This window comes from Acinonyx jubatus, chromosome D3 (assembly GCF_027475565.1).
Source record: "Acinonyx jubatus isolate Ajub_Pintada_27869175 chromosome D3, VMU_Ajub_asm_v1.0, whole genome shotgun sequence".
Classification (NCBI taxonomy): domain Eukaryota; kingdom Metazoa; phylum Chordata; class Mammalia; order Carnivora; family Felidae; genus Acinonyx; species Acinonyx jubatus.
This window is the reverse complement of record NC_069392.1, coordinates 22,165,509-22,216,294: the sequence shown is the minus strand read 5'-3', so window position 1 is coordinate 22,216,294 and position 50,786 is coordinate 22,165,509. Positions and strand designations below refer to the sequence as shown.

General features: G+C 48.2%; 1 long non-coding RNA gene across 2 annotated transcripts; it reads right to left on the bottom strand.

Moving 5' to 3' along the window:
* Positions 1–1,562: 1,562 nt before the first annotated feature.
* On the bottom strand, positions 1,563–27,963 carry LOC128312420 (uncharacterized). Of its 2 annotated transcripts, none has more exons than XR_008291738.1 (3): positions 27,806–27,963; positions 10,436–10,597; positions 1,563–1,774 (listed from the first exon to the last, which is right to left on the bottom strand). It is a non-coding gene; the product is annotated as an uncharacterized LOC128312420 (long non-coding RNA). The 2 variants fall into 2 exon arrangements; XR_008291739.1 differs by having other exon boundaries at positions 10,436–10,594.
* Positions 27,964–50,786: the final 22,823 nt, after the last annotated feature.

The following is a 50,786-nucleotide window of genomic DNA, read 5'->3' as shown; positions in this document are numbered from 1 at the left end:
CACTGGGCCAGGCACTCTACTTAAGCACCTACATGTGCCCATCCATTTAATCCTCCCCAAATCAAATGTGGTAGGTGCTGCTGTTATCTCCATTTCAGAGGAGATATCTAAGATACAGAGAAGTTAAACCACTTGCCCCAGGTTGCACAGCTAGCAGAAGCAGTATTTTGAACCCAAAGTCATCTTGCTTCCAGAGACCATATGTGAAAATAATCAAGAAAATACTCAAAGTCCAACAGAAGGACTTCATTACTATTTAACAAGATCAAAGGAGGGGAAAAAAAATCCTTAGTAGGTTAATATAAAATGGATTTGTCAGGGCACCTGGGTGGCTCAGCCCATTAAGTGTCAGACTTCAGCTCAGGTCATGATCTTGGGGTTCGTGAGTTGGAATCTCGCATCAGGCTCTGTGCTGACACCTCAGAGCCTACAGCCTGCTTCAGTTTCTGTGTCTCCCTCTCTCTCTGCTCCTCCCCTGCTTGCATTCTCCCTCTCTCAAAAATAAGTTATTATTATTATGTATAATTAATAAACATTAAAAAATAATAACATAAAAAATAATAAAATAAAACGGATTTGTCTAGCAGCCTTCAAGTATGCTTTAAATACCTAGTAGCCTTTCTTGATAGGCATAGTCTGTCAGTGAGCAGTTTCATTCCCTGCCTTCAGCCATGCTGCTTTCTTCTAAGAAATTATAACCTTTAGAACTACCTCTTTATGTTAAAGAACTGGTGTGGTCAGGGCATTACTGAGAATGACAACTATCTCTGCCTATCTGTGGGTCTCAGAATATGCATGTCATTCTGAAACCACAAGGAATTGTGGTGAAGTCCCCTGGCCACATCTCTCAACAAAGATTTATCTGTTTCACTGTTGCCTCCAAAGAGCTTTTCTTCTGGACTAAGATGTTAATTCCTAGTGATGTCTACTAATGGGCCTTCCCTAAGGAGGAGCCTATTAAAGGAATTAATTATACTGCAGGTTCAGAAACTTGCCAGCATAATGAAATGGCTCCCCAGCTGTAATAGTGTGAGAAAGAAGCCACTCAACTAAATTGTAATGCAGACAGGTTCCTATAAAGTGAGAGGCAAGTTTGCTAAGATAACTATAGACCCTAGGAGAAACAGGATAGTGGAAATCTTAATAATGAAGCCAATTTCCACTCACTGATTGGGTTTTATTAAATATAGATCATATTTTTCCAAACATTTCCAAATGTTTATTACCACTTCGATCTCTTATTTGAGACCTATGTTTGCCACTTATTAACATTGCCAGTTAACCTTACAATGCAACGTTAATGTGTTTATTTTAATAAGAAAATACTTATCAGGGTGCTGGTTGGCTCAATTAGTTGAGCGTTGGACTTTGGCTCAGGGCATGATCTCACGGTTCATGAGTTCGAGCCCCCGTTGGGCTCTGTGCTGACAGGTCAGAGTCTGGAGCCTGCTTTGGATTCTGTGTCTTCCCCTCTTTCTCTGCCCCTCCCCCACTTGCTTTCTGTGTCTCTCTCTCAAAAATAAATATAAATAATAATAATAATAAGAAGAAGAAAATAATTATCTCCAGTCAACACAGAATAAAAGAGAATGGGCTTAGGATGCAGTCAGTGTGATTTGAATCTGAGAGAAGGTGGTAGAATTATCTTTTCTGGAAGTCTAGATTGGTTTCAGTGCAGTATGCCTAAAGTTTGGGGAGTAGCTCAGATGACTTTCTGGTCTTTTATTCCTCTGTATGGTCCATCTTGCACTGTCCAAATCTCCAGAAATAACAACTGCAGAAGAAAAAGATAGTGGCAGATTAATCATAGTGCTAGGAATTGTGCTTGTTACTGGTAAACCACCAATTCATTGGTTTCTAGGTTGATTGGGGTGGGGGTGGTGGTGCAGGGTAGGATAATGTGGGGAATTTACTAGAGATTTGTTAGTCAAATTCTGAATTTTAGTCTTTATCTTGGTTCTCCCTTTATTTCTGGACAAGAAATTTATCTTCCCATTTCTTCTGTTTCATTAGCTGCAAAACATGGATGGTGACCCACCTAGGGTTTTTAACAACCATGAGGCAGAAGCAGTGGGTGGGGACAGTCTACTCTAAATCTGGTGTGGTGCCTGGAATCCCTCTGCTTGGACTCTGGGTTAGTTGGGAGGAGGGATGAAGAGCTCCCTTGGAGGGCAAGCCCGTTCATCAATAGTTCTAGACAGAGCCTAAATCCCAGGAGCCAAGGGAGACCAGAACAGTTCTCTGGCCCCTCCTCCCGACATGGAGATTATTGTGGAGCAAAAGCGAGATTCATCTGAACCTAGCCTATGGTTAACTGAAACATGGGCTTTTGTCAGAATGAACTCAGCTTAAGGATGGGGCAAGTTTTTTTTGTTTTTAATTAATGAAACTCATTTATGATTACAGAATGCATAGAACAGCCGTTTGCATGCTATGAACTCTTTAAGAAGGTATGGTGATGACACACTGTATAAACTAACTTTGAAAAGTTAGAGGTTGCAAGATGATAAGACACCTTTCACTACCTTGCTATTGCTTGGGTTTTAAGTGTTTCTTAGAATGGACAAGCTACATAAAATCTAACCTAGTTCTAGCTAAAGGGCTAACAGTTCTGATGGAAACTGTTAAACCAATTCTGTAACCAAAATGATAAACAGCTTAAAACTGCCAGGTATCAGTATTATTGTAATATTCCCTTTATCAAAAACCTATAACTGAAATTTATAGGTAAGAATTTACAGTAAGCAGCAGATACTTGGAAACTTGTCAGTTAAGGTTTCCCATTATAGAAGAACTTCTGCTGTAAGCCTTTTTAACCCTCCAAAGTCAGAAAATTAAAAAAAAAAAACTTTCACAATTAGTTTCTAAGGAAATTATATAAATGTCATGATACTAAGAGAAAAGCTTTAGATTGTCATTTCCAATAGGACATAGCCTCCTAAAGAAAAAAAAAACACCTTTTTTTCTGGTGTTGGGAGGGAAATATATAAATAACAGTCAAAATCTATATTCTTGATATGTTTCTAAAGAAAATAGTTAACTAAATTACTCTAAAGTGACTTCATTTCCCGCTACTCCCCAACCTCCTCAAAATTGAGAATACAACAAATATTTGCATAGGTTTATTATTCACATTTAATCATGAATAATTCACTTTGTACAGACAGCTGGGTAAACAAGAGATTTGGAGTTTCCTTTTTCTAGACTGTTTTTCCCTTGGCTGAAAGGAAACAGCATCAGTGTGGTTTTATAGGATTTTCAGTACCATCTTGTCCTCCTGCCCCAGGCAGGAGGCACCGTCCGTTTTGTGCTTCTTTCTTTCCAGTTTCTTTCTTTCTGTCTGTTCCTGGGTTACACCTCACCAACACATGTTTTTTTTATCACAAAACAAAAATGAGCTCTATCATTCAGTTCTTTGGTCTGTAAGACATGTATAAGTTTATGGATTTGCTTTTGTGTAGATACTCTCCTGTTGCTGGGAAAAGATCCTTCTGAACTCATTCTGCCTCATCATTATACCCTTCATCTTCTATCAGTCATTAACAATTTCACAACTATTTGACTATCTACCACAAAGCCGGTTCTCATTTCCCTCTGCTCCTCCCAGGCCTACGTGAGGAAGTGAGGCACGTATCACTGAACCAGGTTTACCCAGGGCATTTCAACCTGGGCAAGGGGGCAGAATTTACCAAAGGTCAAGGATCCTTCCGGTTCTGTGAATGTCATGAATCAAATTGTGATAGTATAGCTTGTGGTTTAGGAGAGAATTAGGCTTGCCGTAATTCAGCTATGACCAAATGAGGGAGTGGGGGATGGTTATAGTATACCCCTGGGAAATCCCTGCTCTTTGTCATGACCTGGCAAATAACTTTAAGGATTTGAGCTACCCATCAAATGTCATGCATCCACGCTAACTATATTCGGTGAGGACAAACAGAAGCATAGGGATATAAGTGTCCTCAATTCAGCAACACTTACAAGATATGAACCCCATAGAAATATGGCCAATGACATTCCAGAGAAAATGAACCATGATTGGACTAAATTAAAAAGTCCTTTCTTCTTCATTTAGCAAATACTTGGCTAGTGCTTACTATGTGCGAGACATCTTCTAAGAACTTTCTACATATTAACTCTTTAATTCTCATAACAGCCCTATGTGAGGAATATGAGGCACAGAGAAATTAAGTCATTTGCTTAATGTCACTGAAAGAAGTGGGAGAACCAGAATTTGAACCATGCAGTCTGGCTCCAAAGGCTGTGCTTTTAATAAAACACCATGCTTTACTATGAGTATAATACCTGCTTATGGTAGAAAGTTTGAAAAATAAGAAAAGTATGAAGAAGAAGAGAAAATTACCTCATAGTCCCACCACTCATTATAGCATAATTGTGTATTTCCTGTGTGTGTGTGTGTGTGTGTGTGTGTGTGTGTGTACAGAAGCATTTAATTTAGTGGTATCTCTTTCTTTCTCTCTCTTTTCAGTTAGCTATACCTTGTGAACATTCTCCCACAGAAAGATATTAATTTGATTGAACATTCAGATAATTTTCATAGTCTGCTTTGTAAATACTGGCTCAGCCAAGTCTGGAAGCATTTACCATGATTGGTGGGGTGGGGGCTACTGATTTAGTAGATGTCTTATTTCTCCAGGGTCCAAGAGCTTCCCTGAAGATGGACTCAGCGTGATTTCTTTTAAGAGACTTGAAAAAAGTACTGTAGCCTAGAAACATAGCGTGACTTTTCCCATCAAAACATTTATGTTGTCTCTACTTTGCATTGTTCAGTTTTCTTAGGGGCGGGGCAGGGGGTGGTGAGTCTTGGTGCAAAGAAAAATGTAGGCTAGTCAACAGGAAACCTGAAGTCCTTGATACGGCACAGTGGCCTCTAATCATACCCTGGCATGGCTGCTTTCTCTTTCTTTGATAGGTGTTCCAGTAATAATAATAATAATAATAATAATAGTAATAGTAAATGTTCAAAAAAACCCATTTACCTGGTAAACAAAACTGTTATTATATGCCAAGACGTTAAAGGGCAGGCTCTGAAGCCAAGACCGTAGTGGTCGTTGTCATGACCAGCGACAGCTTTCGGCCAGGTCACATGCCATCCTGTTAATAGCCAGAGAGGTAACCAGCATGAATATGTGCGACCTAACCTCAAAACCTCTCAGGAACACAGAGAAATTGGCTAGAAAAGACTGTTTCTCTTTTTCCCTCCTTAATTGAATTTCTAGTTCTAATTAAAGAGGCAGCAGCAGAAAAACGTATTCAAAAGGGAAAGTCAAAGAATGACTCCCATCTCTGAAGAAAACCAGTCATGGCATTAGAAACACAGTCACATCAATCCTCACTCTTCCCTTGAGCTGTGTCACCCATTTACAGGGGAGGAAGGGGAGAGGGGGACCAGGGACCAACCTTTACAATGAGGTTGAAGTTCCGTCTCTGGGAATTACTTTTGTATGTGCATAAATTTCCACAATAAGTACCTTCTGGAGTTTGCATGCAGCTGAGTTGCTCTGTCAAGCTTCCTGTCCAATGTTCTAACTTGAGTTGTGCTACCAGAAAATCAGGTGTATCTCAACTGCTAAGTCAAACTTGGCTTTTTTGGAAACCAGAACTCACTAGCTTGAGCCCCTAAATCCACCTCACCACCTTTTTTCCCTTTAGATTACCTTTTACTCACAGTCACTGGTCCTATGTCCCCTGGGAGCTATTGCAGGTAGGAGCTGTTTGAAATTTAAGATGCAATACCCGGCAGACAAATGGATAAAATGATTTTTTTCTTTGACCTAAAACTAAGGTCAAATCTGTATTCTCTTCCTTTAAGCTCTTGCGAGTGTTTTGAAAACTAGTTCTACTCCTTTCTGTCAGAGTCTTCTAGTCCTGGGAAGGCATCGGGTCAAGTAGCCAATCAGCTCTTCCAACCAACAGCCTGTCACTGCTTCTCTCAGATTCACAGAGACTTCTTCGAAGGAGGGGTTGAAGATGTGGGGGAAAATGGGTGGGGAGGGCTACACTATAATAACTATGACTCAGGACAATATAGAAGTCACCTTTACATAGGATTTACAAAGCGCTTCTAATGTATATCATTTCACAGAAGTTTTACAGTTGTGTCGTGGGGGTGGGTTGGACCATTCAGCTCAGCTCAGAGAAGTTGTGTTGACTGCCCCAGATCACACAGTTAAGAACCTGAGTCTGAGTGCTGTGATGTGTGCACTGTGACCTTGCTCTCACCTTTAGTGTCCCTGGTCCACACCTTGTCTGGCTTTCCTGTAACACCATAGGCCACATTCAAAGGCTATCTCTCCAAGGCGTACCAACCTGTTAAATAGCATTGGGTTTTGGTGTCCCTCTACCCCTGTCTGAAGGCTCCTCTCCTGAAACCCCCATTGCCTGCTGTCCCCATACGTCACATTCTCCCAGGACTTCCCAAGGCAACACCACACCCAGGCCTTTTCTCCTGGATAACCACTCATGCCTTGAACCTAGACCTCTTCTTCCACAATTAGGCTCACTTACTCTGTGTCTTATCTCTCTGAGTCCTGTGAGGAGAGCAGTTTGTGCTGAGATGCTAAAAGCTGGCACTGGCCTTCTCAAAAAATTAAAAATAGAACTACCCTACGACCCAGCAATTGCACTACTAGACATTTATCCAAGGGATACAGGTATGCTGTTTCGAAGGGGCACGTGCACCCCAATGTTTATTGCAGCTCTATTGGCAATAGCCAAAGTGTGGAAAGAGCCCAAATGTCCATCAATGGATGAATGGATAAAGAAGATGTGGTATATATATACAATGGAGTATTACTTGGCAATAAAAAGGAATGAAATCTTGCCATTTGCAACTATATGGATGGAACTAGAGGGTATTATGCTAAGCGAAATTAGTCACAGAAAAACAAATGTCATATGACTTCACTCATATGAGGACCTTAAGATATAAAACAGATGAACATAAGGGAAGGGAAGCAAAAAGAATGTAAAAACAGGGAGGGGGACAAAACATAAGAGACTCTTAAATACGGAGAACAAACAGAGGGTTACTGGAGGGGTTGTCGGGGGGATGGGCTAAATGGGTAAGGGGCTTAAGGAATCATTGTTGCACTATATGCTAACTAACTTGGATGTAAATTTAAAAAATAAATTAAATTAAAAATAAACAAGTAATAAATAAAAGCTGGAACTAGCCTAATATTCTATTACCCCACATCCCTCAGGACCATTTGATGGCTCTGTGAGCTTGGGCAAGTGTGTGAGTTGAGCTTTACATGTACAATGGAGACAATAATTTGTTACAAGTGAGGAACAAGTGAAATCATCTGGGTGTTATATACATCAACTGAATAAACCCATCTTTCTCTCCTAAAGCGGATTTCAGGACACCTTCCCCTCTCGCCTTGGGTTCCTGTAGCGGCCTTACTTTCCTCCAGACCTGGTCCCTGCCAAACATACATTCGCCACCCTGGCGGAAGGTATCTTTTCCAGAGTACAAGTATGACCAGAATTATCCCCTGCCTAAACCCTCCGGCAGCTCTGCAGGGCCTCAGAGTCAAGTCCAGACTCCCTGGGGTGGTCTTCAAGCCCTGCATGCTCTGGCCCTGCTCCCCTCACCAGTGCTCAGTGCTCACCTCTTGAACTCAGCGCCAGGTATATATCACGCCCTCCTCTACCTCTAGGCCACTGAGCAGGCTGTTCTCTCTTCTCCAACTCTCTGTCTCTCCCCTTTCTAATTTCTATTCATCCTCTTCATTCTTTAGCTTAAGTATCATTTCCTCCAAGAAGTCTTCCTGAGTTGGGTCAGATGTGGCCCTCTCCCATCCTTCCTCCCTCCTAGCACCTAGAACACACCTTAACTCCCTGGCTTGCCCATAAGCTCCTTCAGGGCCTGAACTACACAGGTTCCCAGACCCACTCCTGACTCAGGGCAGGCAAGAAGGCAGTGAATGAATGAATATTCCTGGCACATTTCCTGAAACACATAAAGCTCAATTATTTTTTTTCAGGCATTTGACTCTTACTTGAAAATATTTGCATTTCAAAATCCCCACCCTCTTTGCATTTGAAAATTCCTCCTGCTTTCAGTGTCTTGCTCCAAAGAAAAGAATAACTTTGGGATATTAAGTCTTACCAACAAATATAGTATTTTTAATCCAAAGGGGAAAAGGGAGACTCAGATAACAATAATACCATGAGATAAATTAGAATTTATACTTCTATGGCATATTCATATGATTATCTCAATTGATTCTTATAATTCTCCTATTCATTGTATTGGACTCCTGTTTTACAGGGCATATTAATGACATAGAATTGCAAGTGGCAGAAACCATCCTGTGTTAACTTAAGCAAAGAAAAAAAAAAGCAGAAGGGAACTTATAAGTGAGCAGGGGTGTCTCATGGAACCCAAGGCACAGAGTCAGTCATTATAAAGCCTTCAGGGTTTTTGTTTCTGCTTCTTTCTACACATGCAACTCATTCTTCTCTCTCTTCATAATGCCTTTTTGGTACCCAGTCCATTGGCCGAGATGGCTGCCCATGACTCCAAGGTCACCAGTCACAGGCCCAGCCACATGAGGGGGCTGACAGACTGTCCTTGAACCCAGGCTCAGGCCCCCAGGGGAGATACTCTGATGGTCCAGCTGAGTCAGGTCAATGACTGCAGTGAAAGAGCAGGGTGACAGTTGCACTGCACAGGTGCCCATTCTCCTGACCCTGTGGCAATGGTGGGAGGGTCTGGGAAGGGAGGGAAGTTTCCAGAGAAAGGGGTCCCCTCCAAGGATGTTAAGGGACTTGGCTGAGAGCAAAGGAGGCCCAGGTGAAGCCAAGATGAGAGTAGGAGTCAGACACTGATCTTGCCCAAAAGTCTCCAATCATGTTTTACAATTAAGAACTAGAAATATTGAGATTAGGTACAGTTATGACATATGGACCAAAATATGCATTCTACAGTGCCCATGTACTACAAAAATGGCCTGCTGGCAGCTTGGCAGGAAGAACATGCAGATCTATATAGGAACCTTTTGCCAGAGCTTAAAATTAAATTAAAACAACCTTATGTTAAATCCCAAACAAGAGAATCCCAAACCAATTAAGTTTGTAAAACAATCATGTATAAAACTCAATGATAATTTCAAAAATAAATGTAGTGATTTTGAGATTCACTGAATTTCAGTAGAAATGGTTTTTAATATAGAGTCTGTTGGTTTTACATTTGCTTTTACAAATTCGGTAGACTCTAGGAGCACTTGAGTGGCTCAGTGGATTAAGCTTGGTTTTGGCTCAGGTTGTGATCTCATGGTTCGTGAGTTGGAGCCCCTGCATTGGGCTCTGCACTGACAGTGCAGAATCTGCTTGGGATTCTGTCTCTCCCTCTTTCTGCTCCTCTCTCTCTCTCTCTCTCTCTCAAAACAAATAAGTAAACTTAAAAAAAATTTTTTAAGAGTTCTGTAGATTCTTAGAGGCAAAAGAGGTAAAGCAAGTAGGAACGGGGACCCAGGTCCTGCCTCTGAAGATCTCCTTCACTCTGGGCCTCACACCCATCTACCTGAGTGTCCCTGTAGTCCCTCTACAGAACCCTGGCATTCTTCTGAGCAAGGGCACAGCCTGGTTTGAAAAATCTCTGATCTAGCCTAGATGAGAGAATGAGACCCAGAGCAGTGGTTCTCAAACTTGAATATATGAAAACACCCAGGAGCTTTTTAGAGATGCATATTCCTAGGCTCCACTCTCAGAGGCAGAGTCAAGGACTCTACAACCCTCCCAGGTGGCCCAGCCAATTCTTATGCAGGGGGTCCTCTGCATGGCGGGAGCCATCTGTCCTAAGTCACTAGTGAGAGAGCTGAATCCAAGACCCAGGCTTCCTGATGTCCAGTTCAACGCTTTTCCTACCAGATTTCACTGACTGCAACTGTTTCTAACTGTTAAAATACAAACTTCACTACTTTAAAAAATCTAAATCAAATCAATGACGAATGGAGAAACAAAATGTGGTGTGTACACACAATGGAATATTATTCAACCTTAAAAAGGAAGAAAATTCTGACACCTGCTACAATATGGATAAACTCAGAGGACACGATGCTCAGTGAAATAAGCCAGTCACAAAAGGACAAATAGTGTATGTCCACTTGCATAAGGTACTTGCAGTAGCCAAATCATAGAGGCAGACAGCAGACTGGGGGCTACCAGGAGTTGAGGGAACCGGGAATGAAGAGTTGTTGTTTAATGGATACAAAGTTTTAGTTCAGGAAGATGAGAAAGTTCTGGAGGATGGTAGTCACGGTTGCACAACAACGCCAATGTACTTATTGCCACAGAACTGCACACTTAAAAATAGTTACAATAGTAAACTTTATGTTATGTGTATTTTACCACAATAAAAAAAACCACAATCAAATTTTTGTCTGCACTTCAAGGAGACTTCATTTACCATTTTGTAGATGGGAAGATACATTTAGAAATCAGCTGGCTTCTAGGGACGCCTGAGTGGTTCAGTCAGTTAAGCATCTGACTCTTGATCTCACCTCAGGTCTTGAGCTCAGGGTTGTGAGTTCAAGCCTTGTGTTGGGCTCCATGCTGGGTGTGAAGCCTGCTGAAAGAAAAAAAGAAAGAAAGAAAGAAAGAAAGAAAGAAAGAAAGAAAGAAAGAAAGAAAAACAAAGAAGAAAGAGAAATCAGCTGGCTTCTGGATGTGGGTTCTAGACACTAAACTTACTCAACTGCTCTAACTGCGTGGCTTTATGCCTCACCCCCCACCTCCAGAATGGTTCTCTCTCGTGGTCACTCCCATGGTGCTGCCTTTTTAGCGCCTGCATCAGTGCCAGTTCACGGCTCAGCCTAATACCTGCTAAGAGAGTAACAGAGGCAACATGCTCTAGTAAGGCCTGAGGCACTCACCCTGGAGGGAAAGAAGAGCAGAAAGAAATGAGAAAAGGAAAAGTGAAGCTGGAAAGAAACTCTGGAAATGGTGAACATGGACCTAAGAACACATGGAGTAAGAGCTGGGAAACTATTAAGATGGGAAACTTTAATATGCCCCCCACTTTGTTTTTAAAGTTTATTTACCTATTTTGAGGCAAGGGGCACAGAGAGAAGGAGAGAGAGAATCCCAAGCAGGCTCCTTGCCATCAGTGCAGAACCTGATGTGTGGCTTGATCTCACAAACCGTGAGATCATGACCTGAGCTGAGATCAAGAGTCGGATGCTTAACTGACTGAGATGTTTGTGGCCCCTTTTCAAGAACAGCTGTAGCATTGGAATTTCCTAGAAAAATGGATAGACACATTTGAAAACAGTGAAGCACTGCATGGAAGTAACTGGAAACCAGGCTTCCTCCTGATCTCTGAGATGTCCCATCACTGAACAGTTATAAGAAAGAGAAAGCAAAGACAAGCTGAGAAGCCACATGTTGTAAGTTCTTGGTCATAACACAAATTCCATTCTTAGTTGATAAAAGGGGCATGAATTGCCACGAGCAAGAAAGGGGAGTGAAGAGAGAGCAAAAAAGAAATAAGAGAGAGGTCAGTGCTAGCTTTCTGAGACTGACATTGTGATGAGTTTTCTTTCCCTGCTCAGCAAAGTTTATCTGGTAGTCGTAAGTTCATGGCGTTGGGCAATTGTCCAAACATTTGGGGAAGTTACTCATGAAGAAGAAGCCAACTCCAGACAGCTCGTTGGGAAATATGGAGAGTCAGTGCCTGGGTGGTTTTCATAGTAATCCAGGATTTATTAAAGCTCAGAAAGCAAGCAGCAGAGAGGATTTTTATAATGAGCCAGAGTCATCATTTCGATAGAAAGGAAAGTTTTTCTCTGGTCTGAAGGAGGTGGCAGGCCCCAGGAGGCTAAGAGGAGGGGGTCTTGTTTTGTAAGTGCTGTGACAGATCCTGGGGACTCCAGCAGTGGTAGAATGGTTTCCTTCTGAAACCCCTCCCCTCCAGGGTACAAAGTTTTCTATTGCAATTGGGAGAAATTAGACTCCATGATCTAATAGAGCTAAGTTTTTCCTCTCAAATATGGTATGGTGTGACATCAGCATCTCTGCCAGATTCTGTTGCTACCCAGGGGAAGTGAAACGCAGGTGGACCGCGTTTGTAACATTGATTTAGTCTTCCAAAGTTATATGAAAATGAAGTAATTTTAAATTGACCAAGGTAGTTAAAGAAGCCCTGCTTGCAATCTTTTGTAAATCTAGATATGCTTCTGCAAAGAAGGTAAACAATTTTCAAAATATTTTGCTTGTAGCTCTGAATTTTGATTTGTCTCCTTTGCTGCTAGAACATTCAGAATGTTGTAAATGTTGCAGTTCAGATGAATCATCTGTCGCTATCCATCTTGATTTCCCAGAATGTTTTATCAAACAGATTGGTTCTCTGAGTGTGAAAAATCTAATAATGCTATGGGGCACCTGGGTGGCTCAGTCAGTTAAGCATCATACTCTTGATTCTGGCTCAGGTCATGATCCCATGGTCGTGGGATTGAGCCCCACATCGGGCTCTGCCCTGACAGGTTGGGATTCTCTCTCTCTCCCTCTCTCTGCCCCTCCCCCACTCAAGCTCTCTCACTCAAAATAAATAAAGTTTTTAAAAAAGAAAAATCTAATAATTCTACAGCTTCCTTGGAACTTTATAATACTTTACCAAATTTTTCTTAAAAAAAAAAAAAAACTTAAAAAACACATTCCGAACACACAGGAAGACCACACCATCTGGCCCTTGAACACAGCTTAGGTTGACTTTTTAATGAAGAGCTAGTTCCTAGGTGTAACTAGATGGTGATTATCAGTGCTCAGTTCAATCTACATACCTTGTTTGGAGAGGGTTCCATGCAAGGCACAGGCTGGAGAAGAGGGACAAACACCACAGGGACTCAGGGCACTGCAGGCCTGCAGTGAGGTGAGGGACAGCTTCATAGAGGGGGTGACTTTCAAGCTAGATCTTGAGGGGAGAGGTTAGGATACTCAGAGTCAGGAAGAACATTTCCTACCAGGAGGAACAAAGGAGAAACTGCTCAGAGGCGTGAGGATGGAGAAGTGTTTGAGGACAGAGGATGCACCAATGTGGTACGGCTTCCAGAAAGGAGAGGAGGGTAGATCCTGGAAAAGTTTCAGAAGAAATTATGAAATAAAGGTTTGTAAACATTTATGAGAGAACAATAATTGTTAGGAGTCACTAAGCACGGATTCATTAAGAACTAGTCATTTCCTGTTTTTTATAAGGTTACTAGACTGGTAAACTGGAGGATATTGTCAAGGGGATTCTTGTGATTGTCTGGAAGTTTCTATGGTCCTGTTCAGGAGTGGAATGGAAGGCCCCGAGTTCTACCATGCATCTCACTTCAGTGGGGCATCTGACCTCGCCAGGTGCAGTGAGATTCTTGTTAAGAGTGTGGTTTGTATGACTAAACATTCATCCCCAAAGAGGCCTGAGGATGGACTGATGACAGGACGGAGGGCGGGCTCCAGTACTGACTGGGGCTCCACATGAGGCCCCTTTCTTTTTTCTGTCTTCATCCCTGTTTGCCAGTGACATAAAGAAACATACAGGATGCATCTATTGGAATTTCAGATAATATAAAATTGGAAGGGAAAAATAAATGTATCTATGGGTGTATTGGAAAAGATCTCTTGGGGCTAGAATAGTGAACCCAAACAAGCAGCTAAAATACAATAGATATAAATGTAAAAGACTGTAAGTAAGATCAAAAAATCAACTACTCCAGAAGCACATGGAGAAATGTCTCAGTAACAGTTGCTGTCAAAAAAGACATTTTAGTTTACCATAATATGACCTAACAGAGTGATGCGTTTGGCAAAAGAGACTATTTAGTAAACATACGGTGTCTATATATTCTTTAATTCAACAAATCCTTATTTAGCCCCCCAATATGTGTCAGGCACTGGGTTGGGCAGCAAAAACACTGGAGAAAAGACAGGCAGAGTGCCTGCCCTCAGGCAGCCTGTAGTTTCCTAGGGGAAGGACACAAAGACACAAGAAATCACTACAACTTGTGACAGAGGCCTGGAGAGACACAAATGAAGGTCAGAAAGAGGGTGAGAATGAGGGACCCATTTTTCTTGGGGTGGCCATGGCAGGCCTCTTTGAAGAAGTGGCAGTCAAGCTGAGGCTAGGTGCAGGGAAGGAGAGGCAGAGAGGCAGAACACGCCAGAGTGCATGGGCTTTGAGTGCAGAAGGAGCTTGATGTGTTCCGTGAACTGAAAGACCAATGAGGCTTGTCCATATTTGAGGTCACCAACATCCATTGTCCCATTCTTCCATGGTGAGGGGGTGCTGACACTGGGCAGTCCTGTTGTACTACATTTCCCAGCATGTGGCCATGGGATTGCGTCGTCGTCGTTAGTGGAATGGTAACAAACGGTCTGTGTTGGAAGCTGGCCCCCATAAGAGGTATATACACCACCCCTCACCCCACCATGCTCTTTTTGTTTCTTGCTGCCTGCATCCAGGACATGGCAGCAACCTAGCTTGGACAGGAACGCCCCATGGAATAGCAGACAGAGCTCCAGCTGGAAAGGGGTCTGGGTTCCTCAGTGCCTGCAGAGAGCAGAGCACTTGCTAACCTGGATCTTTCACCTTGAGAGATATCTTTAAGCCACTGAATAGTACCACATCTCTTACTTAAACTAACTGTTACAGAAACAAAGGAGTACTAGCTCCACCAACCCATCCACATTTAGACACTGCATTTAGTTCAAAGGGTCACTTTTTAAAAAAGAGACGTTGACTGTTGGAAGCATATCCAGGGAAAAGTAAGAACCATGACATTTAGGAATCAGAAAACCAAGTCAATAAAAATCTGCTGAAGATGCCGTAGTTGTTTAGTCTGGAAAAGGGATTTCTCGGGGTGACATGATTGATGGCCATCTTCAAATACCAAGGAAGAAGAATGAGGCTGAATTGGGGTGGCTTCTGTGGGACCTACAGGCACTTGGGTTTTATGATGAGGCAGATTCTAACTCAATACAAGCGAGAAGCTTCTAATGATGAGGGATTATTAGAAAATTCCAGATTAAGGGGCACCTGGGTGGCTCAGCTGGTCAAGTGTCTGACTTCGGTTCAGGTCATGATCTCATAGTGAGTTCGAGCCCCACATCAGGCTCTATGCGGATAGTTGAGAGCATGGAGCCTGCTTCAAATTCTGCATCTCCCTCTCTTTCTGTTCCTCCCCTGCTCACACTCTGTTTCTCTCTGTCCCTCTCAAAAACAAATAAACATTAAAAAAATTAAAAAAAAAAAAAACAAAGAAAATTCCGGGTTGCTTTGAGTATCAACAGCTTCTCCCCCAACTGTGTCCAAGCAGAGCCTGGCTGGCTACTTGTGAGGAGACATTTACAGAGGCATTTGTGGCATCACTGTGGAGATTCTAACTAATTCTAAGATTTGGGGTAAGGAAGGTGGTAAATAATGCAGGTTGAAGACAGGTCATAATGGGATTGAATGTCAGTTTGGATTGAACGCCGGAGGCAAGGGGACTCTTGGAGGTTTCTGAGTACAGTAACGATAGTAACGATACGATAAAAGCAAGGAACATTGCTTTGGCCAACATCAGGGGAGAAATCCTGATTTTCACAGCCTGTGCTGGTGCTTGCCTTGCCTGAACCATGAGCGATTTAAGGAAAGCCAAGAGTAAAGAATATTGATTTTCATTACTTTATTCTTGAGATAATCCAAAAAATATTTTGGGGCTAGCATTTTTTTTTTTTTAACTTATCTTCCAAGATGAGTGATCTCTTTAGTCCAAGGAACTCAAAGTACTTTTCACCCTAGTCTCATTCAGTCTTGTCACATATCTGAACTACTATGTCAGGGGCAAGAATGTCAAACCTCCTCTCTCAGATAAGGAGAAGGCCTCACAAAGAAGGGCAGTGAGTTGTTCAAGGTCAAGGCAGTGAGTGAGTCAGGGGCAGGGCGGGCTTTTTGACTGAAGTCTGCCACACTGCCTGGAGCCCGGGCAAAGGGTGCCTCAACTAGGAATGTCTTCCACCTACCAGAAAAACCAGCTTGAACCAACAGTCTCTCCAGAGTGGGAAATTAGTTGAGATGTTTCAGTGTCAACCAGTTTTGCTTTGCAGGACAGATGAGGAAAGTGAGGCTCAGCAAGGCCACGCAGGCCAAGGCCTAGCTATGACTTGAACGCAGTTCTTGGGTTCCTGGCACTAGATCTTACCAGCCCACCTACCCGGACAATGGTAGGCTCAGGAACACCCCATACTCCAGTTACCTGGAATCAACAGGGCCATCAGCATTAGCTCCACTGTCTGGAAATATAAAGGCTCATATTGGCTTTGGCCACCAAAGAGAGGAAACATTCTGCAATCCTTGAAAACTCGCAGCTGAGGGGGGTGTGGGGAGAATTGTTTGAGCCTTGTAACTACAAAGTCAAAAGGGAAAACATGTGTTTCACATTTGTCTTGGGATGGGAAAGAAAAACTTTTTCTTTCACTTAATCTCGGTTTAAACAAACAGAGAGACAGCCCTTTTTGTAAACTCACCGAACGTCAAATATCGTTCCCTTCGCATGGCATCGGTTTACTAAGCCACTACAGAGCCACTTTCCTCACGTAATCCCCTCGATTAGAAGGCACTTCAGTTTGAAGAGGGGCAACCAAAATAATACACATTGCCTCTGATGAATTGGACGAGAGTCAGCCAATGGAGTCAGGTTTCCAAATCTATAACCTCTTGGTTTCAGCCAGAGACCCGAGGCAATACGGCTTTAGTCATGACTCAGGATTTTGGGAGTGAAGGCAAGCACGTCAAGTGATGTAAGAAAATTCCCCCACTCCCCCATCCCACTGGCTTCCTCCCCTCCCCACCCCCACCCCCCAGGGAATTCAGCCAGAGCGCACTGTGGGGGAGGGGTTGCAGAGTCACCGGGTGCTGAGTTGCCCGGCACACCTCCCATCACGGAGGCAGTGGCCAGCGTCAGCGCCTGACAAAGGAAGTACTCAGTTACAATTACTTTCCTGTTGGCCTGCAAGCTCCGATAATTGCTTTGCAATGTGTGTGTGTGTGAGAACCTCATAAAGTAAACCAAGAAACAGAAGGCCAGGTCTGGGCTAAAGGGAAGTGTCAAGTGGGGGAGGCTCGTGATGCAAGCCTACCTTTGAAGTCACTTTGTTTGTGAAAAGTCTGCTGGGCTCTCTCTTAAGGAAACTCCACTGGAATGAGGTTTCTGTGCATGTGGGGTTTAAGGCTATTGTTTTTGGCTACGGTTTTCACCTCAAGCCCTAGCTAGGACATGTATAAATCCCATAACAACAGCCTGACATGAAATTGCTCACCCTCTCACAGCATCAGGGGACTTTTACTCAGGCGGATTTTGAATGCTTCATTGTTCAATAGGACAGGAAGTTTACTCTCAATGTAAATGAGGAATCTTTTTTTTTTTCCCTCCTTACCTCCTTGGAAGATTTTCACTGAGACCTGCCTTGTCATCCCCAGTCCAGCTTCTTCCATGTCAGCAGCTGCAGCCTGGCCATGCTGTCCGGGTTCCTTTTCAGAGTCAGGGTTTTCTTAGGACTAGATTTTTAGGCTTTTCCCTGGAAGTGACACTGGGTGGTGGTCTAAGGGAGACCTAGGGACAGGGAAGAGTTGTGTCTTCTGAAAGGGTTGGGTTTCTTTTTTCAGTTTCTTCAACTCTGACCTTGACCTAGGTTTGTTTCTTACACACACACAGAGCCCCGCTGCCAAACTTTATGATGATCTTTTTCTTAGGATACATCACATGGTGGGCCTGTATCACATCAGTTCACATTTGGAACATTGGGCTAGGACTCTAATGTCAGAATGTGTCCAACTAACTGGCATCAGCAAGTAGGTGCTTAATTCAGAACCATGACCCTAACTTCCATTGGAGCAAATCCCTGAGAACGATAGAAAACTTCTAGAAAAAGCATTGCAGGTTCTGCCATCTCATGACACACTCTGTAGACAAACTCTTAAAAAGGCACAAGAAAACTCTTCTTAACCTTTTGCTGATGCCCACCCCGCCCCCTCCAGGAGACTGGCCAAGAGAGACCGTCAAAAAAAGAAGGGGTTCATAGACACAACTACTTTTAATCAGAGGAAACCACATAAGGATCATGAAGAGGTAAATGACAGGGACACTGACCTTATAGGATGAGTAAGCCCTAGTCTGCTTTGTTCTCTTATCTCCGGAATCTTTTTTTTTTTTCCTATATATCTGAAAAAAATCAGTAATAAGCTTTTAAAAAGAAAAAGAAAAAAGTCAAGCACCGTGCATAAGCCCTAGAGATCATTCTGAAGTCAAAATATCATTGCAACTGTCTTCCGCTCATGGCTTCATCATCAACACCGCCAGTGACATGATAATCCTAAACAGCATACATGCTAAAGACTTTTTTGTTGTTTAAAATTGTAGTATTGACCAGGGCTTTTATGTGTGTGTATGTGTCTGTGTGTGTGTGTGTGTGCATGTGTGTGTGTACGTGTGCGTTTTCATTTGTACCAGGTCAAGTACAATTAAGCAAGAAACAGCAACCTCATTCCTGGCCGAGGCTCTGTTCTGAGACCTGCTTTCATATGACAAACACCTGCAGAGATCTGTCTACAACACAGGGAAGCCTGAGTGTCTCCCCCAGAGGTTCTGAATTAATGGAGCTGCTCTGGGGTCTGGACACATTCCTACATTCATTACAGTGCACATCCAAGGTCACCATGCACTAAACTAGTCCAGCCCTTAATAAAGTCTCCCTCCCCTGGTCCACAAGGCCCACAGTCACCAGCCCCTGGGACAACATCTCTCTTCTCTGGCATTTGTCTCCTCTCTCTGTTTTTAACCCTGGCTTCACCCTAGGTTTCAGCATTTGGGATCTGGCCTCCTCTGTGACCATCACTGTGGCAAAACAGTTCTCCCCAAAATGCCCTCAAGTATAACTCAACATTCTAAGTTACTCCTTCACACTCAGTAAAAATGACTGCATTTATGGAGATCCCGGGTGTCTCAGTTGGTTAAGCTTTTGACTCTTGGTTTTGGCTCAGGTCAGGATCTCACAGTTTGTGGGTTCAAGTCGCACGTTGGACTCTGCGTGGCAGCGTGGATCCTGCTTGGGATTCTCTGTCTCCTTCGCTCTGTCTCCCCTGCTCAAGCTCTCTCTCTCTCTCTCAAAATAAATAAATAAACATTTTCCAAAAAAAAAAAAATGACTGTATTTGTAACACATCCAGTCATCCTTACATAATGAGGTGAGGAGCACCAAGCTGTAGTTTAGTGACACCTGATGGCAAGGGCCCAGGGCAAATCCATCCCATGCAAGGCACCAATAACGACAAGTCGTAAACTTTCAGGGCTCGGGGCCCATACCAGAGCTTGGCACCTCATGGATGCTCAGCAAACTTCTGATAAAACTGAATGTGTCAAGTCTGTCAATACAGGGTGCTTCCCCAACCTAATCTGGTTCTTGAAATTCAAATGATTAGATTGAGAAAAGATGTCTGGTGATTACAAAACTCCCTCTCAAGAACTCAGTAGTGGCAGAATTAGCCAAGGACACGCAGCAGCTCTCAGCAGATGGCACACACACCTTACCCTGCCTGCTCCCGCTCACAGCTCTAGACTTGGAACAGCGTTTCATGCCATCGCAGAAACAGGACTCAGGAGTTTCCTTTCCACCAAGAAAGCAACTGAGTTGTTGGGGTTATAAACCACTCCTCTGGGATGACGCTCCACGTTGGAGATTGTCGATGGTAGACATGGGAATGTTCTTCAATCTGCATAAACACTCAAGTGCCTCAAATCCTCCAACGTGGCCATTTTGTCTTCTTTGGCCCTGTCTTGCCCATCACACCCTACTCTGAACCCATTTCTGGAAGGGGGTGCTAGACATTGAGGCAGCACCTCATCTACGTGGTGCTGAGTCACACTCATATTTTAGTTAATAATATGTTCAAGGTCTGCTAGGACAGGCCTCTCCCAACTCCACCTCACCCTTCTTTTCCAGAATTGTCTTTGCCATTTTCTCTCATTCATTAAATGTGGATTTATTTATTAAAAAAATCAATGAATCCTTTGAGGTTTTGATTGGAATTGCAATGAATCAGCAAATTCATTTGAGGCTAAAGAATTGTTCTAAATTGAATTTCCCCATTTAGCAACACCTATTTTATTCACATCTCTTTTAAAATTTCCCAGTACAGGGGCACCTGCATGGCTCAGTAGGTTAAGCATCTGACTTAGGCTCAGGCCATGATCTCATGGTTCATGGGTTTGAGCCCCACATCAGGCTCTGTGCTGACAGCTCAGAGCCTGAAGCCTGTTTTGGATTCTGTGTCTCCCTCTTTCTCTGCACCACCGCCCCCCCCCCCACACCGCACCCCTGCCACTCACACTCTGTCTCTTTCTCAGAAATAAAGGTTAAAAAATTTGTAAAAAATAAAATAAAATTTCCCAGTACAATTGTGTAGTGTTCTTTATCAGGATCCCATGCGGGTTTATCAAGAAGTGGTTTATGGCTTCAGGTAATACTATGACTAGGGTTCTCGGTAGCTTACTGGCATATAAGAATGCCTTGACTGTGGAGTGTTTATCTTGTGCCCAGTCATTTTTCTAAATATTTTTCTTATTAATTCCAGTAGTTCTTATCCGGTCCCTTAAATTTGTTAAGGGTGCAACCACAGGGTTACAAAGAATGATGTGTGTGGTATTTTTTTTTTAAGTTTATTTATTTTTGAGAGTGAGAGAGACAGAGAGCAAGCAGGGGAGGGGCAGAGAGAGAGGGAGATACAGAATCCCAAGCAGGCTCCAGGCTCTGAGCTGTCAGCACAGAGCGTGATGTGGGGCTTAAACGCACGAACCATGAGTTCATGACCTGAGCTGAAGTTGGACGCCCACCTGACCGAGCCACCCAGGTGCCCCTGAGGTTTTGTACTGATACATGAGTCAGGGGGGTAGTAGTCTAGTGTATTAGTGTCCTGGGCTGCTGTAACAAATGGGATGGCTTCAAACAACAGAAACGTCTCACAGTTCTGATAGCCAGAAGGCTGAAATCAAGGTGTCAGTAGGGTGGGCTTCTCCTGGAGGTTCTGAGGGGGAATCTGTTCCAGGCCTCTCTCTTAGCTTTCCCTACTTGTCAGAGATCCCTGGAGATTCTTGTATCACTCCCTCTCTACTTCTATTTTCACATGGCCTGCTTCCTCATGAGTGTGTCTGTATATGTCCAAATGACTTACTTTGTAAGGATATCAGCCAATGGACTTAGGACCTGCTCTAATCCAATATGGCCTCATCTTAACAAATAGCAAAGACACTATTTCCAAATATTCATGGGTCCTAGGGATTAGGACTTCAACATATGTTTTTGTGGGGGACACTATCCTGCAGCATCCAGTGTGCTTGTCTCTGACCAGTTTGCTTCTAGAGCTTTGGGGCCAGTTCATGAACCATGTTTCAAGATGTCCACTGAAATATTGCTCATGTCTGTGTGAGGAATGGTCATGGTAACTATAGTCAGCTTGGATCTAGGAGGCCCTGAGACGAGCATAGTTTCTGCCTTCACTTAGCTACAGGGCTTTCGTGGTACCCATAATCTGTGTTGTTCCGGGGGGTGACATTCTGAAGGAAGCAAATTCTGGCTCAATATAATTTGACTCAGAGATCCAAGGGATCTTTGGATTAAGGCCATCTGCCAAGGGGCATCTCTCTGCAGCAGTTACAAGTTACATCATCCTTCACCCATCTGACAAATACGTACGGAGGCCTACTAGGCCTGGTACTTTGCGCCAGGCAGCAGGCCCTGGGTCAGGTGCTGGGGCAGTGACAGGTTCCAGAGACACACAGGTGTTGCCCTCAGGAGGCTCACAGTCTAGTGGCCCCAGAAGAGCCCAAGCAGCCTGGGTGTGCATAGTGCTCAAGATGTTAGGAATGAGATTCTCTTTGGAGAGAGTATGGCCAGATGACCACCATGTTCCCTCAGAGCTAAAACACTGTGGCCTTTATGATCCCTGAGGCAAACTATAGAGGAAAGCAGAGGTTTGGGCAGGAGCATGGGGTAAAGTGAATTTATAAACAAAAGAATAAAGGGTTGAGGCGCCTGGGTGGCTCAGTTGTTAAGCTTCCGACTTCAGCTCAGGTCATTATCTCATGGTTCATGAGTTCGAGCCCCGCTTCGGGCTCTGTGCTGACAGCTCAGAGCCTGGAGCTTACTTCGGATTATGCATCTCCCTCTCTCTCTGCCCCTCCCTCACTCGCACTCTCTCTCTCAAAAAAATAAATAAACATTAAAAACAAAAAAATTTAAAAAGGACTTAAAAAAAAAAAAGAAAGAAAGAAAGAAAAGGAAAAAAGGGTTTACATGAATCCAGAGGGGCTTCCCAGGCAGGATGCATGCAGGAACGCAGGCCCCCTTGCACCATCACGAAGGTCCACCCGCTCTCCCGCCTCCCATTACAGTGTCCTCAGCCTTACCCCGCCCACCCTCAGGAGCAGACGCTCAACAAACAAACAATCCAGACCCACCGTGGCTGCTCAGGCTGGGGCCACCTCAGTGGGGAAACCAAATCCCTTTCCCCAATCTCAGCAGACAAAACAGCCTGGGCCCTAGGTGTTTCCCCTTCTGCCTGGGACACCCAGCCAGGGAAAGCAAAGCAAGAAGCCCTAAATCAAGTGTTTTCAGCAGAACCAGGCCCCGGGGGTGGAAGGGAGAGGCCTCCACTCTCAGCGGCTGCTCCTCCTTAATGATCCAAAACAAAGCCGGTGCCAGGGAAGTTAATCTGCCCTGAGATAGGGGGAGCCACGCCTTGAGGTGGAGAGGGAGCCAGCCCAGGGCACTGCGGGCCCAGGAAGCTGGGCCTGTGCATCGGTACCCTGCCAAGGTAAACCTTGGTCTGCGATGCCCAGGAAGGGGCAAGTCCGGTCCTTCAAGAAAAGAAACCCCGTCTTTGCTTGATTGCTGCCCTTTGACCACGTGAGAAGATAAATACATTTTTTTAATAGATCTGTCATCAGTGCTGGGAAACGCCTGGTACTCTACCCCAGAGAGGTCTCACAAAACAAAGAATCCATCTGGTGGTGATCACAGCGTTCCCGCCCCACCATCCATCCTCTTCCTGCTTCCCCACGCATGCTCACATGTCTTCACGTGTGAATGCACACGCACATGTGTGCCTGGACCCTTACATGTATGCACACAGGGTCACATACATGCCCACATTCATACGTTCGCCCTAAGCTTCACCCTTCCACACACGCATCCCCACACATAGCCTCACGCAAGTGCACGTACGTGAGTGTGCCTGCATCTACCCTCACGGACAAGGATACATATACGCACCCTTATATACAAATACGCTCATGTACACACCTCCTCACGCAAAGCACACACGTCCTCACATGTGTTCTCATGCATACGTGCATCTCACACAAACATCCTCACACACAAACACACAGCATGCCTACACATCAGTACACAAACACACATCCTCAATCCCTTTTCATGTATGCACATATGCATGTACACACACCCCCTTACTCGTAAGTGCACCTCGTACATGAAACCACATGTGGGCACACATTTTCACATCACATGTCCTCACACACATGCACCCATATGTTCATCCTCACACACACCTCTCTTCACAAGCACATTCCCTCACACCCTCACACATGGATGAATAGCCTTACACACACACATACCCCTGTTTTGCTGATGCTTCTCCAGGAGTTGATTTAACTGTCTGGTCTGTGAAGAGGCAAAGCCAATGACTTCCTTATTGGGGCAGGTTTCAGTTTGAAACCCATGGCCTGGGACCCAGGTCACAGACAACCAGTCACAGAGCCTGGGCCATGGACAGGCCAGGTAGGCATGTTCCTGCCATCCATCTGCCATGGAAAGAGCTAGGGCTTTGGAACTGGGGCAACATGGTTCTCTCAGTGACCTTGGACAAGTTACATAGCCTCTCTGAGTCTTAGAGTCTCATAAAAATAGGAAGCGAATAGCACCTACTTCATGGGATTGGAGAGATGGACATGATCTCAGTGCAGTGGTCATGCAGTGTAGGCGTTCAGGAGAAAGCTCCGTCCATTTTGCTGCCCTGGGTTGCGGCCACCATTTCCCAGGTCTTTGGGCACGTGCAAGATGGGGACTAGTGAAGTCCAAGTGCAGAATATGAAAAGCAATTCACATCGTTGCTAGCAAAGGAACATTTTATAAGGTATCCAGCTGTCTGGCCAAAACATGTCCAGGGATCTCCTGGAAAGGGACTGTGGGCAGACAATTTTGAAGGCTGTGAGAAAGCTGTTGTCTTTTGTCTCTAAAGCTACAGTAGCCAGCTGGGGAAAAGCAGAGGAAAGAGAAGCCACAGGAAAGGAGATCCAAAGAAACAGAACCTGAAAGAACTCCACGAGCTGCTGCCCGAAACATCTGGAAACACGCTAACGGGCATAAAGGAAAACACGGCGCCAAGCCATCTCTTGGCACGAGCTCTGAGAGCCGCCTGAGGGAGCTGGAGCAGACACTGTGGGACTTTTCTCCTGAGTTGTTGCCGCTTCCTCCTCAAGCTGGCCTGGTGTGGCGGCTGAAACACGGAAACGTGGCCCGACTTCTCTTCCCACCAACCAACACCAGGCCTCAGGTTTTCACTCGGTAAGATACACAAATCAGTGAAGACGACGAGGCTCATGTTTTGGGGGGCGGCGGGGTGGGGGGGACTATAACGTTGTGAGTGTCAGACACCGTGCTGAGTTCTGGACATGCACATCATCTCAATCCTTATGCTACGTCTGGAGGTGGCGATGGTATGAAAGTTATGTCCCTTTTACAAATAGGATAACCGCTCAGAGGAGGGTGTGAGCCTTGCCTGAGGTCACAGAGCCGGCAAGGGGTCATGGCGACATTTGAACCCACAGCCCATTTGTCTTCTAACTGCTGTGCTCTCTTGCTGAAGAGGAGTAAGTGTTAATCTTCCCGGCTCTCCCCCGCACTCAGGGGCCAGAACCCCTGGGACCCAACTCCCGGAAACGGATGACCTCAGCCAGCCTCCTCAGCTCACAGACAGTGGGGGGGGGGGGGGGGGGGGAGGGGCTGGAGGGGGGTGAAGAAGCAGGGCTGGCCCAAGGTCATGTCGCGTCCTGGGTCTCATCCTCATTCCCGGACTTCACTCTCCCCGACAGCCCCAGGACAGAGCTGGGGAAAAACCTTCAGAGACATCTCCCAGGAAGATAGCTGAAAGGCAGGGCCAAGCTGGAGGCTCTAGTGACGTGGTCATGAGGTGATGATGATGGCATTGTATTTCCCACTTTTGAGAAATGCTCTGGCATCAGAAGACTCATGGGGGAAAGCAAGAGGAATTTGGCAAGGATCTGGTTCTAAGCCATCTGGAGGCTGGTGTGAGGACCAAAAGAGTGGCTGCCTGTTCAGTGTGGTGTCCTTGCCTGAGTGCAGTCACAGCTCTCTGTGCACAGGAGGTGTGGCCATGACCGGGGAGACTCAGAGAGGGTGTCTCTGCCCTGAATCCCAAAGCAGGGCAGGGACACTCCCGTCATGCCGTTTTGCAGCCTCTGTCCTGTGGGACTGAGCGAGGGCTCACTGCACACTCGGCTGCTCTCATGGAAGCGCCTCGCACGTCATTGTGTCAGAAGTGCCACATTCTAGCACGACTCACCATTGTGAGGCAGCTCCTGTGTGCCAGGAACCGTGCTCAGTATCTTCCCCACATTCTCTTGCTTCATTCTCACCACTGTTGTGGAGTCAGAACAATTACCACCCCCATTTCTAGATTTCCACTCCAGGACACAGAGGCCAAGAGGTTTGATGAGGTTACAGAGGTGATAAGGATGGAGCCAGAACTCAAATCCAGGCAACCAAGGTCCCAGCCCAGGTTGCCACCCCTGTGACCCCGTGTCGCACCTGCATCACTTCCTGGCACCTCGGGTCACCCCTAAGTGTCATTCAAGCAGAAACAGCCAGAATCCTGGCCATTGCTACCTCCACCCGCCACTTTCTCCTCTGAAATGGGGACATCGGCAGATATTCTACCCGACTCCTCGTGCTGGCCTTGCTCACCCACGGATGAGTCAGCTGGAATTTCTGGACATCCCAGGCTCACAACCGTGGTACCAGGAGCTGTCAGGAGGCAGGAATGCTTGGAATGCAGCTCTGTGCGCTCCGCCTGCACCCCTCTCCACCCCTGCCCCCCAGGCCGAATCCACAGAGAGGTTTGGAAGGTGAATGACACAGTGTTTGTCAAGCGTTTGGGACGACAGGTGCATTGGAAGATGAAGACAAAGACTGATTCTTTTCTGAGGCTGCCGGCACAGTTTCCCATCCCTCCCACGCACGTCCGCGTTCCAGGCCCGGATGCTCTGTGCCTCAGGCTCCGGTGAAGGGCAAGCAACCACTGATTAGGAAGCAAGAAGGAAAAAAATGTCCTGGGCTCATAAAAAATGGAACGTTCAACTCCTTTGCCCAACTCTGACCAGGCCTTGCGACTCCACCATCCTGATCTGGTCGCCTGCCTGCTCAGATGCCTTTGTGAATGCCACAGGGACTTTTCCTGCACCTTCTTTGTGTGGGGCTCTGTCTGGGCACCCGTGGAATGGTGAAGAGGGCGGGGACCCTCCTTTCCTCTCAGAATTTTCCCTCTAGATGTGTGGATTCAGATAACAAGTGAAAGTGCAATTACCGAAGGCAGTCAAGGTATTGAAGGAAACTAATCAGGGCTAGGATAGAAACGGTGGGGGGGAGGGTTACTTTAAAATGAAATCCAGGGGCGCCTGGGTGGCTCAGTCGGTTAAGCGTCCGACTTCAGCTCAGGTCATGATCTCGCGGTCCGTGAGTTCGAGCCCCGCGTCGGGCTCTGTGCTGACCGCTCAGAGCCTGGAGCCTGTTTCAGATTCTGTGTTTCCCTCTCTCTCTGACCCTCTCCCATTCATGCTCTGTCTCTCTCTGTCTCAAAAATAAGTAAACATTAAAAAAAAAATTTTTTTTTAATTAAAAAAAAAATAAAATGAAATCCAGGGCGCCTGGGTGGCTCAGTTGGTTAAGTGCCCGACTTCGGCTCAGGTCATGATCTCGCAGTTTGTGGGTTTGAGCCCCGCATCGGGCTCTGTGCTGACAGCTCAGAGCCTGGAGCCTGCTTCAGATTCTGTGTCTGCCTTTCTCTCTGCCCCTCCTGGGCTCCTGCTCTGTCTCTCCCTCTCTCTCTTTCTCTCTCAATAAATTAACATTAAAAAAAATTGTTTTTTAATAAAATGAAATCCAACCCTCAGAGCTGTGTACCACCAGATTTGTCACCTGCCCCACCGCCTCAGCTCATGTCATTTCCTCATCCTTTTGGGTCCCACCTTTGCAGGGGGGGAGGGTGTGCTTCTCTGCCTCACTGAGCCCTTCTCACCCACGTGCCACTCTGTCCTGTGGGCATTGAATTGCTTTATTTCTCAGGGGCAGGAAGCAGAGTTGTCTCACCCATTGGTGCCGTGTGCACATTCCCTCTGACAGACATGCCCCCAGAACCTTTCATTTTGGGGCCTGGCACTGGGGAGCCACATAATAAATACTTCTTTAGGGAAAGAGCCTCCCCAGACTCTGGCTGCCTGTGAAAGGTTGGGAGGATGTGGGGGTCTGAGCAAAGAAACTATTTCGGAAACGCTCAGTTGCATGAGAGCCAGCCTGGAGCCTCGTGGATTCAGAAAGTCACATCACCCGCATGCCGTTCAGGAAGGAGGAAGGGTTGAGGGTAAAAACTGTTTCATCAGCCCCTCTTCCACAAGTTCGGGCCCACAGATGTTGCCTTGATTACCTATCAGAATGAGTGAATGCCAAAACTCACCCAAGGCCTTGCTGACGCAGGGCACTGGAGAGAGAGAAACCGCTGGGCTGATTATCTTGGCTTTATCCACCACATCTGGTCTAGCTCAGCATCTCTGCTTTCCATCTTTAAAGAGATGGTTACAGAGTTCGAGAATCTCAGAGCTGCAGAGGCCTAAAAAGGCCTCGCATCTGACCTCCTCCCTTCGCAGATAAGGGCCATGCCACTAGGAAAGGCTGTGACTCACCCACGGCCACACAGCTGGTGAGAGGCCCAGCTGGGACCATCCCGTGGCTCTCCCCTCCCAGGCCGGAGCCTTTCCCGGTTTTCCAAGCTGCCTGTCAGACCCCGCCAAATCATTTCCACATTCTCCTCCATTGGCCGTCAGTAAGAGAAGCTGGCCATGGCCCTTTCTCACTCCCTCCCCACCATCTCACCAAAAAGGAAAGAGATTCCAGAACCAAACAGGGATCTTTTTTTTCTTGTCCTCTGATGTATTGTACTATCCATTCCAGGCTCCCCGCTGAGGGTGCAGCTCTCTGCCCTCACATGATGCCATAAAAGAATGTCATCTAACCCCCCACCCCACCCCCCGTCAGTCCTCAGAACAAGAGGCCATTTCTCAGCCAGGCAATCAAGCCACCATGAGCACCAAGATGAAGGAGGGATGTCTGATGCCCCTTAGCCGAAGCCTCCCTTTGGAGAGCAGGTGGTCCCAAGGCGGCACAACCCCCATTTCCTGAGAAATGGGAGTTGAGACTGTCTCCTCTCACCCAGGCTGGGTCAAGAATCTCTCTGGAAGGCCTTCACATCCCTTCTGGAATGAAGGATTGCCCATACCCACTCCATTTTTTTTAAGCTGTTGTAGAAATTGAGACTCAGAGGGGTTAAGTGACCTGCCGATAGTCACCCAGCTAGTGAGTAGCAGGGTCAGAATATGAACTCAGGTCTGATTCCAAAACCCATCTCTTCCTCAGACACCTCTCCATGTACCTCAAAGGAGCTGTAGACGTCCCAGGACACCCCTGCACACATGCTCAGAAATAGTGCCCCCGGCCTGAGCGTCTGAAGTCCCTCATCGGAGTCATCTCCCAGTGACTCCAGTCATGGGTGGCCAGGAAACGTCAGGGATAGGCAGAAGAAAGCTATAGAAGAAACCCCTCAGCAAAGGTTTGATTATGACAGGACAGACCTAAATGTGACAGCAAAGCCCAGGGGCTCAGGTGTAGGAGGAGGAAAGGGAAAACGGCCAGCAGGGCCCCGTGTTTGGTGGGGCAGCACCGGCAGGAGAGGGAGAGCTCCCCTCAAAACCCCACAGGGTCGCCCCCGGGGCAGGGATCGGTTTTGGGGTGGAAGGGGCCCAGCGTGACTGGGAGGCATTAGTCAGCAGCAGCAGTTTATGAAAGGAGGGATTGTCCAGAGCCGCCTTACTCACCGGGCCGATTGGGTCGTCCCCAGAGCCCGGGAGTAGGGCCGGTATCAGAGGGGACCGGGAACTCGGCGCCGAGCGCTGCCCAGGTTGAATGGCCAGGGCATCAGGGGCCGAGCGTGGGGGCCTGTGAGTCACAGCCCTGGGCTGGCAGGCTGAGTGTCTTCATTGTCCACTCGGCCGTGGGACAGAGGCCCAGAACCCTGATGGGAGGCCCGACTGCCTCCTCTTATGTTAGAGGAAATCAGGGCTGATTCACGGGGTGCCTGCCCCCGGTTCTCCCCCTGCTGACCTGCTGCCCCCCATCAGAAATTCAGAGAGTCCGAGTCACTCCCGGGTGGCCCCCTGCATTCACCCACCCATGTCTTCTTCAATCATTCACATGCTCTTTTTGGTGTTGGGGTGTTTTCCCCCCAATTTTTATTGTTTCCAATTGTGAAAGTAACCTACTGAATATTATTCAGCCTTAAAAAGGAAGGAGATGCTGACCCATGCTACAACACGGATGAACCTTGGTGACACTATGCCCAGTGAAATAAACCTACGTTGTATGAGCCCACTCCCACGAAGCACCTGGGATAGTCTAAATCATAGGGACAGAACGTCCTATGCCAGGGGCTGGGGGGATGGCAGACAGAGAGGAGGCAAGGGGAGCTAGAGATTAATGGTGCGGTTTCAATGTGGGAAGGTGAAAAATTTCTGGAGATGGATGGAGGTGTGTTGACGGTTGCACAATAATGCGAGTGTATTTAACGCCACTGAACTGTACCCTTAAAAATGGCTAAAATGGGGGAACCTGGGTGGCTCAGTCAGTGAGCATCCAACTTCGGCACAGGTCATGATCTCGCGGTTCGTGAGTTTGAGCCCCGCATCGGGCTGGCTGCTGTCAGCCTGCGAGCACAGAGCCTGCTTCAGATCCTCTGTCCTCCTCCCTTGCCCCTCCCCGACGTGTGCTCTCCCCAAAATAAATAAATATTTTTAAAAATGGCTAAAATGGGAAATTCTCTATTTATGTGTATTTTATCATGATAAGGACAAACCAAAAAAGTAATCTGTTGTGCAAGCAGTACATAAAAGTAAAAGATAACCGGTCCATGTCCTCATCCCATCCTCTGTTATTAACGGTTTGGAATATTCCAAACCTTTTTATATTCCTGTATGTGTGTGTGACAAAAGTTGGCCCCCTGAGGTGGCCAACTACCCCAGGCGCCAGCTGCAGATAGCTACCCAGCTGCGCTCCTAGTCTGTCTCTCTCTCTCTGTCTTTGAAGGACAATGTCACATCTGCATTTCACTCACAAACCCCAGGTGCCCCCTCAGGGCCAGACAACAAGGTCACAAGGTCACAGACAACAAGGCAAGATCTCCGCATTAACCACAACACCATCCAGTAAGAGATTAGCCCCGTCTGGTTTGGTGCTAAGCGCTCGCACACATGAACGCACTTCATACTTGTATCAGCACCATGAGGAAGGTCTGTTTTAGGCCCACCCCAAAACCCATTTCATTAATGAAGATTCAGAGGCATTGAGAGTGAGGGAGGTACCAGATCCCATCACTAGAAGGAAGCAGCAAGGCGGGTTGTACGGCCGGATCCAGAAGTGCCCCAGCTGCCTCGAGTCCCCCTCCTTGAGCGGGCCGATCCTTTATAGGGCCCTTCCACCCTTTGCAGTAATCCCTTAATTTCTGGCTTCCAGAGGGAAAGGACTCCTGTAGTTTGGTTCACTATTTTGTCCTCCTTGAGCCCTGAAACACAGTAGGTGTTCAACAAATATTTGTGGAGAGAATAGTTCTCATTCATGTCTCTGTTTGATCTTCCCCCCACACCCTGTGAGGTAGCAAGTTAGGAAATATGATTGCTGCCAGTGTTAGTCATCTGGCTAGCGGGCGAGATGGAGTGACTTCCTTCTGGTCACACAGCCAGGCCCGGCTGCTGAGCTGTGGCCCCGGGCTTCTGGCACGCTTCCCAGGCCTTTCCAACTCTGTTGTCAAGACCTGGGCCCCTGCTGTTACGGGACAAAGATATTAATTGGCAGGAGGAATCCTTTGAGTCATTACCAGCAATAATAATAATAATTGCAGTCATAGTCACTGTAATCTTTAACTCATGTAAGCCTCTTATCAATGGCACCAGTGAGGCACAATTATATCAGTTCTACAGTTAGGCCCGGAAAGCTCCAGCAACTTCCTCAACATCACATGACTGAAAAGCGGCAGAGCTGGGATTCAGACCCCATTTGGCTCCATAGCCCACACGCCACAGGCCAGTAACACTTCAGGACAAGTTAGCATCCTCAGCTGGACCACACAAGCCTCACAGCACAGCCAGGCTGCGCTTTGGTGAGGAATGGTGTGGAATGAGATGTCCGCCTTTCCCTCCCTCATTCACTCTGCAAATTGTCCAGCCTTCACTGAGCCCCACTTGTGTGCTCCAATGAGTGGCCCTAGGACACAGCCTGAATAGGATGAGGGCTCTCCCTGTCCCGACTGAGCTTTGGCCTGGCAGGAGAGGTTAATGCCATAATTATGTGGTTAATTGTTTCATTAGAGCCAAGACAGGTGCCACCGAGGAGGGTTAAGGCCCTGTCAGTCTCCGATGGGCACTACCAGGGCTGGGAGCTGGGGAGGGCAGCCCGTGGGGCCGACCTCAGGGCTGGAAGCTGAAGGGTGGATTGGGGTCACACGAACAGAGTGGAAGAACATTCCAAGCAGAGAATACAGCCTGGGAAGCAGCTTGGCGCTGACTAGGATAGGAGACTGGTGTGGCTGGAGCTGGAGCAGGAGGAAGACAGGAGCTGGGGGGTGGGGTAGGGAGGGTGCCAGGGATGAGGGATGTGCATCCTGCCCAGTGCCTGAGGCCTCCCATACTACAGAACTAGGGCTACTGTAATTTCTCTACTTTCACTATTATCCTTAGAGAACACAGGGGAAAGGGGACTTTAGAAGTTCCCGTTCCCTGCAGCTCACTGGACTTGAATGGATTCTCCGCTAAGCACTTACTCCGACACACCATCAAGTTTGTGCAGCTGTTTGCACTTGACAATGAGCTTGCTGTCCTGTTTGACCCTCACAACCACCTGCAGGGAGGAAAGGAGAGCAGGTGTCAGGCCCCCGTGCAGCGGAGGAAACTGAGGCAGGAAGAGGCAGTGTGCCTTCCCAGTGCCCCACCTCCGGCATGCCTTCCTTTCGCGGTGGTCTTTCCTCCTCTATAAGATGCACTTAACATCTGAGTCTCTGGGTTGCCAGGGGGGTTACCTGACATAAGCCAGGTAAAGGGCTGAGCAGGTAAAGGCTCAAGGTCAGTGTTCCGGAAACGGTGGCTGCCATTATTATCATCGCAACTATAATCATTACTCTTATGGTTCCGGCACTCAGCTTCTCCCTGGGCACCTGCTCTGCTGTGTGCGAGGCACTGTGCCAGGTGCGGGGAGGCGGGGAAGTGTAGGATGCATCCCCTGCTCCTGAGGAACTTACAGTCTAGTGAGGGAGGCAGTTAATTAGCAATCCAAGGCAGCTAGCAAAGCGCCCAGGAAGGAGCTGGGCACGGGGCAGGCATGGCAGGGGAAGCCCAAAGGAGATGAAATCTGAGATGCACTTTGATAGCAGCGTGGCCCTCGGAAATGGGAGAGTGGGCGAGGACTCCGGAGACACCTCAGGTTAGTGGTGGGTGTCTCTGGAGCTAGAGCAGACAGAGCTGAGGCTGGCGAGTTAGCGTGGGCCACACCGAAGGGCCTTGAATTACAGTTCCACGTTTGTCCCACGGTGAGCAGCGTGCACGGGGGAGGGAGGGGGTCAAGTGTAAGACCCTCTGCCTGGAGGGTCACTGTCAACACAGCAATGACAAATGCAAGGCTGCATCATTCAATGAAGTATTCAACCAAGTAGAGCACAAGGTTGTTCGACAGACCATTTATTTATGATTCTGTCCTAATTATGTGGCTAATTTATGCACAATGCAGGAAAGAAAGGTTGCAAACACACACACACACACACGCACCAGGGGAAAATATCAAAATCATTTGTGCTTTACTATCCCAGAGAGCCCTGGTTAACCTGGTTAACCACAGCACATCTTTCCAGTCTTCTGGCAGGTTCTACGTGCCGTGGTGCAGAAGCACAGGAAGGTTATGGGGCCCAGGGAGGTCCAGGATGGTGTTGGGGGAATGTGAAGTTTCGACTTGGTCTTAAAGGAGAGGCAGGGTTTGGAAAGACCACAGGAAAGGAGAGAAATTCCAGGCAAGGGGACAGCGTGGCAAAGACACAGAGCCGGGGAAATGGATAAAAAACTTGGCTGTTTGGGCACCTAGTCACGTGTCAGCCTCAGTTCTCATGTGTCTCTCGTGTTACCTCATTTGATCTTCCCCAAACCTCATGGTAGGGAGACAAGAGAACCCTCATGGTAGGGTAAGGAAGCGAAAACACCCATACTCATTGGCTGAGACATGGCCCTGGTCCAGACCCAGGGCCAGCTCAGTCCCAAGCCCAAGGAATCATCAAGAGGGATAGCTGGGAGTGGGGACCAATTACTGGGACCTGGGCACATCTGGGCCCTTTGTGAGGAAGAGAGAGGCACCGAAGGAGCCTGGGCAGTAGGGAACAGTAGAGGACAGGGCATGAGGGGATGTTCCATGTGTCTGTTTCCGTACTGCAGTGGCTTTATCAGGGCCCTGCAGGTCTTGACAATCGCCACTGCCCATCTGAAACCCGGCTTCTCAGAGCACGGGTCTTCTGCCCTCCAGGAGATAAGGCGACTCGGTCATGTGGCTCTAACTGTCAGTGACCAAGCAGAAGCCACAGCAAGGCTGATTGCCAGCTCTGTGATCGTGGGCAGGTGACATCACCTCTCTGAGCCTCATTTTCCTCTTCTGTCCAGTGAAAGCAGCCATGCTGTTTCTCCTTTCCCTGAGCTTGATGTCCAACCAGACTGTGGCCGCCTTCCTCCTGGCCCTGTTTCCTCTCCTGTGGCTTCCCCCTTTCCCCAGAGGGCACCACCTTTGAACCTCACCAGACACCAGGACTTTGCCAGGCTGGGAGTTGAGTCAGACCTTGGTCCACCAACATGCTGCTGGGGTGGACAGGCCCAGACAGCCAGAGGATTCTTGTCCCAACTCCCAGCTGGCAGCCAGCATTTGCCAGGCCCAGCTGAGGCTGGATGAGAGGGAGGGAGGGGAGGAGGGGAGCCCCGGATGGGGAGGCTCCGATTTTGCCAGCGAAGGCTTTTGTGCTCTGGAATGCCAGGCCACAGCAGTCAGCTCTGCCAGAGAGGAGACGGGCCTCCAACAATAATGTTTTTCCCTGGGTTTTCCAGAAGGCACCAGCTGCCTTCTAATTCAAACCATTAGGAGGAGGAGGAGGCTTACATGTGCTGAGTCTCAAAACGCCCATAGAAAGAAAACTCTTCCCCGTGCCAGACAAGAGCCAGCCTGGACAGGGGCTTTGGTCAAGGGACTTCTGGACAAGAGGTGGTGAGGGTCCCCTGAGCACACTCAAGTACCACCCAGGCCCTCAGCTGGCACCCTCCCTGGGGCACGTTTGCCCCCGGGAGACCCTCTGCGACTCCAAGGCTTTTGGAGAGATCATCATGGTTGTTATCACAGTTGACATTGACTGACCTCGTATGCCAGCAACCTAAGTACTTTACATTCTCTATTTCTCCACCACCTACTATTTTTCCATTTCACAGAAGAGAATGATGAGGCTCAGCAAGGTGAAAAGACCCTGCCTAAGGTCCCCCAGCAGAAGCGAGGAGGTGGGTTTCCCACCCTGGGTCTGCCTCCAGGGCTTCACTGCTCCAGAGCCTTGATATCCAACAAATAAAAGATATGAGTTCCCCCCGACACACACACACACACACACACACACACACTCTGCTCATTATGAACCTTATCAACATCAAATGATGTTCCTCCCATTAAATGTAGTTTCCTTGGGGGCACCTGGGTGGTGCAGTCGGTTGGGCATCCAACTTTAGCTCAGGTCATGATCTCACGGTTCGTGAGTTCGAGCCCCACGTCAGGCTCTGTGCTGACAGCTCAGAGCCTGGAGCCTGCTTCGGATTCTGTGTCTCCCTCTGTCTGTGCCCCTCCCCCACTCACACTCTGTCTCTCTCTCCCAAAAATAAAGATTAAAGAAAATCGTTTTTAAAAATGTAGTTTCCTTGAATTCCTTCCTCCTTGCTAATTGTAATATCATCTTTCCTGTTTAAAATTTTGTATTCATCCCCAGGGCACCTGGGTTAAGCATCCAACTCTTTGTTTCAGCTCAGGTTACGATCTCATGGTTTGTGGGTTTGAGCCCTGCATGGAGCTCTGCACCGACAGAGCACAGCCTGCTTGGGATTCTCTCTCTCTCCCACTCTCTCTGCCCCTCCTGTGCTCTCTCTCTCTCTCTCAAAATAAAGAAATAAACTTCAAAAAAAGTAAATAAAATTTATATTTGTCCAATATATTGTTTACAAAAAGCACATCCTCTTGAGGTGTTTTTAAATAACTTCTGGAAACAAACAAACAAAAAAAAACCTCTAGGAAAAAACATGTCACCTACCAGGATGGCTAGAATCAAAAAGTCAGGTAATAACAAGCGATGGCCAAGATGTGGAGAAATCGGAGCCTCGTACGCTGCCTGTGGGGATGTGAAATGGTGCACCTGTCTTGGAACGCGATCTGGCAGGTCCCCACACAATGAACCATAGAGTTACCGTATGACCCAGCAATTCCACTCCTCAGCATCTACCCAAGAGAAATGAAAACATAGGTCCACACAAAGACTTGTACAGCGATGTTCAGAGCAACACTGTTCCTGATGGCCAAAATGGGCAGACAATCCACGGGCTAAACAAAATGTGGCCATCCGTACCGCGGAATATTACCCAGCCATCCATGGGAAGGAAGTACTGATACGTGCCGCAATGTGGACAAACCCTGAAAACATTACACTGAGTGCAAGAAGCCAGTCACAAAAGTCATGTATGATTCCATTCATAGGAAATGTCTAGAATAGGGAAATCCATAGGGACAGAAAGGAGGTTAGTGTTTGCTCAGGGTGGGGACCAAGGGATGGGGTGGGGACATGGGGAGTGGTAATAGCCAAAGGGTACAGGCTGTCTTTTCGAGGTTATCAAAATGCTCTAGAAATGACTGTGGTGACAGTTGCGCATGTCTGTGAATACATTAAAAACCATTTAAATGGGTGAATTGTATGGTACGTGAATTTGATCTCAATAGAGGCATTTAAGAAGAAAAGATTGAAGGTGCAGGCTTTAAGGAGCTTACAAGTGAGGGAGGGCAGAGAAGCAAACCATTTTATTCAAGACCCCAGGCCAGGGGGAGCAGGTCTGGCTGAGGACAGGCATTTGAGTCCTGGTGTGGAAGTAACAAATTTTCCACATGAATAGAAATGAGTGGTAGGCATAGTACTATGGGAAGAGAGGGAACTTCTCTCAGCCTAGGGAGCTGGGGTGAAAGAAGAGGCAATCCAAGGAGGCTTCCTGGAGTAGGTGACATTGGGCTGCCTCTGAAAGAACAAGTCGGGCAAGAAAGTGAGGGGCAGAAAAAGATGTCACAGGTGGAGGGGACAGAGGCACACTCAGGGAATGTTCTGAGGGGCTGGGTGGGAGTGAAGGAGAGTCTGAGACAGGATTCCTGCCTGGCACAGTAGGAAGGGCAGGGAACTCCCATCTGCCCCTATCCAGCTGTATCCCCTCAGGCAAGCCCTTGCCCCTTTCTGGGCCTGGATTCCAACAACAAACGCTACCACCTCTGATGCTGTGAGTCTCTGAGGTTGAGATTGGAGAAAAGAGGGCAAACCAATGACACATGGGGGGCCGAAGGAGAAGGGGTTTTGGGGTGTCAGGGCCTGGAAACAGAGGGACCGGGGCCTCTCAGACACCAGCTTCCCAGCTTGTCGGAGCTGGATGATGGCCTGCTGCCTATGGGCCGCGTCCCCCACCTTGACCTCCCCAGGAAACATGGTGCCTGAGAAGAAATCGAAACAGAAACACAGGTGTCTCTCCCTGGGCAGATTCCAAGAAAGAAAAGAAAGTGGCTTCTAAAGGAGAGAACCCATGAGCTTTGAAGGGAGGAAGGAAACCCAAGCCGAGAGAGGAAGCGAGGGAGGGGAGGTGTGAGAGAGCAGCAGGTGCCCTGGGTGTGGGCACACGGCCCATGGCCACCCCGCCGGTTTTGCTGGGGGGAACCCAACCACGGGCAGCTCCAAAGGGGCAAAAGAATTGTGAGTGGAGGAGGCGCAGGCCCTGGAGACGGTGGGTGCTTCCCACTGATGGTGCCTGCCAGCCTCCCTCAGCCGCAGTGGCTCTGGCCTTTACGGTCCTGCATTTGGAGCCAGAGGACCTGGGTTCTGCTTTGGGCCCTGTGGCGTCTTAATTGCAGTCTCTGGCACCTCAGTTTGCTTATCTGTGAAATGGGATCGCCACTTCTACTCCACCTTGGCTACCAGTGAATAGGGAGGAAGACAGTCGTGTGAAAATAGCTGGCTGACAGTGCAGATCTAGGGGGAAGGCGAACTGCGGGCATGAGGATATTAGCCTCCTGAACTGTTCTGTGAAGTGCTTTTACCTTTCAAAGCATCTTCCCATGTGCTGCCTCCTCTAAATGTCGTGGCACTGAGCAAGGAAGACCAGAGTGTCCTTCTGTCCACTTGACTTGACAAGAGACAAAAGTGAGGCTCAGAGAAGCTGCATGACCCGGGGCACCGTGCAGCAGGCAGGAGAACGTGGGGATGTTGGGTTCCCGGGGCCTGGACCTCACCACCTGTAGGCCCTGCTCTCTCGAGTGGGGTCAGGGAGATCCTTGTACTTTTCATACAGGAGAGGGATCACCCTATGCCACAGGTCAAACTTCCTTGGTCTTGTGGAGGATGTGTGGTCTGGAGCAGGAAAGACTCACAAACACGTCCTCAAATATTTAAAGGCCCGTTGGGGTGCCTGGGTGGCTCAGTAGGTTAAGCATCTGATTCTTGGTTTCTGCTCAGGTCGTGATCTCATGATTCGTGGGATTGAGCTCCGCGTCAGGCTCTGTGCTGACAGCGTGGAGCCTCCTTGGGATTCTCTCTCCTTCTCTGCCCCTCCCCTGCTTGTGCACACTCTCTCCCACTCTCCTTCTCTTTCAAAATAAATAAATAAATAATAAGCATTCAATGTTTATTAAAAAGAAAGTATTTAAAAGCTTCTCAGGGGCTCCTTGGTGGCTCAGTCCGTCAAGCGTCTGACTTCGGTTCAGGTCATGATCTCGTGGTTTGTGAGTTCGAGCCCCACCTCGGGTTCTCAGCTGTCAGCGTGGAGCCTGCTTCAGATCCTCTGTTCCTTCTCTTTCTGCCCCTCCCCTGCCCGTGTTCTGCCTCTTTCTCTCTCTCTCTCTAAAAAATAAACATTAAAAAAATTTAAAACCTTCTCAAGCAGATGCTGAATGAGGCTAGTTCTGTGGCTAGAACTTGGGCAAACTTTGAGAGATTATGGGAACACAGAGAAAGAACATTATGAATACACTGACCTTAGAGACGGAACAGGCTACCTGAGGGGTAGTGAGCTTCCCATCACTGGGGGTGGGGGTGCTCAAGTGCAGGCCTGACATAACTCAGAGGGGAGTGAAGTCTGAGGGAGGTGAGCCTAGAAGCAGGCTTCTCAACCCTGGCACAACGGATACTCTTTGAAGTGGAGGCTGCCTATGCACCCATAGGATGTTCAGGAACATCTCTGGTCTTTACCTGCTAATACCAACCTCCCCACACTTTGTGACAATCAAAAATGTCCCCAGCCACGGGCAAGTGTCCCCTGGGGCAAAATCACGCCCCGGTTATGACAAACTGGCTTAGGTAAACTTTAAGATGCCCTGAGATCCCATGATTCCATAGTTCTAGACAAGGAACCACAAGAATCACTGGCATTTTTGAGCCCCTTGTGGCCTGCATGATGCTGAGAGTCTTGTATGCATCACTTCATTTAATATTGTAATCTGTCTCAGTTGGTCTGTCTTCTTACTCCATGCTCCCTCACTCCTCTGCCTGCCTTTACTCCAGTTCCTCAAAAGGTACTGTCCCAAATCAAGTGTCACTCCACCTGGAGCCCCTTCCTGCTACCTGTCTCATCCATGCCCCTCTTTGTAATTCTATTCCAGCATCCCATTGCTCCCCTAAATCACACAGTGTCTGAGTGCCTCCATGTCTGTCTTCTCGTTAGACAGTGGGCACCTAGAGGCCACCTGGATCTTGCTCACCTCTGGGTCCCCACACAGTAGGGGAGGGGCTCCATGCACATGCACTGAGGGAGCCAGGGGAAAAGGTCAGCTCAGTGCATCACTAACCTATCCTGGTCCAGTGGCGGGGGCAAGGGCTGCCTGGGTCTGTAGCCAGAGCTTCTCACTGCCCATGCTACCCCCTGGGGAAGCCGCCCACTGCCTGACTGCTCCCCGGCTCCTCCGGAGCACAGGTCTCTGACCCAGACACTGGCCGGTGTCCAGACAGACAGCTCCACAGGAAGGATGAGGGGCAGGCCGTGTGAGCAGGATCCTCCCCTGCAGGAGGAAATGACCCGGATAGGGAGAGTGACCACAGACTTGTTCAGTAAACCCCGGGTCCTTGAGCAGGTCCCTTTCTTTAAAGCTGGAGGGAGGTCACTCTGGAATAAATGAGGGAAGCCTGGTCAAATCCTGGCCGGGAGATGGTCAGGGCAGAGGGCTTTCCCGTTAACTGGCTATTCTGATTGAGGGTGAGCTGTGGCCCAGGATGGCAGGAAGCTCATTGCCTTTTGTGGGTTCAGGCTGGGGCTTGAAATCCAGCCTCCCCCACCGCCCCGTCCCCTGTGCCATCAGCCAGGTGAACTCTGCTGTCTCTCTGGCCCTTGGATCCACAGAGATTTCTTTTGTAAAGTGAAGAAGATTTGAACTACATTGGTGGTTTCTGAGTTTTGTGGGTGTTTTTATTTTGTTTTTAGTCTCCCTTCTTAAAGGAAAATCTCATGCGATATCCCAACATGTAATAAAATGCTGAGCTCTGGCTCTCGGTGTGCTCTATTCCCCCCACCACCACCCCACCCCAAAATAGTCCTGGGTTACCTCTCCTCCCCACAGGGCTCCCTCATGGCCCAGTTTGAAACCCACAGGGGTTTTTCTCTGAGGCACTTCTAGCTCCAATGCTCTGCAATTCTACAAATGACCCCTCCATATGGTGAAATGCAAAGGAACATAATGGGGGGCAGGGGTGTAAATGGTGGCCCCTCAGGGTCTTACAAGGCCTGGGGGATGGCTATGACTTGGATTATCCTTGAACATGCTGAGATGGAAAATTCTGGTCATCCGAGTATTCTGTTTATTTCTGTGGGTCCCTGGATAAACAGGAATTCACAGTACCCAACAAAGATAAACTTATGGAACTCATTACCCCGAAAAGGGTTATAGGCCAAGGATGTGAGCACACCCCAGCAGGCCCCACTGTGTTTGGGTGATGGAGCCCAGAGAGGAGACACCAAGGTCTGGTGCCAGCCTGACAGTGGTCACAGCCCCAAGACAGCAGCTGTCCTGAGACTGTAACTTGGAAATGTCCCACAAGCACTTTCTCATCCCTTTGCTTAAGAAACTGAGGCTCAGAGAGGTAGAATCACTTCCAAGTAGCAGAAGCCCAAGTCCTCAGCTCCATTGTCAGAGGCCTCCCACATCATCCACCAAGTAGCTATCGTCAGCAGACCAAAGCTTGGGCTCTTAATATGGAAACTGGAGCTGTTTGACTGGAGCATGCCTTCTCATCAATACATATGTGCTCAGATGGCTCTGGGCAGAGTATTGAGTTAGATGCTGATAGCAGAGAAATGAATAAAAGCATGGTCTCTGCTATATCAGAGGAAGAAGAGGCCAAAGTTAACTCTGCCAGGCAGCTGGTGGGTGAGCATTTGAAGAGGGTTTCATTGAGAAGGGGATGCCTGAGTCCACTTGGAGGCTGAGTAGTCAAGTAGCAGATGGAGGCAGCAGGGAACAGCATTTCCCTCAGAGGGAAGAGCCTGTGCTAGTGTGCAGAGGCATGAGAGAGGATGTCGAAGGATTCCTCCAGCTCTGCCTCAGGTGTTGGTGGGTCATTAAGAGATGATGAGGGAGAAAAGGTATGTGTCCCAGGATCAATATCTCAGAGGAAGAATAAGGGTTCTCTTTCCAGAGTAAGATTCTCAGGCTTCAGGGTCCCAGGGGCTGCCCTTAGGAAACATGTCTGATAATTGTAAGAATCTCCTAACCAGTTCTTGCAGCCCTTTAGAGATTATATTAGTTTCCTGTGGCTGCCAGAACAAATTACCACAAACTGGGTGACTTAAAACAACAGAAATCTATTCTCTCACCATTCTGGAGGTCAGAAGTCTCTTTTTTGTTTTGTTTTGTTTTTTTAATTTTTTTTTAACATTTATTTATTTTTGAGACAGGGAGAGACAGCATGAACGGGGGAGGGTCAGAGAGAGAGGGAGACACAGAATCTGAAACAGGCTCCAGGCTCTGAGCTGTCAGCACAGAGCCTGACGCGGGGCTCGAACTCACGGACCGTGAGATCACGACCTGAGCCAAAGTTGGATGCCTAACCGACTGAGCCACCCAGGCGCCCCGAGGCCAGAAGTCTTAAATCAAAGTGTTGGCAGAGGCATGCTTCCCCTGAAGGCTCTAGGGGAGAATCTTTCCTTGCCTCTTCCAGGTGGCTTCTAGAAGGTGGCTCCAGGCATTTCTTAGCTTGTGGCGAGGCTACATCACTCCAATCTGTGTCTCTGTCTTCACATGTTGTTCCGTGTCTGAAATCTCACTCTGCCTTTCTCTTATAAGGACATTTGTCATTGGGTTTAGGGCCCATTTGGATAATCCAGGATGATCTCATCTAGAGATGCTTCACTTTATTACATAAGACCTTTTTTTCCAGAAAAGGTCACATTGACATGTTCTGGGACGTGGATGTATCTTTTGCAGGGGCTACCAGTCAACCCGCTACAGGGGTCAACCATCCCACAAGCCTTGTTTTGAGGACACTGAGGCTTAGCCAGGAAAGGCTTTTGCCTGTGGTTAGCCAGTCAGTGACAGAGCTGGCACAGGGACCCTGGAACTGATGCCACCATTGTAATCATAGCATGACACACATAATGCTTAGTGTAGGCCAGACATTGTTCTATGTTATACATTTATCCATTCAGAATGACTCCATTCTACAGAAGACAGAGGCACAGAGAGGTCTAGGAACTTGCCCAAGGCCACACAGCCGGTCTGTGAGTTCCATAAGTTTATCTTTGCTGGGTACTGTGAATTCCTGTTTATCCAGGGACCCACAGAGAGCCTGTACTCTCCCCTGAGGACCCCATGTGTCTCCTGATATGTAAGAGTCAGTACATGTTTGTGAGTACCAGCCATGGAATGGTCCTTTGTGCAGCTCTGGGAATTCAAGGGGCTAGAACAGGAGTCTGCAGTCTAGCTGGGGAGATAAACACATACAAGATCATTTCATGGAATGTAGGGGAGATGCCAGCCTAGGGGTGTGGCTGATTTCCTGAGAAATCTCACAGGAGAAGAGGCTGACATTAGGAGGCCCTCAAAGGAAGAATGAAATCATACAGAAGAAAAAGAATGGGAAGGATGCCCTAGGCATGGAGACCAGTGGCACAGAAGCAGGGAAGCAGGAATGAGCATGGCATGGCCTGGAATGAGAAGCGGTTTGGTTTTGCTGGAACATAAAATGATGGGGAAGGAGGCCGAGGGGTAGACAGAGCACAGGCTGAGGTTTTGGACTCCATCCTGAGGGTACTGGGGAGCTACCAAAGGTTTTAAGCAGAAGCTACATTGGTTGATTGGTGTTTTAGAAAGATTACTCAGGCCCCATCCTTGACTCAGGCCCAAGCCAGGCCTACTCATTGCTGGGATTAGATGGGGGGGGCGGGGGGAGTCTCTTCAGGGACCCCTCCTGAGGGTGCCGTATGCTTTGCACCTGGAGTTCAGCTCTGGTCCCTGTCTTGGCAGGTGTGAGATGAATCTGAGATTTGGAGCAGGAAGATCTGTGCCTGGTTGATTCCCCTCTGTCTCCCCTTCTATTCTAGAAGCCCAGGTCATGCTGGAAGACTGAGTGTGTGGAAGAGAAAAGGTCTACAGACAGAAGTTAGCCCAACATCTGCCTTCATGTGGGCTAGGCAAATGGTGGCTTCTGGGAAAGATGCCTAACAACGCATTAAAGGAAGTTGGCAGGTCAGCATTTCCCAGACCATGTCCATAGAAGGTAGTTCTGGAAGATCCATGAACACATTGTCTGCTCCATCCACATCTGACCATCTTAAAGGCTCTGAGAAGTCCTGCAATAAAGACATTTAAAAAAAAATTTTTTTTTTTAAGTAAGCTCTACTCCCAGTATGGGGCTTGAACTCATGACCCTGAGATCAAGAGTCTCTACCAACTGAGCCAACAAGCCACCTCTGAAGACATCTTTTTGATTTTGTTTAACCCAGTATTCCCCAAACTTTTTTTTAAATCGAAGTATGGTTGACACATAGTGTTACATTAGTAGATGCAAGGTCCTTGTATTCTCTGAATGCCAATGAATTTCCCCTAAGAATGGAGAGCAGTGGTACCCACTTTGGGCTGTGCTGGTGCAGAAGGAGCACCGGGCCAGGAGTCAGAAGGCAGAAGTAGAGATGGTCCTTGCAGAGACACCCTCACTTCTCCTCCCCACTGCCTCCTTTCGGGCAGTTGTGTTCTCTATTACAGTGACCTCATGGCCCCCCTGTAAAAGGGATCTTGTGTTTTCACTGTGGGGTTCTAGTGCCGGGCACAGAGCCAGGCACTGAATGAATATATGAATGAGAGTCTAAAATGAGACCTGCCTCTCCAATAGGATTATTAGGAAATTAAATAAATGAATGCCTGTGAGATGAGTTTTCCATTAGTAAATTTTACAGCCCTGGTCACCTGTAAGGGAGTATTTTTTAAATACCCTATAATCCAAGGGGGCCTTACCCCACACCAATTTGCCATGTGCCTAAAATTCCACCATTAGTCACTCATTTGCCTTAGGGTGCTGAGGATCCCAATTAAAATGTAAATATGTGACCTAGCGGTCGGTGTCTCTTTTGGGCCACCAGCACTCTGACGCGGCATCAGACCATCATCATTGGCAATTTGTCCACCAGATTAATCTAATCCAGATGAAACAACTCAAAAGTGGGAAGGTCCTATGTGGAAGAAGGGGGAATATGGGACATAAAATGATGTTGCTGGGGGCTCTGGGGGGCTTGGGAAGCAAGGGTGGGGCTATACACTAAGCTTGATGGCTGTCCCAAAGCCACCCTCTACCACTGCTCCCATCCAGACAGGGCTGGACCATGTTCCTTCCTCCCAGGACATCCGGGTCAGGCGGTTTGGAGGGGGACGGGCCAGGGCTGGGAGAAAGTCTGGCCCATTTTGCCCAGCGCTGCCGATCTGCCCCTGGGGGGTCTGAGCCCTGTCTGCAGGAAGCCCACGTGACGCAGCCCTCCTGGTTCTCCTCCTGGCCACTGGGGTCAGGCCAGCTGTGGGCTCGGGACCAGACACTCCCGGGACCGGGTGCAGGAAAACAGGAAGGGACGTAACTGCTGGTCATGGTCAGGATTAGGGCCTTCCTCCTTTCCCCCTTTCTACCCCTTACTCCCCGGACCCCCACCCTCAGCACCCACCCAGTGGCAGCCCCTGCTGGCTGGCAGCTCCTCCTTTCTGGGCCAGAGGAGCCTGTCTTAGTGGTCTTATGCAAGGGAGGTTTGGAAGAAGTATTGTCTCTTGGCCAGAACTGCTTCATTCTTGCCTTAAGCAGCCCAGCGAGGAGGCAGCCCCAGCGAGGCAGCGGATGGCGAAACTGAGGCTCCTCCTCCATCGGGTCTCCACTCAAATGTTGCTTCCCTGGCCACACAGCTCTGCCACAGCATTCCCATTATTTCCTCCAGGGCATTTCTCAACCTGCTGATAGCAGCCAGCGTGTGGACGTGTTTATCCTCTCTTATCCCACCTTGAAATGAAGCTACATGAGAGCAGGAACTTGTATCCAGCAGCTTCTAGCACACAGTAGGTGTTTAATAAATACCTGTTGAACAAATGACGGAATTAAGAACTGGGCCCGGAGAAGAGGACCAGTCTTTGCCAAGGTCACCTGGAAGTCAGTGAGGGGCCAGGCCTAGGGCCCAGGCTCCCTGGACCCCCAGGCCGGGGCTCTTTGTATTTGCTTCCAGGCTGCATCCCCAGGGCGACAGTGCCCACTTTCTTCTGCAAATATCTCCTCCATCCACCCCAAGAAAGGAGTATTTTACTCTGTGGGCTCCAGCCACACACCCCACCACCCTACAGCAATCATGTCCTGACAGAAACCAGAGCTCAGCCAACTTTTTTTTGTAAAAGGTCTGATATAACTTTAGGCTTTGCACGTCATAAGGTCTCTTGCAGATGCTCAACAATACTGTAGCATGAAAAGCAGCCAGAGACGATATGTACATGAATGAGTGTGACTGTGCTTCAAGAAAGCTTTATTTATAAAAGCAGGCAGTGGGCCAGACTTACCAGACCCAAATATAAGACATTAAGTTAAATTTTAATTTCAGCGTCCTGCATTGTTTTCTACAACCCTAAGCTCGTGGGCCAGTGTGCTGCCCGGGTAGAGATTCTGAATTGGCATGAACCTTGGAAGTGACAGAGAAGAGAATCATCATGAAATGTTTATCATGCTGGTGGCATTGAGCTGGGAGCCTTCCTTTCATCTTCCCAGCAGCCCTGCAAGGGTGGGATGTGGGACCCCCCCCCCCGACCACTGACACCGTACAAGAAAATGGGGACTTACGGAAACTGAGAAGCTCAGTTTTTCATAGCTAGTCAGGGACAGAGCCACGATCCAAACCCAGGGCAATCTGGCCCCAAAGCCTGTGCTCTCTTAAGCCTATCTCATTATATTTTGTGGAAACCAATGTTCAGAGAGGTGAAGTGACATGTCCAGAGCACACAGCAATGGGGAGTCCTGTCTGGACTAGGATGAAGTCTTCCTGACCTCTCATTCTCTGAGCTTCCGGGGACCACCCAACAATTCTGTGAATGAACTTGTGTTGTGTACACCTTTTGGATTACTTCTCTGTGTGTGTGTGTGTATACGTGTGTGTACACATGCACGCATGCATGAATGCATGTAACCAAGAGCAGAAGCCATGGGTCCAGTCAGTTTCTGGGGGGCTGGATCTTGTCTGGTTGTAGATTAGATGGTGCAAAATGACATATTGATTGATGGACTCGTTTAACCAGGGCTTCTCAACCTTGGCACAGTCGGGCCGATGATTCTTCATGCAGGGGGCTGTCCTGTGCACTGTGGCACAATTAGCAGCACTCCTGGCCTCCACCCACTTACTAGATGCCAGTAAGTAGCACACCCAATCAGCTGTGTGTGACACCAAAAATGTCTCCAGACAATGCCACACATCTCAGTGTCAGGGGAGGGGACGGGAGCATTGGGAAGAAATAGTCCCAGGCTGAGAACTACTAATTTTGCCTGATTCAGAGATCTGAATCTCCACGAGGGTCTCCTGCAGAAGCCTGTATTCACCCACCCTCCAGAGGCCCACACATCTCCCTAGACCTTTGGCGGAAACATTCTGAGCATCGAGAACAGTACCACTGGGAAACCCTGAAAAAGCAGAAGAAAGGGTTTATGGTGGCCAAGCCGCGATAAAAGTTGCTGTGAACACAGAATAAACCCCAGTCCCTGTACCTGTGCTCTGCAGGCAGCCGGTGATGCCTGAAGCCAGAGGTTCCAGAAACTGTCTCTGCACCAGAGCACCCCGGAGCTTGTTCAAAGACCCACTCAGAGCCTGTCCTCAGGGACCCACATGGACTCTGGAGGATAGTCTAGGAAGCTATCTGTCCTGTATCTCCTCTTGGACCAGCGAGCTCTGTTCCAATAGGTGTTTGAGGCTGACTCCTGAAGGCCCCTCAGAGGGAATGAAATGGAGGAAATTGGGGGCCCAGGGTTGCTCTCAGGAAGAATCTTTGGACAGGAGACTTGGGGGTGCAAGACTCCTGCCACGTGGGTGGCTGACTTCTTTCCATCAGGCTGGTCTGGTGGAGAAAATGACCTCACCTGCTTGGAAGAACCCTTGGCGGTTACTGGGATCTGGGGTCGGGGAGGGGTCCCCAGGGCCAGACAGAGAGGAGCTTGGGGGCTGAGAACACCTCCCCCCAGCCTGGCTGCAGCCCAGCCTGGCTGCCTGTGGTCTGGCCCGGGAGCAGGGGACAGACCTCCCCCGTGGCTGGCACCCGCTCAGCGGCCTCTTCCCAGCCACGGCGGGGAAAGTGAGAGGGGCTGACGTGCGGCTGACCTCACGATCGGCTCCTCATCCTTCAGCACCTCCCTTGGGGTTTCACTGCTGCTGGGAAGCAGGACCTCCCTGGGGTCACTGGGCGGGAGGGGAAGCAATTAGAGGATGCCCCAGGTTGAAGTGGGGGAGGAGGTATTGGGTCTGGGTCCCTAGCAAGGGCCAGGGGTTGGGGGGGAAGACAAAAGGCCCCCTTGCATCCCAATACCTCTTCTGTTGCCTACAGGAGATCTGAGGTTTCCCTTAGGAGATTCACCATGGTAGAGGGGCTTTCAAATTTCTAGAAAAAGAGGCTCCTGGGTGGCTCAGTCCGTTAAGCCACGGACTCTGACTCTTGGTTTTGGCTCAGGTCATGATCTCATGGTTCATGGGATGGAACCCCAAGTGGGGCTTGGTGCTGACAGCATGGAGCCTGCTTGAGATTCAATCTCTCTCTCTCTCTCTCTCTCTCTCTCTCTCTCTCTCTCTCCCCCTCCCCCACTCATGTTCTCTCTCTTTCTCTCAAAATAAATAAATGAGCATTTTTAAAAAAGTTCTAGAAATGGATCAGAAATGGACAGCTCTTGGGGACACCTGGGTGGCTCAGTTGGTTAAGTGTCCAACTCTTGATTTCAGCTCAGGGCTTGAACTCATGTTTGTGAGTTCAAGCCCTGAGTCAGGCTCTGCACTTACAAAGTGCAATGGGATTATCTCTCTCTCTCCCTCTCTCTCTGTCTCTCTCTCTCTCGAAATAAATAAACACACAAAAAATGGACGGCCCTCGCGGACACCATAGGAAGAGGCAGAGGGGACGTGAATATTCATATGATACCTGGTCACTTAGCCTACATGCCAGATGTTATGGCATCTACTCCTCTCAATGGCTGTAGAAGGGCCATGTGACAGACAAGGAAACCGAGGCACGGAGAATTTAACAAGCTTGGCTGAGCTCCCACAGCTGGAAAGATGAGAGACCCAGCCCCCTGCTGGGTGCTTACTGTAGGTCAGCCCTTCTCAGACTCAAATGAACAGAATCCCCTGGGAACCACCCTGAACTGCAGATTTCAGTTTGACCTGTCTCGGGTAGGGCTGAGATTCTAAATTTCTCAGCTCCCGGGGATGTGAAAGAAGCTGATGTGTGCTCTGCTCATTTTACATAGGCTAACACTGTTAAGTGCCTGGCACGGGCTTTCAATAAACGGAAGCTAATATTTCTATTACCTGTGTAAAGTACCTACAACATGCATAGTAGGTGCTCCATAAACAGCAGGTGTCATTGTCCTTGTGAAACAGGATCACATAAAGAAGAGCTAGGTGAATTCTAGAGCCCCATGCAAACATATAATTGGAGCTAAAATGGACTTAAGACAGTCAAACTGAAGGAGTCAAGGAAGACTTCATGGAAGAGGTCCATTTGAGCAGGCCCTTGAAGGACCAGAAAGAATTTTCTACTCAGAGAAGGAGGAGGGGCAAAGGTGTGTAGAAGGAAAAGGGTATGGAAATTTACCAGATCACCTCATGGCCAGAGGGAGGGGGGTGGGAGTGAGGTGAGCCCAGAAGGTTAAGTTGGGCAGGATGAGCCATGTGATTCCCAAAATGAAAATGCAGGGTCCCTTGAAGGAGGTTGGATGGGTATATTCGTGTCCTCCAGCTGCTGTAACACGTCACCACAAACTGGGCGGCTTAAAACAGCCATCTATTCTCTCACAGCTCTGGAGGCCAGAAATCTGAAATCCAGGGATTGGCAAAGCTAATCTCCTTCCCAAGGCTCTAGGGAAGGAAACTTCCTTGCCTCTTCCGGAGTCTGGTGGCCCCAGGCATTCTTTGGTTCCTGGCTGCATCCCTCCAGTCTCTGCCTCTGCCTTCACATGGCTTCCTCCTCTTCTTTCCTCTGTGTGTCTCTTATAAGGACACTTGTCCTTGGATTTAAGGTTCACTTGGATAATTTGGGATGATCTCACCTGGAGGTCCTTAACTTAATTACATCTCAAAGATTCTTTTTCCAAATAAGGACACATTCACAGGTTCCAGGGACTAGGACTTGGATGTATTTTTTCAGGGGCCACCGTTCAACCCACTGGAGTGGGCTATGTCCCTCTCCAAGATGGGACCAGAAAAGCAGGCAGAGGAAGAAGCTAAGAATTCTCCCCGTAGGCTGCCCGCGTCTGGCCTTTGCCTGTGACACACTCTTCTTCCAAGAGCCAACCGTCCTTCTGGGGAACTGGGAGGGTTCCAGCTGGCCTGCCAGGGCGGAGGGGTGGTGCCTTGGTGAGCAGAGCCAGGAGAAAGCCTGCTGACAGGTAGAGCCATTCCTGGCTTTGATTCATTGACCGTCGGGGCAAAAGCTGGACTGAGCTTCTTGGAATTACAAAAATGCCTCACACATATTTTCCTCCCAGCCGGTGGTTTTGTTCTCAGCCAGCGGAGAAGGCCTGTCTGCTCCGTTAACCCCGCTCAGCCTCCCATTCCCTCTCCCGTCTGAGTCTGCGGCTCCCTCATTCCCGCCCCGCACCTCTCCCCCTAGAGACACCCTCTCTTCACCACCAGTCATTGAGGCTGGAGTGGGCAGGGCTTGACCACGTCCTCATAATTGAAATATTTGGCTCTTCTAGTGAGGCCAAAGCAGGGCGGTGCTTCCCCCAAGTCAAAGGGACAGATTCAAGCTGGGCTCTGCTTCAGGCAGGAGGGGGCGTGGGAAGTGTACTGGACACTGTAGCCAGTGGCCAGCAAAAGACTTTCTTCTCAGCCCCAGAGGATCCAAGTGGCCTTGGAGCAAGGCAGGGGCAGAGACTCAAGGCCCAAATCCCTGCCTTTGTCATGGTACCATCCTCCTCACCCCTCCCCTCATGGACCACCTGGCATAACTCCAGGCTCACAGAATCCTCCAGGAGGGAGGAAGTCATCTGATGTCTGTTTTGTAGGTATATTGTACATCAGTAAAAAACGTTCTTCAAAATCCTAGGGACAGAGGGAGCTTCTGAGGCACAGTCAGCCCCTGCTGCACCCTCAGGACTCAGAAGCCCACTCTTGGGTTGGGCCAAAGCCCCGGTTTGCACCTGTGTCATCCCAGGCTCTTGTAGAATTCTCTTCTTTGGGCTGCATTGGATGCCGGGCATCAGGTTTTGCCAAGACCACTGCAGAAACAACCCCTGGGAATCCACTCACTGCAAGACCCATCATACGACTATTACCACCCCCCATGGGTCTCAAGGGAGAAATCACCTTTAGAACCAGTCCCAGGATAGGCTCTGTTTTCCCTGAGCC